The 72,089-nt window shown below is 39.8% G+C and overlaps 3 protein-coding genes and 3 long non-coding RNA genes across 7 annotated transcripts; 3 read left to right on the top strand and 3 right to left on the bottom strand.

Moving 5' to 3' along the window:
* Positions 1-2,226: 2,226 nt before the first annotated feature.
* LOC145807906 (uncharacterized) lies at positions 2,227-4,785 on the bottom strand. Of its 2 annotated transcripts, XR_014351312.1 has the most exons (4): positions 4,697-4,785; positions 4,260-4,600; positions 4,079-4,162; positions 2,227-2,320 (listed from the first exon to the last, which is right to left on the bottom strand). It is a non-coding gene; the product is annotated as an uncharacterized LOC145807906 (long non-coding RNA). The 2 variants fall into 2 exon arrangements; XR_014351311.1 differs by having other exon boundaries at positions 4,260-4,775.
* A 432-nt stretch (positions 4,786-5,217) lies between these two features.
* LOC145808000 (uncharacterized) lies at positions 5,218-6,089 on the bottom strand. The gene is made up of 3 exons (XM_082907249.1): positions 5,805-6,089; positions 5,678-5,707; positions 5,218-5,588 (listed from the first exon to the last, which is right to left on the bottom strand). The coding sequence occupies exons 1-3, from the start codon at positions 6,085-6,087 to the stop codon at positions 5,494-5,496; spliced, it is 408 nt and encodes a 135-aa protein (XP_082763375.1). The 5' UTR covers positions 6,088-6,089; the 3' UTR covers positions 5,218-5,493.
* A 9,667-nt stretch (positions 6,090-15,756) lies between these two features.
* LOC114272079 (uncharacterized) lies at positions 15,757-24,791 on the bottom strand. Its single transcript, XM_082905565.1, has 9 exons — positions 24,318-24,791; positions 23,707-23,884; positions 23,052-23,185; positions 22,844-22,956; positions 19,316-19,559; positions 17,434-17,589; positions 16,864-16,943; positions 16,704-16,753; positions 15,757-16,060 (listed from the first exon to the last, which is right to left on the bottom strand). Exons 1-9 carry the CDS (start codon positions 24,714-24,716, stop codon positions 15,921-15,923), a joined length of 1,494 nt encoding a protein of 497 aa, XP_082761691.1. The 5' UTR covers positions 24,717-24,791; the 3' UTR covers positions 15,757-15,920.
* Positions 24,792-32,376: 7,585 nt separating this feature from the next.
* LOC145807129 (uncharacterized) lies at positions 32,377-33,279 on the top strand. Its single transcript, XM_082905062.1, has one exon. It carries the CDS (start codon positions 32,377-32,379, stop codon positions 33,277-33,279), a length of 903 nt encoding a protein of 300 aa, XP_082761188.1.
* Positions 33,280-41,040: 7,761 nt separating this feature from the next.
* LOC114292781 (uncharacterized) lies at positions 41,041-41,698 on the top strand. Its single transcript, XR_014350929.1, has 3 exons — positions 41,041-41,194; positions 41,319-41,406; positions 41,555-41,698. It is a non-coding gene; the product is annotated as an uncharacterized LOC114292781 (long non-coding RNA).
* Positions 41,699-41,959: 261 nt separating this feature from the next.
* On the top strand, positions 41,960-43,556 carry LOC145807659 (uncharacterized). The gene is made up of 2 exons (XR_014350928.1): positions 41,960-42,035; positions 43,184-43,556. It is a non-coding gene; the product is annotated as an uncharacterized LOC145807659 (long non-coding RNA).
* The last annotated feature ends 28,533 nt before the right edge of the window (positions 43,557-72,089 follow it).

Below are 72,089 nucleotides of genomic sequence, written 5' to 3'. Positions count from 1 at the left end.
ATTTTTCAGGGTCAGGGAAACCCGATCCCTGTTAGGGGACGGGGACAGGGAGGTGATGAGCTCCCCCGCCGGGGGACGGGGACGGGGAGGCGATGGGTTCCCTCGCCGGGGATCGGGGGCGGGGACGGGAATTTTTTAGCCATCGGGGACGAGGAGTGTAGTCCCGGCCCCGCCCCGCCTCGTTGTCATTCCTACGACATATAAGAGTTTTAGAAATCAAATGTGTTGATCTCTAAAAGTAAAAATTTGTGTTACAAAAGACATTTAGGGACTAATTTCTATCGTCGTGGGGATAGTCACTAAAAGGTCGTCTCAAAAAGTTAAAAACACGACTTTTAGCAACAAAATTTTGAAAATGTTACTAGTAAATAGTTTTTTAGGAACAAAATAATTTGGTCTCAAAGTGATTTATTATTTGAGACAAAAAATTTGGTCCCAAAAAGATAATAATTCATCACTAATGTCAAATTTTTGTTACTAAAAATATAATAACAGCATTTTTCATAACAAAAATATTAGATCACTAAAAAATAATTTATTCCTAAATTTTAGTCTCTAAAACCTTGATATTTTGTGGTGATTACGGTTAGCATTTAAGACCAAAGCTTCATTCATGCAAAATGGTTCACATATCCACATTTTTTAAGAATTGGGGTACTTGGGTAGGGCTTACTTTGAGTTTTTTTAGATTATTTAAATCGCTTAATTTTTATCACTCACCAATCAGATAAAACAAAAATAATTAAGCTAGATAATGTATCAATAGTCACATTATCTAATCTTAATTGTATTTAAAGAAAGGATAAATTACATTAGTGGTCCTTGCGTTTTGCCCCTTGTATATCATTTGATCTCTACACTTTCAATTAGTACAATTTTGACCGCTAATTTTAAATTTTGTGTCAATTTGGTCTAATGACAATACCGTTAATGTTTTTTTACCATAAATAATAACTAAATTAGTTGAGATTAACTCATGAGATTAGTAAATTTATAATATATTCTTAAAAATATGACGCATACCACTTATATGCATATAAAAGTTGTAATTAATTGGACTAAATTGAAATAAAATTATAAATTCAATGTCAAAATCGAGTCAATTAAAATTATAAGGATCAAAATGACACAATGACCAAAGTACCCGTACTACTATTGCAATAACATACATGAGAGGGTTTAGTCCAAAAAACAAACGGCAAAACTCTTTGCCAACACTCAAAAGATGTCAAAAAGCGTTTCAGGATATGCTTTTTGTGAAGAACATATATTTTTGTGTTGGAAAAATTCAAGTATTTAGCAACGAATATTTAATAAATGTCACAATATATGTGGTAAGTACCTCCATGTAGACCGTGAGAGCATTGAAACGAGAGGTGCTTTCGTGGAGAAACCCGATGACACTACAAAAAAAATTGTTTTTTGCGACGGCAAAACGCCGTCGCAAATACTCCCGCACGCCGTCTCAAAAGCTATTTGCGACGGTAATTTTCTTTTTGCGACGGCAAGTGGGGGTCGCAAGAAAGGGGGTTGCAAAAGAGCTTTAGCGACGGCAACTGCCATCGCCATTGTATTTGCGACGGGAAATTTTCTTTTTTGCGACGGCAATTTTCTGTCGCCAATATTGGATGAAAATCTGGGTTTTTTTGCGACGGCACAAGCTTTCCGTCGCTAAAATAGGTTTGTGCAACGGCAAAAATCCCGTCGCTAAAAAATGTCGTCGCTTTTGACTATTGTAGACGGCAACCTGAGCCGTCGCTAATGACTATTGGCGACGGCAATTATACCGTCGCTAAAGCCTTCTTTTTCAATAAATTCCATACCTTTTGCGACAGTATGGCTGCCGTCGCAAAAAGCCTGGCACTTTTTTTTTGGTGACGGGGTGTGCTGCCGTCTCAAAAAAAATTATAAAAAAAACCCTATTTTACAATTATTAAAAATATAAAAATAACCTGTAATGTTGGCAAATGATATAATAATATAAATACATAAATAAAATAACTAAAGTTGGCAAATGATGTAATGTTGGCAAATGTTGGCAAATGAAAAATAACTACAAAAAAATCCAAAAATTACATAATAATATAAATACATACATAAACAAAAGTTGGCAACTGATGAAAATACATAATGTTGGTCACATGATACATACATAATGTTGTTCACAAATTTAAATAACATAAATCAAAATCAAAATCAAAATCAAAACCAAAACCAAAAGTTTTCGTCCAGATTCTTTCGTGGGTTACAAAAACAGAAGTTGGTCATAATCTTTACATGCCCACATTCCACACGAAGCAAACTGCTACTTAGGAAATATCTGGAAAAAAAAATAAAAATAATCAATAACAATATAATGGTGTTAATATTTTAATTACAGAAAAATATAAAAAAATTAACTACTATATAATTAGAAAGATAGTTTAGTAAATAATTTTGACTAGACCGAAATCCGACTCTAACTCCCAAACCGGGAACCCAATTCGAGCCCCGTCTTCTCCCACAAGTCTCTCGTGCCTAGGAGGTCGTGTGTGCCAAGTTTCGTGCTAAACCGACGCCGATTGGTGAATTTGGGGCATTAACACCTCGAATTTAAGTTTCTTAAGGAACTAGTTTGCCTAAAGTGAAATCCGGCTCTAACTCCCAAACCGGGAACCCAATTCGAGCCCCGTCTTCTCCCACAAGTCTCTCGTGCCTAGGAGGTCGTCTGTGCCAAGTTTCGTTCTAAACTGACGTGGTTTGGTGATTTTGGGGCATTAACTCCTCAAATTCAAGTTTCTTAAGGAACTAGTTTGCCTAAAGTGAAATCCGGCTCTAACTCCCAAACCGGGAACCCGATTCGAGCCCCGTCTTCTCCCACAAGTCTCTCGTGCGTAGGAAGTCGTGTGTGCCAAGTTTCGTCCTAAACCGACGCGGTTTGGTGATTTTGGGGCATTCACTCTTCGAATTCAAGTTTCTTAGGGAACTAGTTTGCCTAAAGTGAAATCCGGCTCTAACTACCAAACCGGGAACCCAATTCGAGCCCCGTCTTCTCCCACAAGTCTCTCGTGCCTAGGAGGTCATTTGTACCATGTTTCGTGCTAAACTGATGCCGTTTGGTGAATTTGGGGCATTAACTCCTCGAATTCAAGTTTCTTAAGGAACTAGTTTGCCTAAAGTGAAATCTGGCTCTAACTCCCAAATCGGGAACCCGATTCAAGCCCCGTCTTCTCCCACAAGTCTTTCCTGCCTAGGAGGTCGTGTGTGCCAAGTTTCGTGCTAAACCGATGTGGTTTGGTGATTTTGGGGCATTAACTCTTCGAATTCAAGTTTCTTAAGGAACTAATTTGCCTAAAGTGAAATCCGGCTCTAACTCCCAAACCGGGAACCCGATTCGAGCCCCGTCTTCTCCCACAAGTCTCTCGTGCCTAGGAGGTCGTGTGTGCCAATTTTCGTGCTAAACTGACGCCATTTGGTGAATTTGGGGCATTAACTCCTCGAATTCAAGTTTCTTAAGGAACTAGTTTGCCTAAAGTGAAATCCGGCTCTAACTCCCAAACCGGGAACCCGATTCGAGCCTCGTCTTCTCCCACAAGTCTCTCCTGCCTACGAGGTCGTGTGTGCCAAGTTTCGTGCTAAATCGACGCGGTTTGGTGATTTTTGGGCATTAACTCTTCGAATTCAAGTTTCTTAAGGAACTAATTTGCCTAAAGTGAAATCCAGCTCTAACTCCCAAACCGGGAACCCGATTCGAGCCCCGTCTTCTCCCACAAGTCTCTCGTGCCTAGGAGGTCGTGTGTGCCAAGTTTCATGCTAAACCGACGTGGTTTGGTGAATTTGGGGCATTAACTCCTTGAATTTAAGTTTCTTAAGGAACTAGTTTGCCTAAAGTGAAATCCGGCTCTAACTCCCAAACCGGGATCCCAATTCGAGCCCTGTCTTCTCCCACAAGTCTCTCGTGCCTAGGTGGTCGTATGTGCCAAGTTTCGTGCTAAATTCGACTCTAACTAGTCCTGTCTTCTCCCACAAGTCTCTTAACTTAGAATGTAAAGAATGCAAAGATACATTTTAGCTTAGAATGCAAAGATACATTTTATACCTGATCTTCTGGTGGTTGTGTATATGGATTCTCGTCTTCTGCAGATTCCCTAAATGCCCGGTGGCCACTCGATGCGTCAGGAACCTATGTTAGTCGATGGATAATGTGTTAATCATATTCGAATTTTATACATAATCTTGAGTGAAAATTGAACTATCAAACAATTTAATTTATATGGAACCTGTCTGTTGGGATCCACACTCGCCCCCTGTGACACAAGGGCCATCATCTCAGCTCTGATCTGCTGCAAATGTGTAGAGAACTCTGCTCACAGCTCCTCCCTCAACTCATCCCTTAGCTCTGCACGAACCTGCTGCGTGATCTGATCAATAGTCGATGGCTGGGGTGTTGACTGTGATGGCCCAGCACCATCTTTATACACCGCTCTCCGAGGCACAATTCTCCCGTATGTGCAACAATATCCATGTCCGTCATGACCTATCAACTCATGGAAAATGGCATTCCTAGCCTCCAAAGTCCGACCATCCTCAGGTAGCATAGAGAGTTGACGATTAAACTCATCTTGTATTGAATAAGACATACAAGTATATGCCAAATTAAGATGGTTGACACACAAAAAATAAACTTTAAATACAATCAAAGGTGTTTGGAAACTACCAAGGTCTGGATAACCTCTGGGTCATCTACTCTACGTGTCATAAGCCAAACATTCATCTTATCAGTAGACTCCCCCTTACTGGTCATCTACATTTTTTTTAGAAATATGAAAATTAGAATCCAAATAATTTGAAAATATACAATGTTTATTTATATACAAAAATAAAACAATAAAATGTAAACCTCATGCCGTATCTGAGAGAAAGTAGTACGCCCTATGGTATGAGCTATGCCGTGAGCTCGCCGATTTTTAGCGTTCCTACTTGCAATTTTCTATAACAGGTTCAACAAATGTAAGTATGTAAATATGATTTGTATGTTTACATATCATAAATATAACGTAATTGTATACCTCAGCATCGGAAGTACGCCAATACTCCAAAAGTTGTTCCCACTGGCTTGGCACAATGTTCATAGGAACATCATCCTTCAGATTAGGATCAGAGCTTCTAGGCTTGAAATATTTAGCCTTAAGCTTGTTCTTGTGATCCTTCCATATGTTGTTGCAATTTTTCATGCAGATTGGCTTGTACTCCTCTGGACATATATTCAAATTGTCCTATAAAACACAATTTCAAAGTTTAAGGCTAAGTATAACACAAATTTGGAATTCGAATTTGTGGACAAAAATATACTTTTACCTTCACATCCTTCCAGATAGCATCAACAATATCATCAGGCACATTGTTCCAGTCAAGAAAAGTAAGAGGAACAATGTTACCATTCCGCACAATAATGCCAAGTTGAGTAGTTAACTTGGCCACGTTATCCCCTATTGGGCAGTAATTTCCATCAAATTATATGTCCAGCTTTTTACCAGTACCCCACTCTTTAATTCCCTTGGCACATCCTCTACCACGCCTAGTCGAGGTTGATGAAGAACTAACATGACCTGCGATATACAATAATAATAAACAATATGCAATGGTAATAAACAAATGCAAATTTAAATAATGTGAATACAAATCATATCAAATAAACCTGAGGTGGGCTGTGAAGAAGTCGAAGGGTCTGCAAAATACAATGAGAATAAACAAGTTATATATAATGAGCATAAATAAATGTATGTGTAAATAATTTTCATACAAATCAAAGCAAATTTACATACCTGCGGATGGCTCATAAGCTGATGATGATAGCTGCTGTGGTGCCACTGATGGTGGACGCACCGATGATAGGCGTGGAGGCTGAGTACATGGTAGCTGCTGTGGTGCCACTGATGGTGGTCGATACGGTGGTACTAATGGCCCCTCAGATGGTGGTGGCACTAATGGCCCCTCCGATGTTGGCCGATGTGATGCCTCCTCTGATGGTGGTGTTACTGATGTCCTGTTATGTAGCACATCAGACATCATGCGCCGGGGATGATCAGGCTTCCTCTTCCTTCCCATAATAATCTGCAAGCAACATAACATTAATTGACATTAGAAACATAGACAATGGTTTGTCATCAACTATAATATGGATTACTTGAACTAATACAATTACAAAGACAAAGTAAATTAAGAAATTGATAATTAACTACAACCTTGGCCTTAATTGAATTACTAATATTGATTAAATATCAGCCTATTTGAACATCACTGTTTCCCCTTCTGTGGCTTCCCTCACCCAACCAACTTCTTCATCACGAAGCATTATATTTTCTTCCAATTGTTGGCTCATGTATGGCTCGATTTGTGGATCAGTCGAACTCATATCAAATAAACCTCTTTGAGACATCTTCACCACGACTTGCCAGTCTGGCTATAACGGGTCTACAACATACCAAACTTGCTCTGCTTGGGACGCCAAGATGAAAGGTTCATTGGTAATTCGATCATCTCGATACAACAAATGATTGAAGTTCACCAACATGAAATTGAAGACATCTTCTTTCTTTCCATAAATGTTGTCAATCCAATCACACTTAAACAACACATGTTTCTTCTCATTGGAATATCGAATCTCAACAATATCTGTCAATTGTCCATAATAGTACACAGACCCCAAACGAGGATTCTTGTCTTTTCGACTAGCATAACTTATGGTATCTACCTTGCAAGCTACACCACAATTTTGTGTGGCTCGACGATCATCCATGGCCTTTACTCGATACCGAAACCCATTCAGTATATACCCGTTGAACCTCCTTGCCAGGTTATGAGGACCATTTGCCAATAGAATAATTTCTTCAAAAAATATGACATCAGTAGTCCTTCGCAAAGTTTGGACCTATTTAACACGAAAATGTAAAATTTAAAATGTAGATTGACTTAAGTAACTAGAATCTATAGAGTTAAATACATACATGTTCCTTGAACCAAATGTGAAAAGTTTCAAAATGTTCACGCCGAAGTTGATGATCGTCGACACGAGGCATTTTGAGCTTAAGTACTTCAAGGTGTTTGCTGTGTAGATTGAAATTTTAGCAATACAAAAAATTTAGTTGAAAATTCAATAAAACATAATAAAATATTGAGTGAGTGACTTAATCTACTTTATGAATGGTTGAACCGCACTTGTATTGAATAAGATGTATCGATGAGCTTGTACCCAAGAAGTATTATCAAGATAAAAGCTTGTGTTTTCACCAATAGCATGACCCAAATTATCAGCACCACTATAGTTCCTCACGGGTCGACTAGATTTGGTTTCCACATCATTGAGATATTGTGCACAAAAATTCATGCATTCTTCCATAATATATCCTTTAGCAATTGATCCTTCAGGATGAGCTCTATTACGCACGTATTGTTTCAAAGTAAGAAGATACATCTCAATTGGATACATCCATCGAAACTGAATCGCTCCATCCAATAAGGCTTCATCAGCTAGATGTATAGGCAAGTGCTCCATTATATCAAAAAAACTCAGAGGAAATATTTTCTCTAGATGACAAAGTGTTATAGCGATACGATCTTGAATATATTGCAAATCCGTCACACGATTCACTTTTGAACACAATTGTCTAAAGAAATTGCTCAATTCAATCAAGGGTTCAATTACATTCTTCGGTAACAATCTTCGAATAGCCAATGGAATAAGTTTTTGCATCAGAATATGACTATCGTGGCTCTTAAGACCCCCAACACTTCTATCATGTGAGCGCACATGACGTGATATATTGGATGAATACCCGTCGGGAACTTTTACTTCCTTCAACACTTTCAAGAACAAATCTTTCTCATCCTTGGTCATCGTGAATTGTGCTGGTGGTAAATAGGCTTTATTCGACCCTCTTAACTGCAAATGTAGTGGTTTTCTAATATTCATATCTTGTAAATCACGCCGAGCATTAACACCATCCTTCGATTTTCCTGCAACCCCTAATATTGTCCACAACACATTGTCACAAACATTCTTCTCTATATGCATCACATCGAGGTTGTGTCTTATTAGATTGTGCTCCCAATATGGCAATTCATAAAAGATACTCTTTTTCTTCCAACTGTGGGTGCGATGTCCAGCTTTCTCCTTCTCTACCTGTCTCCTATGCCTCTCCATAAGGTCATCCCTCTTGTATTGGGTTAAAATACCCTCAGATTCTAATTGTAGCAACATCTCAGTTCCAGACAACAATTTTGGTTTGAGTCTGACTTCCCGACTACCATCAAATGATACTTTATCCTTCCGGAATTTATGGCCAGTAGGTAAAAATCTGTGATGACCCAAGTATGATTGTTTCCTACTATGTTTCAATCAACACGATGTAGTTTCCTTATTGCAACAAGGACATGCATATTCGCCTTTAGTGCTCCATCCTGACAAGTTTGCGTATGCAGGAAAATCACTAATTGTCCACAGTAAAGCTGCATGCATTTGAAACATTTGATTTGTTGATGCAGCAAATGTTGACACACCCTCGTTCCATAGTTCTTTAAACTCCTCAATCAACGGTTGCATATACACATCAATCTTGTCACCAGGTCCTTTTGGGCCATCAATAAGCACGGCTAAAATTAGAAATGGTTGCTTCATGCACATCCATGGCGGCAAGTTGTATGGAACGAGCACAACAGGCCAAGTGCTATGAACTATGTTCATCGTTCTGAATGGGTTAAAACCATAGGATGCTAAGCCAAGCCTTACACTTGGGCAGTCATTACTAAAGTCAAGATTCCGACGGTCAAAATCTTTCCATGCAGGGGAGTCAGCAGGATGCCTGAAGACACCATCATCAGTTCGTTCCTCTGCATGCCATCTCATTAACTTGGCCGTCTTGGATGACATAAACAACCTCTGCAACCTTGGCTTTAAAGGAAAATACCTCATCTGTTTTGCAGCTATTCGTTTGCCACCTTTGTTAGGACCATTTGAACCACCATCACCATTTGAATTCCATCTAGAACTGTTGCATATGACACATTTATCAAGATTGGCGTTCTCGTTTCGAAACAACATGCAACTGTTGGGACATGTATCCCACGTCTCATACGTGATGCCCAAATCTGTTGTGACCTTTTGAGCTTTATAATATGAGTCCGGGAGTTTCACACCCAACAGGAACGCCTCATTCAATAACTCAAGAAACATGTCAACAGACTTGTCTGTCCACTGATTAAGCACCTTCAAATGTAAAAGTTGAACAATGAATGACAAGGATGTGAACTTCTGACAACCCAGATACAATTCACTTTGTGCATCTTGAAGAAGTTTGAAATACTTTGCAGTCTCTGTATTTGGACCGAGCTGGGGTTCAGATGCATAGGGATCTGGCCCCTGTGGTTCATTACCCTCAACACTTGTACCGGCATGTGGATTTCCCATAGCCCCTTGTATCATTCCAATCATATCATCCCCAATGTCTAAATTAGCTAATGTTTCATTCTCTCGATTACGATGCAGAGATACGTAAGATTCCCCATGATTAATCCAATGTTTGTATTTTTTTAAAAAACCATTCAAAATCAGATGCTCACGTACACCCTCTCGTACAAAATAGTATCGATTCTCGCACTTCCTACACGGACAACTGATCATCGATCCTTCAACCCTATTGGTGTAGGCAAACACAAGGAATTCATCAATCCCATTAATGTATTCGCTCGACATCCTATTTGGCAAATCAATCCAACTCTTATCCATCATCTGTACACATCCACAAAAATATCTCATCAAAGTAACTCTAAATATAATACCTTTAACTCAAACCTATTCAAAAAAATACTCAAAACTCATCTATTTAAGTTTGTCTAAAAAATACTCAAAACTCATCTATGCTCTTTAACTCAAACCGATTCAAAATTAAATTCTACTCTTTTTTTTTTATTATTACCCAAAATCAAGAGATCCTTTTAGCAAACTCAAAACTCATCTATGCTCCGTCACCCATTGGCAACCCCTCTAACCACTGTCACCAGTCACCACTTTCAACAACTATGACGAACAAAATTTTCAAATTTTTTAGAAGAAAAACAAAAATGAAAACCAAAATACAATCTTTTTTTTTAAAAAAAAATCAAATGAAGTAAAAAACAAACAGGTGCAGAGTTATAAAAGAAAACCAGAGGGCAGAGGCTTAAGCCCTCCTGTAGTTTGCAGATATCAAGTTTGAAAACCAAAATATAATCAAATACATATATAGGACTATATAAATTCTCAGAACGACTCATCCCTCTCCAATCAAGATTTCACGGTCAGGTTAACGTGCCTATTTTGCTATAAAAAAACAAACACACACAGATATTTATTAAATGATATTAAAAAGAAGGTTTAATAAAGGTAAATGAATACAGATATGTTTGGTCTCAGTTTCGGTTTTTCACTATTGTTTGGTCTCAGTCTCGGTTCTTCACCAAGCCATTCAATATGAGACACCACCCAAAGAAACCACAGTGTGAGAGTTGAGACTAAACATAATTGAAAACACACAAAAATAATAAATAAATCAAGCACAAATATACAGCAAGATTTATTTAGTTTTCTCACATCACTAAAAATATAAGCAAGATTTACACCAAAATTAGTCTTGTTAATGGGGTCTGGAAGGAGTAAACTATAGTCTCAGAGGGGTGTGTTCAATGGAAATGAGGGGTAATATGATAAAAAATAAATCATTAAATAACTTATTTGAGTGTTCCCAAACCATGCCTTAATACATATTGAATGCCTCTTTATCAAAATAATTTTAATTGTGAAAGTTGGAGATATTGTTATAAATTTTAAATAAAATTTACAGTATTAAAAAAATAAAATTAGATTATGAGTAATTATAAAGGGCCTCAACTAGATATTTCAAAGTCATTTTTTTATTAAAAAATAATAATAGTAAATAAATAAATTTACAAATAGAAAAAAAAAATTATATTCATGTATATATTTTTCATTTTTTTTGAACAGGTAATACATACATATATATATATATATACAGAGAGAGAGAGAGCATACCTGAGTAGCTATCGTCGTCGAAGCACCACTGCACCACCGCTAGCCCTTCGCCGTTCGTCGCCCGTAGCTCGTTTGGATTTGGGGGAAAGAAATTTTGTTTCAAACAATTTTAGGGATTTCGATCCAACTGAGCGACAAGATGAAAGGGAAGAGGGGGGGGGGAATTTTTTTTTTACTTTTTGCGACGGGACCTTTACACCGTCGCAAATGATACATAATTATTAATAAACCGATGTCATTTTGGTAATCCTTTTTTCGCGACGGACATTTGCCGTCGCAAATTGTCGAGTATTTGCGACAGCAAACTTATGCCGTCTCAAACATTTTTTTTTTTTGCGACGGTTCAACACGCCGTCGCTAACACTTCCGCATTTTAATACCTGCCCGTGCAGTTTTATTACCGACGGTTAAACGCCGTCGCTAAAACTATTTTTTGTGACGGTTAATTTTGCCGTCACAAAAGACCATTTTTTGCGACGGGGAACGCGCCGTCGCAAATACTTCCGCGTTTTTTGCCCTCTTTTCTTGCAGTGTGAATTCAACGTCGCCATCTATTGGTCCCACTGCACAAAGGCACCGTTTGGGAATTTGGCAACTTGATTTTTTTGCCTTTTAATTGATTGATTTGTAAAATGTAATATTTTGCCTTATTGACTGTTTTAATTTTTCTTATATTTATTGATTATTTTAGCCAAAATTCCCGCTCCCAAACAGGGCCTCAATTGTTCTCTCAAGTTGTCCAAGCCCCTTGGTAAAACCTTCAACTCAGTTAGTTTTAGCCACATTTATTATATCTGTCATTGTTAGGAGGATGGCCATCATCGTCGTCATTATTATTATGGTTGGGTGGTTGCAGTAAGGAAAAATATCACATCAGTGGCTATTTAAAAAAATAATTGCAATCAATGAAAATTTTTGCAAAGAGTAATATTAAGAATCATAAAAAAAAATATATCATGACAATGATCATGAAATATTTTTACATTTGTATTACACATATAATAAAACACCACACATTAATCAAAGGATGAAATTTTTTTAAAATACATTTCATGATATTTTTTCACAATTCCTAATATTATTCTTTGGAAATATTAATAATTAAATTTATAAATTTGTATTTTTTTTGTTTCTGCCTTCCACTGGGGTGTAACTACCTCTTTTTTTTAACAGCAAAAAATCTAATTTTATTAATGATAAAAAATTTTTTAAAAATTATGGAATCAATACATTAAAAAGCTAAGGTAGTAAACTGCATTATTGCCGACTTGGTACATACAAATCAAGCCAATCATATGCAATCACTAGCATGAACAAGGAGCAACCCTAAGAAGTTGGCAATGGCAAGATGCCATGGACCATACAACAACAAAACAACCAGAAAGCTAAATATCCTAGACAAATGAATTCCAATTTAATTTGACACCACGTGATGTAATTTAAAAATGAGATGATTTAGGTTGCATTTGGTTAAAAGATTTGAAGGGAGAAATGGAAAGAAAAAAGAAATGTATTCTCACTTTATTTGGCTATAATGGAAAATACAAGAGAAAAGAAAGGGAGAGGAAAATGCAATCTCACTTTTTGTCTTTTGAGTTCACTTATGCTCTTTCCTTTCTCCATTTCCCAACTCAACCAAACATTGCTTGGAATTCAAATCCTATCACTTTGCTTGGTTTCACTTTTTCAAAAACACTTTTCAGAAAATTTTACTTTCTTATTTTCTGTGTGTTTTTGTTTTTACTGAAGTTTTTTTAATATTTTAAGCATTTTTTTTTTATTTTTAAACATACATGACTTAGATGTATCTAAAAAATAAATTTTTTTTGAAAAAGCCTTTTAAAAATTCACTAAATACCAAATATATATATATATATATGAGAATTCAGTACATTTTTTTATATTTTTATGTATTTATTAATTTTTTAAAATATTTTTTCACAATTTTTTTACTTTTTAGATGCATCTAAGTAAGATGCATCTAAAAATGTAATAAAAAATGTTTAAAATTTTTAAAATATTCACTAAAAACAAAAATAAAAAAACTTAATTTTCAAAAAAGTTATTTAAAAAAAATCAAACCAAACACACTGATTAGTTCTTTCTCCTTTTTCTTTTTCTTTCTATTTCATTTTTTATTTTCATTTTCATTTCGCTCATCAAATCTTCCAACCAATACAGTCTTAGAGAGAGTGCACTGATGCTATCCTTATTCTTCACCGAAAATGCAACCTTTACCTTGATAAGATCAGACAAGGCTCCGAAAGAGATGCTTCCACCATTAAAAATAGGGCAAATTATAAACACACTCCCTGAGATATATTTAAATTACAAATTATCTTTTGTGGTTCTAGAAATTACATTATGTCCCCTAAGGTTTTTAATTTCATTACAAATAGATCATTTTATTAATAAATTATCAAATTAATTAATAGTTTTTAATAATGTTGAAAGTTTATTTCAATTAATAATTCAGATAATTTTATCATTATATAGGTGAACAGTTAAAAATTTTATTTTTTCAATTAATTTTGTTAAATAAAAAATTATGACAGGGAGATTTTTGTAATTTTTTAAACTACAGGGAACAATTCGTATTTTAAGCAAATCTCAAGGGGTATATTTGTAATTAACCCTTAAAAATATAAAAGATAAGAAAATAATAGTAAAATGAAAGAGGGACGGCCATTGAACCAGAAAGTAAGTTCCCTATGAAATTACTTGTGCCAAAAAAAAACAGAATCATGGAAAAAAATACCTTTCATTCATGTATTTTTCCTTTTGGTCTTTTCTAGCTTATGAGTCAATGTGCCTGATTTTTTATATTTGAATAATGATGATAACTTTGTTCTGTTTCAAATATATGTTGGACTAAAAACTGGTATTTCATATTACTAGAAATACCGCCACATTTTTTTCCTCATTTATTTAATTTTTTATTTATTTATTTATTTATTTATTTTTTTGTGTGCAGTAAATCAACACACATACAAAAAGAGGAAAAAAATTATTAGGGACTTTTGACATTTCATTGATCACATTCAAAGCCATGTATGGTTCATGACTCCATCAACTAGACAAGAGATTTCATCAATAAAGGACTTTATTGATGAACTAGACAAGAGATTTCATAATACTTCTTGATCATCTCATTTATTGATGTACTTTCATATCTAATGTCTATTGATTTTATCAATAAAATACTTTTTCTTTTGAGCAACCAACCAACCAACCAACCAACCAATCAAACCAAGCGTTGAGTCCCATCAAATGGGGTCGACTACATGAATCCTTCTTCTCCACGCGGCCCTATCAAAGGCCATTTCATTAGTCAAATTAAATAGATTCATATCTCTATTTGAAACGCTAGTCAATGTTAATCTAAGCCTAGCCCGTCCCCTAACACTTCCATCTACCGTTACAGCATCGCATCTCTTCCATCTACCATTTCTTTTGACAATCAAAAAAAAATAAAAAATAAAACTAGACAAGGAGAACATATATATGAAAGAGAGCATTTTTAAACACTACAATGATCACTACAAGAAAAATCACTTTTGGCGACTAAATTTTTAGTCGCCAAAAGTCCACTTTTAGTCGCCGAAAGTCGAGTTTTTGCTTTCAGCGACTAATTTTTTTAGTCGCCCCTTTTGTCGCGCATAAATGGTCGCGAGAGGTATCGGCGACTAAACTTTTTTTAGTCGGCAAAAAATAGCTCTTTAGCGACCAAATGTTTAGTCGTCATTGGTGCATTACACATTTTAAAAGCACACATTTGGCGACTAATATTTTAGTCGCCAATAGTCCATGAATCGCCGACTAAACAATTTTGTCGCCCAAAATAACACCTTTGGCGACTAAAAGATTAGTCGCCAAAGGTTCTTCCGTAAAAAAAAAAAAAAACAAATTCTTTGGTTTTTCTGAGATTCGAACCGTGAACCATTCCAAGTGCCAACACCTTTACCAACATACTCCCCCCACTATGCCACTTGAACCTCACATGATTATATATGCAATATATATTATTTATATACTATTTTGACCGGTATTTATACAAAACCATATCTGTAAATATAATTATTTTTATTGAATATAATTTATGTAAAAAATAAATTATTTATTAAAAAAAAATGTAGGCCACTTTTGGCGACTAAATCAATTATTTAGTCGCCAATTCTATGATTTTTGGGCTACTAATTAATTTGTTGTCGCTAAAAAAATATGTTTAAATTAAAAATAGCACTTTTCGCGACTAAATCTGTTTTTAGTCGCCAAAAACGTCCCGTTTTGGCTACTAAATTGAAATTTAGTCGCCAATTCACTGTTTTTAGCTACTAATTTTTTTTTTGTAGCCAAAAATCTTCATTTTCAGCGACTAATCTTTTTTTAGTCGGCAAAAGACCCATAATCGGCGACTAAAATGGTTTTTAGTCGCCAAAACCATAACTTTTGGCTACTAAATTAATTTAGTCGCCAAAAACCGTCGCTTTTGGCTACCAAACACCCTTTAGTCGGCAAAACTGTTACATTCGGCGACCAACAAACAGTTTAGTCGCTAAATCCTTGGTATTCGGCGACTAATTCATTTTAGTCGGCAAAAGGCTTCATTTTTGGCGACTAAATCAAGTTTAGTCGCCATTTGGTCAACTTTCAGCGACGAAATTCTTCATTTTAGTCGCCATTTGTGCTTTTTCTTGTAGTGGATTTTGAGTCCAACTTTGGAGGCATAATTGTGGGTACAATCTTCAATCGAATTATATCCTTCTATTATTGATAAATTTGAAGTGATCTCTTAAGTTTTTATTTTTTATTTATTTATATTTTTTTTTAGATCTGGAAGAAAATCAATATTGATCTAATTTTTGGAAGATGATAGAAGATCGTCATAATACTTCTTGATCCACCCTTTGATGATCTTGACCTCTTCTTTCCGTTGATTTGTCAACCATTTTGGATCACTTCGGCTTTTCCAAAGAATGTCCAAGCAATGGGATCCTGCAAAGTTATATTTCACCAAATATTTGAGAACAGATACTTGTTATATATCACCAGATAAATTTCACTGACATTTTTTTTCATCATTTGCGTGACTCCATACAACATATGTCATGTACACATATAAGGGCCAATATTATATATTCAAAGGGAACGGATTGCCATCTCCAGTTTTGGATCCACCGGGAGTCTCACTCTAACAATCAAACATGTTCATTTTGTAAGTTGTTAAGTGCAAATTATCTATTCAATTTTTTAAAAAAAAAGTTAATCAAATTATCTGAAAATTATAACCATATAATTTTATCATTTTTTTTTCAAAAAATAGACAGCAAACATTATTTTAAAAATATTGCCATCTATTTAATATTTTTTTTTAAATGATGAAATTATATCATTAGAATTATCAAATTAATTTAATTAATTTTTTTAATTTTTTTAATTATTTTTTAATGAATGATCTACACCAAAAACGGTTCAAGACAAAGCTGCATATATCTAGAAAATAATGTTGGCTCCTATTTTTTTATGATATAATGAGTTCTATATCTGCACTAACATTTGCCATGTAAATCCACAACAAACATACACAAGCAAACATATGTATTGATTGTTTATTGTAGAGATATAGGTAAGCACATACCATTAACCGTATGAACAGCAACAACACTATCTGATATGTCTTTCAATACCCTACAATTAATCACGCAAACAGAATTAAACTAGGGTCAATCAGGTAATTTTTGTTCAATTTTACTTTGGTTTTTTCTATTTTTGAAAAAAGACACATCTTTTTTATTTACCCTCCACTGCTGTAAGGATCTCTCAAACCATTGGAGAAGATGATGTTGCTAGCAAACCTCTTGAGAACCATGTTTATATCCTGCAAATTGCATTTGAAAATATTTAAATTTGTACGATGCATTCAAGAAGAAAAAAAAAAAAAATTGATGAAGGCAACAAATTTATTAGAAAGGTCAGCAACAAAAATAGAGAACACCCAATTTTAAAAGTTAGAATCCGGAATTATAAATAGAAAAAAATTACACAATTGAACCTGCAATTTGCTTATAGTGCCAATATAGTCTTTCAGTTTCAATTCCATCAATTTTGTTTTTTAATTTTTTTTATATTGTGTCAATTTAATCAAATTGATAATGTGTTTAAAAAAAAAATTGATAAAATTCAAGGGTTATGAACAAATTTAACCTTCATTTTTGTAATAAAATAGAATTTACAAAAATTAAATTAACACAAGAAATAAATTACAATAGGCACTAATCTATTTTGACTTCATAAATATGTGGTAGAGACTGCATAGAAAAATAGTAGTAAATTAAATTAAATGGAGAAGAATAATGAAAAGGACATACATGGCCTCCATAGTAGGTAGTGACCCAATGAGGCCTTGGTGGGACTCCGTACATACTTTTGCAATCCTCAATGAAGCTGCTAAGAATGAAAGGTTTTGCGAAAAACATAGTATCGTTGCTGCCACGGCCAAGGGGAATCACCATTTCACTACATTTCTACACACACACACACACACACACACACACACAATAAAGATTTTTAAAGATCACACACACACACAACTGGAGCTTGGAGCTTGAGTTAGCTCCAAGCTTCTCTTTATTAATGTACTGCGTTTCCCTTAACATGCTTTCATTAATAAAGATTTTTTTGCCGATAAAAAAAAAAAAATATATATATATATATATATAAATTCAATAATCTTTAACAACAATGATTCATCCCCCCCTTTTCCCCCACTCCCTTTGACCCCCTCTCTCTCTCATTGGTTATTTTTTCTTTTTCCTGCTCTTCCAATCACCACCCGCCACGTGACAAAGGAGGTGAGGGGGTGACCCCCAAAAAGGGGTCCCAAGCATTATTCTAATCTTTAATTAGAGAATTTTAACGATCACACAATTCCAGAAAGTGATTGCAACAATAATGAAGTTTGTGCGTTGAAATTTTGATGGTGAGGATGTACCAATTAGTTGTCCTCAATAATGGTGTTTTTAGATGCAACTGTAATGTTGAGAGATTGAATTAAAACACTTGTTATATTAGGTATTAAATGGATTTTTTTTTTTTTTTTTTTTTTTTTTGAAGATAAAATAACACAAGACTAATACTCTAAGACATAAAAATATAAAAAAAATTACATTAGTAGTCTCTATATTTTGATTCTTGTGTTATTTTGATATTTATAATTTAATTAAATTGATTTTGATCATAAATTTATGATTTTATTTAAATATGATCTAATTGATTACAACCGTTATTAACGAAGGCATTTGGCCTAATGGTTGTATAGCACCATTTGTAGTGTGAGGTTTCGGGTTCAACTCCTATAGAGAGGAGTCCGGTATCCTTTGTGATAATTGGTTTATTTCTCCCCTATTATGAAGATTTTATGTGATTAGTAATAGTTGTTTGGCGCTTCGTAGATTGGTTACACTTTGCTGACTTTCGAGTTATTATGGGTTAATGGTCTATTTGATGATATAAACATTTTTCAGAAGAAAAATACTTTAGACACTTAATTTATCATCTCCAAAAATCACTCCTAATAATGTGTATGACAAATGTCAAAATTTGATTTGTCAAATATTTCATCATGTGAGGTCTAAGCACAATGCCACATCATTAGAGGTCATTTAGGGGTGATATCTTAAGGTAATGTAGCATTGGTGTTTTGATAATGTGACTACTCTCTTATCTATTGACCAAAAAAAGATTACAACCATTATTGTTTTTTTTTTTTTTTTTTTTATTTTTAGAAATGTATGCATAAACGGCATTTGTTATGTTTTTAAAAATAAAATTGTAAATTTGTTCAACTTAATGAGTTAATCTCAATCAACTTAATGATTATTTTTCTTCGAAAATCGTAATCGGTGTTATCAATTAAACTAAATTGACACAAAATTTAAAATTAAATATTAAAATTGAGTTAATTGAAATTTCAAAAATTAAAATGACACAAGAAATAAAATGTAACAACGACCAATGTAATTTGCCTAAAAGTTTAATTAATCGTAAGAAAAATGCTAGGAACCATCTCTTACGGATCTTGAATTTATCCCGAATGTGTTTATGTGGTAAAAATTGAATTTATGAAGTGTGAGGTCCACATATAAAATGAATCTCAGCCACTGATTTTCTTTTTAGGGATAAATTTTGGATTAATAACGGTAAATTTATAGTATTGTTATTAACCGGAATGATAAATATGTGATTACTTACTTGCCAATGCCACCCCAAAGCTGTTTCAATATTAGAAGTGTCATCGATCATATAGCAGGATATGTTTCCTGTGTAAGCAACGACGCCGGAAAATATGCGATCGAGAATATCAGTGCCTTGAGATGCTCCGTCGATGCCGCCGCAGACCACTGTCACTGGATATTCCGGTGGGCTGTTATACTGAGCTGCTTGGCAATATATTAACTCCAAGTAGTTCTTCAGCCCAATCGTGTTATTCAACTTCCTAAAAAAATAATATAGGATATAGATGGATAAGAGTAATTAATAAATAAATAAATAAAATTACTATCTGCTTTTTTTTTTTTTTTTTTGAGTTTTCAAAAATAATTTTTAAATTTTTTGTTTTTTCAATAACTTTTTTAATATTTTTATTAATATTTTTTTTAACTTTTCAAATTCACTTAATTTATATATACATAAAAAAAATTAAAGGATGAATTACAAACACACTTCTTGAGATTTACTTAAATTACAAATTACCCCCGTGATTTAAGAAATTACATTATGCCCCCTAAGGTTTCTAATTTCATAACAAATAGGTCTTTTATTAATAAATCATCAAGTTAATTAATAGTTTTTAATAATGTTAAAATTTTATTTCAATTAACAATTCAGATAATTTTATTATTGTATAAGTGAACAGTTATAATTTCAATATTTCAAATGATTTTGTTAAATAAAAATTTTTGACGGGGAGATATTTGTAATTTTTCAAATCACAGGAGGCAATTCGTATTTTAAACAAACCTCAGGGAGTATATTTGTAATTTACTTAAAATTAAAATAGGCAAACTTCACTTTACCCACTGTGGTTTGGGTTGAGTGCGAATTACTCTCTAGACATTCGGAATTCACCACATAAACCCATGTGATTTGTGGACTAAAACACACTGTTAGTTTTTCTGCCTAAGATATCAGAATGTGAAAGACACGCTTCTTTATAGAGAGCGAGTCGATTTTTATGACGAAAATACCCTTTGTACCTCTTCAAATTTACAAAGGATGCCATTCTTTTCCTATTTCTATTTTTCAACCATTAGCAGCTAGTTATACAAATATATTTACATTCATATATATATATATATATATATATTATTAGATATTTATTTTCTAGAATCATATACATCCATATACATATATATCATTATATATATATATATATATATATATATGTTTTGCTAGAATCAACATCTTTTTTCTCTCTCTCTCTCTCTTTATTTTTTGTTTTATATAATGTTTTCCAATCAAAGATATATATATATAAATATACATCAAATCATCTAGTGAAGATTGACATGCGCTCATACACACATATATATGTATGTGCATGATTTTGACACACAAACACACACACACACACACACACACACACATATATATATATGCATAGATTTATATATATATATATATATATATCTCAGTTATATATTTTTTGAATCAACATCTTCTCTCTCTCTTTAATTTTTTTTTAATAATCATCAAATCAAAGATATATATATATATATATATATATATATATACATGTATATAAACATAGTGAAAAACACAATTTCGAATTTTTAATTCATAAAACATCATCATCAAATCATCTAGAATCATATAGATACACACACATATGTATATTTCAAGTCATTTTGAATCGTATGTATGTATGTATGTATGTATATATATGGTCATGCTTTATCCATATATATATATATATATATATCTGTGTTATGTTTAAAAAAAAAAAATTGATTTTGTTTTTGTATCTGCTATATGTATAGAGAGGGAGAGAGAGAGAGAGAGAGAGAGATGAAGATGAGAGTATAATTGTTAATTTACAACTTCTGTTAACAAAAGTTAGTGTGCATTTCAATCCAGTATCCACATGAGGGTTATGTGGTAATTTTCGAATATCAGGGAGATAATTCGCACCCTGCCCAAATCACAAGGAGTAAAGTGAAGTTTGCCTATTAAAATATTTATAAAAATATATTTAAAAATTCACTAAATATAAAATAAAAATTAATTCATTACATTTTTGGAATTTTGGATTTTTTTTTTAAATATTTCTTGACAAATATGTTTTTAAGTTCATCTAAATTAAGTGAATTAAAAAAATTAAAATAAAATTATTAATTAAAATATTAAAATATATTCACTAAAAACCAAAAAAAAAAATACAAAAAGCAAAAAATTCAAAAACAGAATTCGTGAATCTCAAAACCAAACAGTACAAAAATGTCGTGTATATAGAAAAAATATACTCAGCTAAAATATTCATAAATTGTTCAATGAAAATTTTAAATGAATTATGTAGTTTTATGCTTGGTACATATGGTGTGGATTACGTCAAAGTTGCCAACTGTCCTTGCCAATTAACAAAGGACACCTCATTGCATATTGGTCAAAATTCTAACACATTTTTCTTTTCTTTTTTTTTTCTTTTCTTTTTTTTTTTTTTTTTTTGAACGGGCTAACACATATTATGGATCTTATTGTTTAAACCAGTCAAGCTATAGCGCCAACCATATATGACTTTTTTACCAAGAATAATGCTTGAGACCCCCTTTTGGGGTCACCTCCTCACCCCCCCCTTTGCCACGTGGCGGGTGGTGATTGGAGGAGTAGGAAAAAAAAGAAAAAGAAAAAGAAAATATAACCAATGAGAGAGAGAGGGGGTCAAAGGGGGTGGGGAGAAAAGGGGGATGAATCATTGTTGTTTTACCAATTGCAATTTGTTGTAAAATAGAATTCTTGAGCCCGAGCAATTTTAAATTTTTTGTTCCTGGTCCAAGCGGTTTTTTTTTTTTTTTTTTTTATTGACAAATGTTAGTTGTTAGATTAACACTTATAAGAAAAAATCTCTCCACCCTTGACAAAGCACTAAGTGCTTGCACACCCTTAATTCAACCTCCTAAAAGAAATTGAACCAATAACCTCCTTGGTCCAAGTGAGTTCTTATGTAGTGTTGTTGAAATCATATATTAAGAACATGATTTTAAAATTTACACAATAAAACACAACTTCAACCATGAAATCATTAGTTTAAATTTTTTTACAACAAATATATTATAAGGGTGATGATTGAGACCCTCTCCAATCACCACCCCCCTCCCCACAGACACGTGGCGGGTGGTGATTGGGAGAGAAAGAATAAAAAAAAAAAGAAAAGAAAAAGTAACCAATCAAGTGAAGAGGTGGTCAATGGGGTGGGGGAAAAAGGGGGTCCAAGTCATTATTCATATTATAATTTGAAAACACGACTTTAATCATGAAATAATTTAGATTAAGAAAATAAGTTAGGGGTGGTTTGGCATCCTATAAATAATCAATCTTTTTATCTTTTTTTCATCACATCACTTCTCTATTTTTCTGCATATCTTTTCGTAAAAAGACAAAAAGTGCACTTATTTATATTATTCCAAACAACTACTGTTTTTGGTAATTGTTTTGGAATTTTAAAAAAAAAATGACAAAAACAAAAACAAAAACAAAAAAGTAAGTGTGAATTATGTCAGTTACGAGCATGTCATGAATCTTTGACTGAGGATTGAGAGGCCATTTGGCTGGGAAGCCACTTCATCAATTACAGACCATGATTGCTTTATTGTTTCATAGCAAGTCTCACTAGCTTCCTGCAAAAAAAAAAAAAAATTGTTTTCTCCAAAAAATTATTTTGGTGAAAAATACTCTAAAAAACTTAAATTACTGAAGATTTTTTTTTTTTTACTTTGAAATCCTTGGTGACAATTGAATAGTATCCATCTTGGGGAGTGATGTCATCAAAGTAAAGGATAGGAGCGGATGAAGCCAGAGCTCCCAGAGCAATGTGAGGATACTTCAGCCGAAACCATGCAGCAAGCACTGTAAGTTTTAATTAAACACAAATTAAACAAGCTACATTATCAATTTTAAAAATAAATGGATTGGGTTTCACTCCAATCCATAATGTGGATCAGACAGTGTGTTGAGGTTCCTGGAGCTTACCACGGGCCCACTTTGATTATCTGATTTCTTTATTTTGAAACTAAAATGTGTTTATCGTTCATGGAAAAAAAGAAAAGAAAACAAATTGATCCGATAGTGGTAAATCATATTACATCACATTTGCTGTTGAGCAGTGAACATTTTAGTTTGAAAATTATACTGGTCATCCATTGCTTTAAAGACAAGTATGATGAATCATGTAGTTTCGATTATCTAATTAATTTGATTTTTTTTTTTTTTCTATAAATGATAAACACAAGAGGCCCACAAAATGAAATAATCAAATCATCAAAATAAGGCGGGTTATTAGTTACTGTACAATCCATATTTAGACCAGAGGAATCCTTCTTCCAACAAATAAGTATTCAACAATGGCTGTAAACAATATAGAAACTTACTTCCCCCATATGATCCTCCAATAACGATAATGGGAGAGTTGTGTGCAGATAATTTTTTCTTCAAGTACAAGATCACCTCTGCATAATCTGCTATAGCTTGAGCCGAGTTGAAATAACCTTGAGCGGTCATGGCTTCTTCCATTGTTTCAAATGGAATTGACTTTCCATAGAACCGGTGCTGAAAAAACAAAAAAAAAAAACTGTAAAATTTTGATAACCCGTACAATATTGGAGCTTTAATCCTGACATTTCAATACAGTTGGCATTTAAGGAAAAATCTTCATTCATGCAAAATGGTTCACCTATCCACATTTTTTAAGACTAGGGGTATTTGGGTAGGGCTCACTTCAAGTTTATTGAGATTATTTGAATCGTTTTATTTTTAAAACTCATCAATCAAATAAAAATAAATAATTAAGTGGGATAGTATATCGATAGCCACACTATCTAATTGTACTTGTATTTAAAAAAAATGAAAAGATTTACTTAGAAAAACAACGACAAAACTCTTAGAAGAAACTCAAAAATGTCCAAAGTTTTTCAAGATATGCTTTTTGTGTTGAAAAAATTCGAGTATTTAGCAACGAATGTCACAATTTATATGTAAGTACCTCTATGTAAACCATGAGAGCATTGAAACGAGGGGCGTTTTCGGGGAGAAACCCAACGACTTCAATATCACCATCTATTGGTTCCTCTGCACCAAGATAAACAAAGATTGGAGCACTTGCATTTGCACCACCCCAATACTTAGAATTCATTAAATATCTTTGCTTGAATTTGGCATAACTTTGAGGATTGTAGTTGAAGTGATCAAGTGTTTGGTTGTAAAAATAGGTTTTCAAGTCCTTCCAAACAGACGCCGAAACTGTGACAGAAGGGTCTCTAAGGAATTTTTGGCCGAGTACACTTAGCCTTGGAATATTATTGTGTGGTATTGCAGAAACAGAATTGAAGAGGATTAGAAGACACAATGGAAGCCATTGTGCTGAAAAAGCAAGAAAGCTCATGGAAAAGTTTGTAGGAAAATTATGTGGGAAACTTTCAGCTTGGGCATTAAAGTTGTCAGAAAAGTACACATTTATAGACCCCTCACCATCCTCAACATATTAGTTTGGGTTAACCCAAGGCATTTAGCGCACTTGGTAAAGGCTGGGGGTTAAGACCCAGGTCTCAAGTTCGAAATTTCTTCACCCAACTTCTTAGGCGTGGCGCAGTTAGTTAAGAGATTAAGGCCTCGTTTGGAAATATATTATTTTAATAACTTTTTGACTTTTTGGATAAAATATGAGGTAAAAAAAATAGTATGCTTGGGATAGTTTTTTTAGCTTTTTACGAAAACATGTGCAAAAAGTAGAGAGAAAAATAAATCTTTGACTTTTTAGTATAGGTTATAAGCTTTTTGATTTTTTTAGTAATTTTTTTGGCTTTTAGCCCAAAACAACTACTTGCCAAACGAGGCCTATGTCTCAAGTTGCTGTTACCAACTTACCACAGCATTTGGTGTGGGTTCAATACTCCCTTACTGTGCGAGTCCTAACGTAAGCGGAATTTGTCTTGAGAGGTCGAGATAAGTTCTCAGGTTATAGTTTCTTACTCGAAATTAGGGGTGAGCAGCGGATATACCGATCCGCCAAAACCGACCGAACCGAACCGATCCGCCACATTTTGGACGGATGCGTGATGATGAGCGGACGGTTTCGGATTGATTTTCTCCAATCCGCCAATTTGGCGGACGGATGGCGGATTTGAGATTTTTTGGCCGCAACCGAACCGCCAAACCGCCAAATCGCGAGCACCTGTAGTAATTTATAAGACTTTGTATTTTCAATTTGTTTAAATATTATGTTTGTGTTTTCAATTGAAAAAGAGTTTAAATATTTTGTTGAAAAAAAGTTTTCAACTTGAATATATTTTTGAATTGAAAAAAATAAACATATTATTCATCTATATTTTTTAGTTTTTAAATCTAACTCTAAAAATAATAAATAAAAAATATGATATATGCTGGTTGGTTTTTGTTTTCAAAAACATATGTAGATGTAACAATATAGAGACATTCAATCTCTACTACTGCTCTGTTTATGGTTTTGGTGGTTTGAATTGTTATTATATTTTAAGAATCACAGATTGTAATACTTTATAGGGATGAATCATGCTGTAATTGTAATATGTGGATGAAGCATACAGTGATCGTGATATTCTAAAGTTTCAAACTTTCTTTCTTTGGATAAGGCATACAGTGATTGTAATACTTTTTTAAGTCATTGACTGTAATATTTTTTTTTCTTTTTTTTTTTAAGGAAGTGCACAAGTTGAATTATGTTGAAAATTTATAAAATTTTAAACCGCCAAACCGATTCGCATCCATCCGCCAAACCGCCAATCCGCTCAATCCACATCCGCCGGATTGGCGGACGGATGCGGATTGATTTTCTTCAATCCGCCAATCTGGCGGACGGATGGCGGATTGGAGGTTTCGTGGCCGCAACCGACCCGCGCCCACCCCTACTCGAAATGGATAACAGGACACTTTGCTGATCTGTGCAAGGGGGGCGCTGCCTTGGACCTGCGGGAGATGAAGAGGATTTTCTTGTAAAAAAAAAAAAGTTTGGGTTGAACTGGAAAAATTGTTTTATGTATAACCCTCGAATCTATTTGTCTAGGATATGTTAGCTTTCTCTAAGTTCAAAATGAGGTCATTTAAAGAGTGCACTGGTGCTATCCATGCTCTTCACCCATAATGCAACCTTTACCTTGATAAGATCAGACATGGCTTGCAAACAGATCCTTCCACCATCAAAAATAGGATAAATTATAAATACACGTTTGGAGATTTTTTCTTTAAATACAAAATACTTCTTATATTTTTGAAAATTATATTATATTCCTTTAAATTTCTAATCATAAAACAAATTATCTCTTTATTAATAAATCATAAGTCAATTAATTTTTTTTAATAATTCATAAGTCAATTAATTTTTTTTAATAATTCATTACAAGAAATTAAGGTTTTAGAAATAAATTTTTAGGAACAAAATAATTTGTCAGAAAAAATTATACTTTTAAAAATAAAATGAAGAAATTTAAAATATATATATATATATATATATATATTTAATTATGTTATTATATTTTTTAAACAAGTCTATTTGGTTGCAAAAGGGTTAATGTTTTTTGCCTACAATTTTAGTTGGTCCCCAATAAACTCAACTTATACATTATTTTCATTCTTTGAACTTCAATAGTCGGGATTCATTTTTTGAAGAATGGCTCTCTCTCTCTCAATCGATCGATCGATCGATCTATCGAATCCCTAATTTCCTTCTCCATTGAATCTGTGGTTTATTGATTTCGATCCCTAATCTGATCTCAAAGACTCCTGATCTACACCTCTAATCGATGGATTGTTGATTTCAACCCTAAGGAATCTCATAGTGTCTCTCTTGACAGCGATTTTAGTATCCATGTTTGTTCGATTAATCAATTTCAGTCTCATTGACTTGGTTTTCGATTTGTTGTTTGCATTTGTTCTTTGAAAATGCTTGTTTATCAATTAATATTTGTGTTGATTATGTAGTATCAACAACGGCCTCTTCAACATCGACTCTATCTTCGAGGAACAACACCAATGGCAACAAGAGCAAGAACGTTGTAGCATCATCTACATCTCTTCGTTAGAAAACCCTAAGTCCGATCGCGGAACTGAAGGAATTGGCCTCTTCGCTCTTGGACTCCGCCAAGCACCACCTTGATCGCTTGCATTAGGAGATCCTCAAAGACCTCGAGGCCTCTCTCTCTCTCTCTCGTCTCCATAAACGATTAAAGGTCTCTTTCTCTCTCTCTGAAATTTTATTGTGATGTGCTCTAATTGCTTGATCGAAATTTCACCATAGAACTACAAGTTGAGTTTTGATGGTTATGTCTCTATCTCTGTGTGAGCACGCACGAGTGCGTGCTCCTCTGCATTGTTATTATTATTAATATTTGTGAGAGGGGAGATTTGCACCGTTAGTACGGCCGAGCTACGATAGTGCCGGTCGTGACAAACTTTACGGCGTCGCGCTATTTTCTCTACTGAGACGGCCGGTGGATCTGTTTTGCTCGGTCAAGGAGATCGGCAGACCAGGTGTGAACTACGCCCGGCCGAGCTGTGACTTGTAGACATTTGGCAGGGCACGCAGTCGAGTGGCGAGACCGGGCTACGAATAGCTCGGGCTAAACCGAGGACGAGGCGAAGGCCGGCATGCCTTTGAACGGTTAGCCGAGATGGACAGATTCCATATAACCTCAGATAAAGGTAGAACAGTGGAGGCCGACATGCCTCGGAACTGGTAAGCCACAATAAATCGGTCAATATCAGCCCGGCCATGAGCATCACCCCTTGGCCCCTTTGCCAAAGGGGCAGGCTGGCGACACATAGCTCAGTTGCATGCATGTGGTGACAGTTCTCCACAAGGGATAGGTCGGTCATGGTACTCCGGTTAGGTGTGCCACCTGGGCCAATGGCGTGAGGGAGAGGACATCTGCTCCACGTGTGCATCAATACCGTTGGACAGTTCTGCGTGTACTGGTGGGAGGACTAAGCCTTTACACGCATAAGGTGGTGAGAGGCGAGCACTGTCACCTGTCCAGGGAAGGACAGCAGAGGTAGTGTGCGCACAATCTTGAGGCTGCATGGCCAGCCTAGAAATAGAAAGAAAGAGGAACGTTAGAGGTGTGCAAAATTCACTCTATCGCCAACACTCTCTCTCCCTCTCCGATAGCCTTCTTCTTCCTTCAGTGGTCTGACTTGAGCGTCGGAGGGTCTATCTGGCACACCACCACCAGGCAGCTCATCATTTCTGTGTTGCAGAGATAGACGCCGTCACGAGAAGCTTGACGTCCAAGGAGTACGGAAAGCAGAGGATATTTCGCACCCGTACAATTGGCGCCGTCTGTGGGAATTCTTTGGTACTCAACCCTTGTTCTTTGAGCTTCTTCGACCATTTCCATGGCCAACAACGACGAAGCCCCACTGTCCGTTGTCGATGGCGTCACACCTGAGTATGTCCGCTTGAGAGAAGGCCCCCCGAATATTCCAGCCATGGCGGGCCTAGAGACTTCTTCGCGAGGTGCGCGAGACAAACACGAGAGGAGTACTAATAGCTCGCAGAGTCCAGAGGGCCGCCGATGCCGAGGGGAGTCCCATACGCAGCGCCTGGAGCACAAACTCAAGGACCAAGATGCCCTCATTCGCAAGATGGCGGCGGAGATGGAGCTACTGAAACGCCAGATTAAAGGGAAAGGTGTTGCTGGAGAGGGCAACCTCAGTGAGCGCACCCCATTCCCTCGTTGTGGCAGTCGCCGCCAGGGGAGGACTCACTCTTTCTCCATCACCAGGAACTATGGGGTTGGAGATTCTGACCCAAGAGAGGGCAGGTCCCTCTCTCGCGACAGCACTTACCGCCCCTCACGCCCGACGCCAATGTCGCGATCCTCTTTCTCCACACGTTCCAGGGACTTGAGGGATGTATTGGAGGAGAGGGCGTGCCGTCGGGAGGCTCAGAGAGTGCCAGCATTGCAGAGGTTGAGCGCTCTAGTTCGTTGTAGTGAGGAAGTGGCGATGCTAGCCCCCAAAGCGATAGCCCCTGAGCTAGTGGACAAAGAGCTGGCGCAACTTACAGCCACGCCGCTGTCTCCAGAGATTGAGAGTACACCACTCCCCGCCGGATTCCACCAGCCAAAGTTCACTTTGTACGACGGCAAGACGAATCCGTACATGCATGTGAGCCATTACTGGCAAGTAATGGCTGGCCACCGGCGCAACGACGCCTTGATGTGCCTCATATTCCCAGCAAGCTTGGGAGAGCTGGGTTTGAAGTGGTTTGAAAGGCTCCCGGAGGGGAGTATTGAGGGGTGGCAGCAACTAGCGGAAGCCTTCGTCACCAGATTCAAAACCAACACTCGAATGCCGAAGGAGGTTGATCATCTTCTGGGCGTTAAGATGGAGTCGGGGGGATCGTTGAAGGCATACAACACGAAGTACTGGGAAACTTACAATGAGATCCTCGACTGCCCCACCAATCTGGCGATCACTCAATACAAACGGGGTCTCCCAGTCGGACATAGGCTGCGAGATTCACTCACGATGCATCAACCCACAACCATGGATTCATTGATGCAGCGGATCAATGAGCACATTCGCGTGGAGGATGATGCCGCCTCCGCGACCGAGAAGGCTAATCCGGTCGCGGCAGACAGAAGGGTGGCGGGGAAAGTTCACTTAGTTGGACAGGAGGATAACCGCCCAAACAACCGGTCAAAAGATCAGCGCTATGGTTCAAACCGTGATGACAGAAACAAGGGCCGCCGAAACGACTGGGCTGACACTCCCAGTGATGTAGCGGAGGATGCCAAAAGAAAATTGAAGGCACGGACTGGAATCACCACGGTCTTTAAAATCTCCATCTACCGTATTTTGAGCGAGATTCGAGGTGAACCCTTCGTCCGTTGGCCGGCCAAGTTGGGGAGTGCGCAGAGGGGCTTCAATTCGAAATATCGCTGCACCTTCCATAAAGAACGAGGCCACCGAACGGAGGACTGCTTGCCGCTCAAACAACACTTGGAGGAGTTGGTGGCGGCTGGACATCTTGACCAATACATAGATGGGGGAATAAAGGCCGCACCATCAGGGCAAGCCGAGCCAAACGGCCTAGCCGCCCTGGATGCGGCCCTGCAAGGTGTAATCAACGTTATCTATGGTATCATTGAACCAGCCAAGGTCTGCGAGCTGAGAGGGATGATCAAGAAAGCCGAGCATATGAGGGAAGTGCTCTCTGTTCAGCCCACTATGAAGAGGGGGAAAACCAAGACAAAAGACGTCCTTACCTTTACAAGCAAGGAATTAGAAAGGATCCAGATGCCCCACAATGATGCCTTAGTGGTAACTCTTCGCGTCAAAGGCTTTGACATTAAAAGAATTTTGATCGACCAGGGAAGTTCGGTCGAAATTATGTATTATGATGCTTTCAAGCAAATGAAGCTGGAGGACAAAGACTTGGCTCCCGCGACGTCCCCCTTGGTTGGTTTCAACTTTCAACCAGAGTGGCCGATCGGAAAGATCATTTTGCCGGTCAGAGCGGGTTCTGTAGTAAAGCAGGTGGAATTCTGGGTGCTGAAAGTTTCATCCACATACAACTTAATTTTGGGCAGGGGGTGGTTCCACACCATGCAAGCAATTGCGTCTACCTTCCATCAAGTTATGCGCTTTCCGGTGCCCACCGGGCAAATCGAAGAGGTTTGGGGAGACCAGGTGATGGCAAAATAATGCTTCGTTGCGATAAATGGCAGCCGAGCAGCCAAAGGGTTCGTCCAGATGATTGAGGGGCCCGTGGGGAAGGAGGTCCTTGAAGACGTAGGAAGGAAGGCCGAGGAAAAATTGGTAGAGGATTTGGTTGAAGTGCGCATCGACGAGGACGACCCGACTAAGTTCTTCCTCTTGGGATCATCCTTGTCGAGCGCCGAGCGGTGAGATTACGTCAAATTCTTGACTTCTAATTTGGAGGCCTTTGCGTGGACGCCTTACGATATGCCTGGCGTTGACCCAAGCTTCATTTGCCATCAGTTGAATGTCTTCCCTGATGCACGGCCCGTCATCCAAAGGACACGCCGCTCAGCCTTGCACCATGCTAAGGTGGTAGCGGAAGAAGTGAAGAACCTGTTAGAAGCTGCGGCCATAGAAGAAGTGCAATACCCTCGATGGATATCCAATACGGTGGTGGTTCCAAAGAAGAATGGCAAGTGGCGGGTCTGCGTTGACTGCAAGACTGTCAATCGTGCTTGCCCAAAGGATAGCTTTCCCCTCCCTCGAATTGACCAGCTGGTGGACTTAACTGCTGGCCATTAGAGGTTTAGCTTCCTGGACGCATATCGCGGCTACCACCAAATAGCTATGTATAGACCGGACCGAGAGATCACATCGTTCACCACTCCAGGGGCTTATATTGTTACAAAGTCATGCTGTTCGGACTAAAGAACGCCGAGGCGACTTTTCAGAGGATGGTAACAAAGATGTTCACTCCTCTTTTGGGCCAAACAATGGAGGCCTATATCGACGACATGGTGGTGAAGAGTAGGGAGAAGTCTCAACACCTCGCCGACCTAGCAAAAATGTTTGCCATCCTAAAGCATCACAAGCTTCGTCTGAACGCCTCCAAATGCGCCTTCGGAGTTGGCACTGGGAAGTTCTTGGGTTTTCTGGTTACAAAGTGGGGAATCGAAGCCGATCCATCATAAATCAAGGCAATACAAGAGCTGTAGCGTCGTAACTCCACGAAGGACGTGCAACATCTTGCTGGGATGGCAACCGCGTTAAACAGATTTATCAGTCGGTCTTCGGATCATTGCAGGCCCTTCTTTAAAACTTTGAAGTCCAAGTTCTTCTGGGATGATGAGTGCGACCGCGCACTAGCAGACCTGAAAGCATATCTCTCCTCAGCCCCTATTTTGGTCACACCTCAACCGGGCGAAGAGTTGTATCTCTACTTGGCTGTCTCTTAACACGCGGTCAGCGTGGTATTGGTTCGTGCTGAAGGCATCCAGCACCTACCGATCTTCTATGTAAGCAAGACTCTGCTCGCAGCCGAAACAAGACATCTTCCCTTGGAAAAATTGGCGCTGGCCCTAATGATGGCGTCAAGAAAGCTGACACACTATTTTCATGCCCATACAATAGTTATGTTAACCGAGTTCCCGCTCAAGGTGCTTTTTGAAAAGGCAGACTTCACTGGGAGAATTTTGAAATGGGCCGTGGAATTAGGGAAATATGACATCAAGTTCCGACCGCGCACCGCAATCAAGGCTCAAGCACTTGCTGACTTTGTGGTGGAATTTGCCCCTGGGATGCATCCAGTCTGCCCGATTGATTTGGTTGGTGCGGATTTAGCACAAGCCATGGTTCTGGCAACAAAAACAAGTGTTGGCTCGCAAGTAGGAGAAGGGCAAAGCACGACCGAACTAACACAGTCTGGCGAAGAAGAACCTAACCAAGGCAAGGAGAAAGACCAGAATGGGCCGACCAGAGACTTGGAACTGAGAACCTCCCAAAACCCGTCTGATTGCTGGAAGCTGTTCATTGGCGAGATGTGGAAGCTCTTCATTGATGGGGCATCCAACAAGCATGGAGCCTGGTTGGGTATCGTACTGACTTCACCGGATGGGCTGATTATCGAGCAGGCAATTACGCTCGGCTTCCCAGCATCCAACAACGAAGCGGAGTACGAAGCCCTCCTTACCGGGCTAAGAAGCGCATTGAGAATGAAGGCGTTAGCCCTGATGGTTTTCAGCGATTCCAAGCTGGTGGTCAATCAAGTCTCGGGGGAGTATGAGGCAAAGGACGAAAGAATGGCCAAGTATCAGACGCTTGTACGCGCAGAGATCAAGAAGTTCGCTGCAATAAGGATGGAACAAATCGACCGAGAGGAAAACAGTGCGGCTGATGAATTGGCCGGACTTGCTTCTGCTCAGACAGCTTTTCCTAACCCCTTGATGATAGAATTGTACCTCGGCCAAGCATTGAGGAACTGGAAATGACCGAGGTGCTCTGTGTCGACTTGGGTCCTTCCTGGATGGACCCCATCATCGTCTTCCTGAAAGATAGGGTTCTACCAGAAGAGAAGAAGGCGACCAACAAGATCCGGGCCAAGTCAGAGCGGTTTTGGCTCTCCCCATCCGGAGCCTTGTATAAGAAGTCTTTTACCAGGCCGTATCTGAAGTGCGTTCACCCTGCTAAGGTGGAAGCCTTCCTTTATGAGATCCATGAAGGCATCTGCGGCAGCCATACTAGGGGTAGGTCACTGGCTTACAGAGAAATTTCCCAAGGTTATTGGTGGCCGTGCATGCAGGCAGATGCGCAGAAATACGTTCGCCGATGTGAAAATTGCGAAAAATTTTCTCACCAGATCCACCAGCCAGCGAGAGAATTGCTCCCCCTTACAAGTCCTTGGCCGTTCGCACTCTGGGGATTGGATATAGTGGGGCACTCCCAGCAGCCCCGGGCAATCGCAAATTCTTCATCGCCGCCACCGATTACTTCACAAAGTGGGTTGAGGCTGAGCCACTGGCGACCATAAAGGAAAAGGATGTGAAGAAGTTTGTTTGATAAAATGTTATTACTCGCTTCGGTATACCCAAGGCCCTCATCTCTGATAATGGCACTCAATTCGATGGGAAACTCTTTCGCGGATTTTGCGAACAGCTGAAGATCGAATTCTGTAATTCAACGTCGGCCTATCCGCAGTCAAATGGTCAAGCAGAGGCCTCAAACAAGACCATCCTGGACGGGCTGAAGAAGCGGCTTGAGAAGGCCAAGGGGAAGTGGGCTGAAGAACTCCCTAGCGTACTCTGGGCGTACTGCACTACGCCAAGACGGTCGACCGGAGAGACTCCGTTTGCCTTGGCCTATGGCATGGAAGCCGTTATCCCGCTGGAAATTGGCATGCCAACCATCCGGTCCGAAACCTTCCAGCCAGATTTGAACAATGAAGCAGTGGCATTGGAGCTAGACCTTGCCGAGGAAAGGAGGGAGCGGGCCCTAATCCACATAGCGGCCTATCAGCAAGAACTCTCCAAGAAATACAACAAGGCTATGCACCCCAGGCTGTTCAAGATCGGGGACGGGGTCTTAAGAAAGTGTTGGGCAACACGGTGGTCCTTGGCGAAGGAAAGCTCGGTGCAAATTGGAAAGGACCATACAGAGTGACTGGTCTCACTGGAAAAGGGGCATACCATCTGGAAGATTTAGATGGCAAGGCTGTCCCCAGAGCGTGGAATGCAGCCAACCTTAAGATCTTTTACTTTTAAAATGTAATTGCTTAGCTTTTTAGACCTTTAGCCTTTTGGCATTTGATGTAAAGATAGCACTGCTTTTTGTAATGAAAAATAGCCCTCTTATTGTTTTGTTTCACACCTTTCTGTGCAATGACACTGCAAGGATACAAGGCCACAGTGGATGCCAGGGGCAGAGAGACCGACCTGAATAGGACCGGACTGATTTTCTCTCGCCAGTATCTAAGTGGACTGCACAAACAGTTGGTGTATTGTCCAATGAAATGATTGGCGTATGGTCCAATTCACATAAGGGCCGAGCTGGTTTTTTGCTCGCCCAATTGGGATGTTGGCGTCATGTCCAACTTAAATGAAATATTGGTGTTTTTCCCAATGTTAAGGACGAGCTGATTCTGCTCGGCCAAAACGAAATGTTGGTGTTTTGCCCAACCGATAATAGCAGAGCTGACTTTGCTCAGCCAAGCGATATGTTGGTGCCTTGTCCAACTTACAAGAAGCCGAGCTGACTTTGCTCGGAGGAAAAAAATGTTGACGTTCTATCCAACTCCTAGGCCAAGCGAATTTTGCTCGGCCATGTCGGAATGTTGGTGTTTCGTCTGATCTAAAGGCCGAGCTGGTTTTGCTCGGCCGAAGTGAAATAATTGTGATTTGTCTAACTTCTTTTAGGGCCGAGCTGATTTTTGCCCGCCCAAAAACAGGTCTTGAACTGTTGTCAAAGCCAAAGCGGCAGTGGTAATTTTTGCTCGGCCGAATGAAAATTTTGGGTTCTTTCGAAAAATCAAAGAACCGAGCTGCTAGTTGATTCGTAGGCATTTCAGTTAAAGAAATTTTGATTTTAGCTTGGCATATTGCGCGGCATTGCTGACCTATCAGTTGTGGCACATTAAAGTTTGAATCAGGACATTTTGCATGTTGCAACCGAACAAAAAGAGAAGATCAGCGGGCAAAAAGTTCCAATTTCATTGATTGAAGAAATTGCATTACAACTGTGGGGCCCTAGCCCGGTTACATTAAACAAAGAAAGAAAAGAGACGAAAATGAAGCAGGAAATAGGAGGGGGCATTTCAGTCCAATTCTAGGTCAACCGTCTGCTCGGCGACCTCCAGAGTCTGCTCGGCCACCTCCGCACTGTGCTCGGGCAAGCCTTCTTCCAACTCATCATCCGCGTCCTTCACTATGACAACCTCCTGATCAGCTACTTGATCTTTGGCATCCTGAGATGCTTCAGGAGAAGTTTGCTCGATTTGTTGCGCGGCGGCGGCTTCTTCCGCGGCTTTCTTTTTGGCCTCCTCTATGAGCCTCTTCTGCATGGCGCTTGCATAGGCCTGCATATAGTGCGGTATGAAGGCCGCAGATGGATGAAAGAACATGTCAGCATCCTGACCAAGGCCAACTTTCTCCACGGCAGCTTTCCAACCGCACTGGAAAAAGATGTCCTTGGTCGCCTGCGCCTGCCGTTCATACGTTTTTTTTGCCTTGAGCATAGCCCCTGTCTTCGGCGTCGCTAACCGCCTTGTCTTTCTCCTCTTTATGCGCATCGCGCAGCTTCCTCAGCTCGGCGAGATACCGGGCTTTGGTCGACTTCACGGCCTGCTGTTTGTCCGCTTCAGCTCGGTCAACCTTTTGGCTCAGGTTATCTCGTTCGGCCTCAACTACTTCCTGCGCGGCCTTAAGCTTCACTATCTCGGCCTTTTGGGCCTTGTTCTCAGCTATGGCATCCCACAGGCTCTGCCGCACTGCAATCATTCGATCATGCGCTAAATAGTTCTTTTGCGCGGCCTGAAAACATATGCAAGATTATAAATGTTCATAAAACCAAGCAAAAACCGGTCAACAACTTGTAGCAAAAAGAGTGGAACTTACCAAAACGATCGATTTTGCTGCCGAGCGAAGCACCTTCAGGTCGGACAGCTCGTCGTGCTTCTTCATGTCAGCGGGAAGGATAAGCCCCTTGGTCATGTTGAAACCGAGAGAGTAATCCTTGTCCGCGTACATTGAATCGGCCTCAGAGACAGCCCGGCCCTTGTACTTGATCTCGGGAACCTAGACTGGAGGGGAGGATCGGCTCTTGGAAGGCCCGGTTGGTTGTTGCTCGGTTTGGTCCCCCAGCTCGGTGGAGGCATGCTCAGTGGAGTCCTCGTCAACGAGATACTGATCTCTCTGGTCTTTCCTCGGTCGCTTCTTCGACCGGCCAGCTGGTTGTTCGCTGGCAAGAGCCAGCACAGCCCCTTCCTTTTGCCCAGCTACAGTGGAAGATGTTCCCCCGATTGCTTCCGGCGGTTGGGACTCGCTTTCCTCACCGGTGATCAGGGACTTGATTGCCTGGATCTTCGCCATTTCTTGCATGGCAGTGAGGTGAACGAGTTTGATCGGCGGAAGATTTGGGTTAGGTTCTGGGGAAGGAGCACGGAGGAAGTCAGTAACCCGGCTTTTGCGCGGCGCTTTGTAAGTGTAGGTCGGTTCAAAGCTGAGCAGCTTTGCTGACTCTCTTTCTTCTTCTGGATGGCGCAGTAAGACTCTTATGGCCTCCTGGTTAGCCCGGTGGTAGTCTTTCGCCAAGTGCTTGTAATCTGCAAATAGAAGTGTTAGACCGGCACTTAGAGAAACTCATGCCGAAGGAAAATAGTGCGGTTAGCCGAGCTACTCACCAGCACTTCCAAAATCTTTCCTAATATACCAGCCCGGTATGGGCGCCTTGGTGTCCTCATAATTACCTGACACCCACAAGAAGTCGTCATCATTGGTCTCCTTGTCCGAGTTGCCCTCGATAAGTTTTGCTCGGCCCTTCTTTACTTTTAGATACCAGCAAAGCCCACTTTTATTTTTACTAAGGGTGTACTGGTGGAATATTTCAGCAAGACTGAGATTGAGACCGAGCCTCCTGTTTAGCTCAGTCACGCCGTTTATTATCTTGTATGTGTTGTTCGACACTTGGGTTGGGCAAAGCCTTGTATGCCTCAAGAATTCGCAGATCAAGGGTTAGACTGGGAAGCGAAGTCCTCCTTCGATTATGGACACGACCGTGAAGGGGCACCGGTCTAGGTCACCCCAAGGGGTATCTCCCTTCTTGGCTAGCTCTAAAATGACATCGTCTGGAATATTGTACTCCCTACGAAACTCGGCAAGCGCACCGAGCGAGCTCACCATGAATCGGTACTTCCCCATCTATCTTGGTTTTATTCGGTGATTTAATTTGTATCTCGGTGAAAAATTTTGGTGTATTTGCTCGGACTTTGAGCTCCACCAGTGATGGTTCTGGACGGGCCTGGTCGGTCCTAGTTTGTTCTGCATTGTTAAGAAACAAGTCCAAGGGTTAGCACGACATAAATTGCACGACTTCAATGAGGATTTTTTAGCTCGACGAAGGGTTTTTGGGTGTTCAACCGGTTCGATCCTAACTCGGCTAGACAACTTGGCCGATTTGGCCTTTCTAGTTCGGTTCTGATTTTCTATTTTCGGCTCGGTAAGGGCCCAAGAAGAAAACTCGAACAAGTTATAGCTCGGTTCAGTCTTATTTACGGATCTAATTGGGTGTTCAGCTCAGTCAAGGCCCCAAGTAGAGACCTCGAACAAATTTTAGCTCGGTTAAATCTGATTTACGGATCTAATTGGGTGTTCAGCTCGGTCAAGGCCCCAAGTAGAGACCTCAAACAAATTTTAGCTCGGTTAAATCTGATTTACGGATCTAAATGAGCATTTAGCTCGGTTCTGTCCAGTGTTCATCCGGTTCATCCTAAGTTCAAAGCCCATCCATTCAAACTAAGGAGAAACAGGGGCACGAAGGCCCCATTCACCTTTCCAGTTCCAGTTTACCCTAAGGTGTGCCAATACTACCCCATGGAGGAGGTATTGGTAGGTGCCTAGCATTTCCAAGCAAAAATACGAAGAACACAAGATGGAAAACGTGAAGAACATGGACAGAAAATAGGGTGGATTGGTGAAGAGACTTACCAGCGACGGACTCCAAAGAGATCAATCGACCAAGAGCTCGATTATAGCCTCAGAAGGAACGAAAACGGGTGTAGAGGAATCGGAAAGGCAGCAATGGCAGTAATGGTAAAGGTACGAGGGTTTTGACAGCAAGGGTTTTTGGGCTTGAGAGCGATGAGCAGTAAGGGTTGAAGTGACCCTTCGTTTGTGCATAAAAGAGGGGGGGAAAAACCAAACGGCTACGCCGTTTGAATTTCGCGCATGAAAAGATAGCTTTGGGGCCGCACGGGATAAAGCCACGTGGCATCGAAAGGACGGCTGTCAGTACGATTGTATGGCCCTCGATAAGATTGCTGAAGTAATTACCGATCAAATGGGATTGCTCGGCGACACCGTTTGACCCCAATCTTGCTCGGTTCGGAAATGATTCAATCATGCTCGACTTACTCGGTTTGGAAATGATGCAATCATGCTCGGCTTGGAAGAGATGCCGTCATGCTCAGCTCAGAAATAGTGCAAATCACGGACCATTAGCTCGGTCACTGGGGTAACCCCAATCACGATTAGCTTGGATGGGATTAAGGGGCAATTGAAAGGGGAGATATGCACCATTAGTACGGCCGAGCTACGATAGTGCCGGTCGTGACAAACTTTACGGCGCCGTGCTATTTCCTCTACTGAGACGGCCGGTGGATCTGTTTTGCTCGGTCAAGGAGATCGGCAGACCAGACGTGAACTACGCCCGGCCGAACTGTGACTTGTAGACATTTGGCAGGGCACGCAGTCGAGTGGCGAGACCAGGCTACGAATAGCTTGGCCTAAACCGAGGACGAGGTGAAGGCCGGCATGCCTTTGAATGGTTAGCCGAGATGGACAGATTCCAGATAACCTCGGATAAAGGTAGAACGGATGGATGCCGGCATGCCTCGGAACTGGTAAGCCACAATAAACCGGTCAATATCAGCCCGGTCATGAGCATCACCCCTTGGCCCCTTTGCCAAAGGGGCAGGCCGGCGACACATAGCTCGGTTGCGTGCATGTGGTGACAGTTCTCCACAAGGGATAGGCCGGTCGTGGTACTCCGGTTAGGTGTGCCACCTGGGCCAATGGCGTGAGGGAGAGGACATCTACTCCACGCGCGCATCAATACCGTTGGACAGTTCTGCTTGTACTGGTGGAGGACTAAGCCTTTACACGCGTAAGGTGGTGAGAGGTGAGCACTGTCACCTGTCCAGGGAAGGACAGCAGAGGTAGTGCGCGCATAATCTTGAGGCTACATGACCAGCCTAGAAATAGAAGGAAAGAGGAATGTTAGAGGTATGCAAAATTCACTCTATCGCCAACACTCTCTCTCTCTCTGATAGCCTTCTTCTTCCTCCAGTGGTCTGACTTGATCGTCGGAGGGTCTATCCGGCACACCACCGCCGAGCAGCTCACCATTTCTGTGTTGCAGAGATAGACGCCGTCACGAGAAGCTTGACGTCCAAGGAGTACGGAAAGCAGAGGATATTTCGCCCCCGCACAATTTGTAATGTCGAGTTCATTTCCAGAAAGAAAAAAGAATTGCAGAATGAGAAGTTGAAATGTTAAGTTTGTTATATGTAATGATTTGATAGTCCGAATTTGATATACTATGACTAGTTTAGCTTAAATTTTATGAGATGGCCATAATTGTGATTGGAATTATGAGATTGATGTCTATTACAATGATATAAGATTTTATATTATTGTAATTAATAGGTTTTGGGTCAGGTGACCTCTATTAGGGAGTGTATTTGTAATTTAACAAAAAAAAATGGAACACTTGGTATGCATCAAGTCTAAACAGAGCGACTAAAAAGAGAGAAACAGAGAGCATAATAAGTAGCCACCAAATCAACCAACAAGTGAATCCAATGCCTAAGTTGTATTGAATCAACTACCTAACTACTACCTCAATGAGTCAAAAGACAAATCGGCTAATTTTTAACTCTTGAGCCATAAATAATTAGATTTCTATCTTATCATATCATATCCCTATTTGCGTTTGTATTGAAGCATGCACTTGTATAAGATCAGAGTGCCTTCATTAGTAGCTGAAGCATTGAGAAAGAGAGAAAAAAAGAATGGCCTACTCTTCCTCTTGGCCTAGTTTCTTTTTGTTGGTTTCACTTTTACTTGGCTTCTCATTGCAGATTGGGTTAACAATATTTGTAGCAGGTCCCAAAATGCTGGTTTTTGCACCTCAATTTTGAGGCCTGACCAAAATGCTAGGTTAACAATATTAGAACCTTTAAATTTTATGCAGTTAAATAGTCTACTAAGAGCCTTTCAATTTGTGAGCAGTTAGATCCACTTTTGATCTAGGTCTGTGGTACACAATGTTAAATACACACATTTTAAATCCACATCCGTTCAAACAGATCCTAAGAATTTCAATCTTTTTATCTCTCTGCAATTTTTGTAATTTTTGAGCTGCATGGCTATTTGACACAAAATAAATAATAAATAAATAAAATTTATACATGTATGACTACTACTCCTTGTGACAATTTGGGATGAAGTTGCTAAGCATTGATGATTCATCTTCAATATTAGATGTTTTTGGTGGCATCTCAATCAACTTGATTAATGTAAATTGTGTAATGAGCCAAAGTGATCGTGCCTCAAGGAAGAGATGGCGAAATTGGCGATGATGTAGATCAGTTAGAGATTGATGATGGAAGAGATTGTATTACCTTGTCATAATGTGGTGTGCTTCCTACCATCAAATCCATTTGATTACAGTTGCATGTATAGTTTTTCTAATGCATTCTCTCAAATTTTGTTCACTGATCGAGTTTTTTTTATATCTTGCCTTATCCTCACCATTATAGGGAAAGTGGTGAAATGTGTGCAATGAAGGAGGTTACATTATTCTTGGATGATGCAAAGTCAAAGGAAAGTGCAAAGTAGCTGGGACAAGTAAGTTTGGTAGTCATAAATTTAATTGAGGTTATCTGCATGAGAAGGCTTCTTGTTTTTCATTAGAAATTAGTTCTCTTTTTGCTCGTTTTGGTCTAATTTCTATTAACTATTGGATGGAAGTTCTTATATTGAGTGTTTCTGATAGGAAATTGCTTTATTGAGCCGGTTAAGGTATCCTAATATTGTGCAGTATATTGGTATGAATGAGTAAGTTTTATGCCTTCCATTTACTTTTGTTGATTTAAAAAATGGGCAATGCTTTTGTTTTTGTTGTAACATGTATTTTGTTGTTGTCATTATTTCCAAAAGTTATTTTGATGTTCTGAAATAGAAGACTCATTAAGTGATGCTAATTATGAAAAAAAAAATTTGATATAGTTTCCCGTGGACCGTAATTTTGGGCATTTATGGAAATTGTTTAATTGATAAGCTGTACTACACATTTGATATTGCATCTTACAGAGAAGTATATTTTTCATTTGTCATTTCTAGAGGTCTTTTGATCTAACACTATCTCTAAACTTATAATTTAGCTATATCTTGTGTGTAGGGATATTAAAGGAGCAAATATCCTTGTGGACCTAAATGGCCATATCAAATTGGCTGATTTTGGAATGACAAAGCATGTAAGTCTATGCAGCAATAGGTATATACTCATGAAATGTAATCAAACCAACTGAGTATTAGTCATGTTTGAGTTGAGTTCTAAATTGTATGTTTGTGTGTGAATATTATCATTCGTTGAGTTTACACAATCAGAGATTTTTTTTTTATAAAAAAAAATGGACATAGTATGCTTTGCCATTTACTATTATAGCATGTCATATACTTTGAATTAAATTAAGTATCTCTGGCTGCTAGATATTTCATAGCAAGTGTCAACCAATGCTTAGCATTAAACCATGAGATCGCTTGTTAAAATCTATCCTCCTAGAAAATATAATGGCATCCTTTAAATTTGTAGATCGCTGGACAATCATGTCCATTATCATTTAATGGAAGCCCTTACTGGTTGGCACCCGAGGTCAGAATATACTTATGTAGCCTTAATTTTTTGGTTATGACACGATTTAGATATAGATATTCGCAATTCATGCTTTTCTTTAGACATTTGTTTATCAAAAATCAGCCAAGTAGAGTTTTGTACATACATTTGAAATATACATCTTAATCAGAATTCTTACATTCCTATTTACCAAAAATAAAATGAAAGCATAATTCTTACACTCCAATTTCAATAGAAAGTAGAATGTATCCCGAGTTTTAGACAATAGTTTCCTTAGCAATTTAGTTTGTAGATCTGCATGTGAGGTGTTTTGGGGCAACTTCAAAATGCCATATTGGTATAAGAAATAAATAAAACCAATGAAGATTTAATGCACATATTTCATTTTCAAGTGAATCGCCCCAAAGTATATGTTGGTTACAAGTATGCTTATTATTGATTAAAATCACAGATTTCAGCTTTGGTTGTCATTGTTGATGAAATTTGAGCCTAGATTGGGAGGAATGACTGATTTTTTTTATTCTTTATAATAATTATATGTTTTCCCCGCTCGACTCCTTATGTTGGAAGATGTTTAGTTAAATTACCATGTTTGATATTTGGTTCAAATTAATTTTTTTCCCTCTTTTTGGTTCCTTTTTCGTTTGTCACTTACTATCCAGCAAACAAGAAAGTTTGAAAGGATTTGGCTATTGAATTAAAGATTTCCATATGTTGGATTATTCATGATTACTAGTTCTTGATATGCTTAACTGGTTTGTGTTGTAGGCAGCAAACAAGAAATGATTCAACATTCAAACACAAGCCATTTAAATTTGGATCTGGGCTTCAAGAGCCACACTTAAAACCATGAATCAGATGGTGGAAACAAGGAAGAGTTGGGTAGATCGAGATTAGGTTGGTTTCGGACATAGCTTGATATACTTCAACATTATCCCAGACATAGAAAATAGAAGGATGAAAGAAATGACTTGTCTTTAAATTGCTAATTCTGATATTATTGTTATGCTTTTGATTATTTGATTTTTTGCTGGAAATATCAATGTCAATGTCAAATTGCTTTCTTTTGGATGTTTGTGATGATATATTAGAATAATTGCTGATAATAAATCAGTGGATGTGAATGACAGTTGTTATGGTATTTGGTTCTTTGAGATTTGTTTGCTTGTTGAGAACTAGGAGGAAAAATATAGAAAATATCATTTGAATCTTTATGTTATATGTTGTTGAAATCAATATAGCTTCTTGTTTTGCTGATAAAAAAAAAAAAAAAAAGATTTACAATTTTTTTCTAAGAGAAACAATGTTATTGCAAAAGTTATATATGAGAAATGTTACAAAATCAAAAAGGGAATATATATATATATATATATATATAATTGTTATGCTTTTGATTATTTATTTTTTGTTGGAAATATCAATGTCAATGCAAATTGCTTTCTTTTGGATGTTTGTGATGATATATTAGAATAATTGTTGATAATAAATTAGTGGATGTGAACGAAAGTTGTTATGGTATTTGGTTATTTGAGATTTGTTTGCTTGCTAAGAAATAGGAGGAAAAATATAGAAAATATCATTTGAATCTTATGTTGTATGTTGTTGCAATCAATATAGCTTCGTGTTTTGCTGATCAAAAAAATTTTTTTTACAATTTTTTCTAAGAGAAACAATTTTATTACAAAAGTTGCAAAATAAAACTTTTACAGACCAATTTTAGTTTTCTCAAAAAAATTATAACTACCACTTTTAGAAAGGTAAAACTTTTAGAGACCACTTTTGATTGTCTCAAAAATTAAAACTTTTAGAGACTAACTTTTATTGTCTCAAAAACTAATTTTTTACCATAGAGTTGTAATAGACATTTAGAGACAAATCTTGGTTGTCTCAAAACAAAAACATTTTGCAACCACATATTTTTGTCTCTAAAAGTCTGTTTATAGTGACAAATGCAAATTTTGTCTCTAAAAGTCAATTTTTGACTTTTTCGGACACACCATTTGGGACAAACCTTGCAACGAAAAAAATTAGTTGGCTAAAGTTTTTTTCGACAAATATTACATTTTTAGGGATAGAATAAATTTGTCTCTAAAAAGCTGATTTCTTGTAGTGATATTATAAATGTATTTCAATTATAATTTTGGTAATTTTATTATTGCATGAGAGAATAGTTAAGAATTTAATTTTTTTTTTCTAATTCTGTGAAACAAAAAATTATGTTTAGGGGGTATTTATAATTTTCAGAACTATAGAGGACAATTCATGTTTTAAATGAATCTCAAGGTGTGTATTTTTAATTTGCTTTTAAAAATATAAATGACAAGAAAATATATAGTAAAATGAAATAGCAACAATACTACAAATCTAGACTTACCTACTCACAAATTATTCAAAATTATCATTTTATGATTCAGATTTATTTTACATATAAACTCCATATTATATTAATTTAATATCTATCACACAACCACCCACTCAAAAATATCTACATGCATTAGTCTGGTACCTAGACTTATTCATGAGAGAGGGACACAACTAAACCAATCATTGCATATTGGTCAAAATACTAATACGTATGATGAATCTGATTGGTTAAAGGGGAGGATTCTCTCCAGTTGGTTTCCAAATTGGAGGGTGATGTTGGGTTTTCATAGGCCCATCACGAAGTTCACATCAATAATCCAAACTATTCAACATGTAGAGCTTGTCCAGTGCTTCATTCCTATAAAAATCATATTGATTGAATATCGATAGTCACTTGATCAGTTCACATTTGTACCAACTATTTATTTTAAAAATTATACTTACTGTTGACACAAATGTGATTTGATCAAGTGGCTATCAATATCTGATCAACGTGATTTTCTATAGAGTGAAATACAAAACGAGTCCTACACATTGAACAATTCGAATTAATGATACGGGCCCTGTAATGAGCTTACGGAAGCTTAATAACACCCTTCAATCTAATTTGAACTGAAGAGAAACGTTTCCCTTAACCCAGCCATATCAAGTCATAGCGCCAACCATATAAGACTTTTTTTACCAAATGCAAGTTATTATAAAATAGAATTATCAACTTTACATTTATTTTTCTAATACACGTTGTTTGTATTTTAAAAATACTTTAAAATTGTTACAATAAATTTTTTAAAATTTGAAAACACGACTTTAACCTTGAAATTATAGGAACGATCTATTGTGTAAGAGCAAATAATGTGAAACAAATCAAATAAATAAAAATAAATTACTTACATAATTTATTTACCAAAACGAATAAGTACAAAAAATTATTAAGTCGAGTGTGTGACACTCTGTCCTTAAGACAGATTCGCCCTGCTTCGGTGCTTACAGATAAATGGCATTTATCTTCCAAGATACAATGATCTTACACAGATTATAGTAGCACTCGAAACAATCTATTCGGCGAACCAAAACCTATGTTCTACGCTCTCAAAAATTTTTATAAAAAAAAACTACTATGAATAATATCAATGTAAGAGAGCAAAATGGGAAAAACGATATAATTTTCTGGATTGCAAAACAATTGAATGAATTTTCGGACTGCTGGAAGGCAGTATATATATAGGTAAGTGGTACTTGTTTGGACAGTCCAAACAGGTCTGAAATATGAACCGAACAGGTTCAATTCAAACTGAACAAGTGTGGCAAAAAACAGTTTGAATCTGTTTGAGAGAAGGAAGAGAATTTTGGCTGGTATAAAAAGTCAAACTGGTTGGAGTTTGAATTTTCATATTTGAAATTTGAAAAAATGAAAATTCCAATCAAAAAATTTTTGAAAAAAAATACAAATAAATTTTGTCCAAAAAATTAATATTAGGACTGACCCGATCCACAACCCACACCCGTGCCTGGCAACGCTTGGCTCCGCCGACCAGTCGAACAGACGGATGGACAGCTGCAGCGCGCGCGCATGTGGTGGTTTTGGCCAAAGCCCACTTTGTTTCTAACTCCTCCTTTCACAAAACTTGGGGTGCCCTTTGGGGCCCAATCCAAGTATTGCCGCCTAGAACTTGTACACACACATAAGTTCTCTTAAGTTTTCAATGTGGGACAACCATTTCAAGGAAACTCACATTTGACTCTTTAGTTTCCCATTCCACGAACCCTGAAAATGATGTCAATTTTCCAATTACTCATAAATGGTTTTGATGAACTGTTTGCACCGTGTGACTTGCCATGCGGCAAGGAACATGTCACATCTTTGGACCCACTCCAAAAGACGTGTGGGCCCCACTCAAATTTAGGCTGAAAGTTGGCCCAAAATATGCCTATAAAAACCATAATTTCCAACAATCCCCCACATGAATGGAATTGATGGAGAGAAAATGCAACAACATGATCTTATTACAGAGAGTACAGAAATCGAAAATATTTTGCAAATGATAGGTAGCTTTTGGCTTCGAACTTTCCCTTGTGAGACATTATCGGAATTACTAGCTAACTAGTGAACATTATTGTAGACACCCCATTTTTGACCATCCTCAAGACTTGGACGTCATCACTTGTTCACTCGATGATTGTGTTTGTTTGTATTCGTTTTAAGCGCCTGAAGCCCTAGGCAGAATGCCCTGTCTTTGAGCCTCTAAACCTTGTCTTTTCTTTGCCTGGTCTTGGACCAAATCTTGTTGTTTTTGTGTTTGGAAACTCTTGGTGACCTGTCAACCACCACCATAGGCTGTCGGCCATGGATTGTGCTTGTTGGCCATTGGTGTGGCCGGTCGGCAACCAGTGGTGGCCGACGGCCACCAGTCTCTTTTTCCAGAGATTTGTTGACAGTTGTGCCAGCTGTTAGCACATTGAGCTGCATCTCCCTGCACGTGTATGGTAGGATGTTTCTAAGCTCAAGACTTGTTTTTCTATATATAGGGGGGTTCCTCCCCCATTTTTAAAGGTTAGAAAATTTTGAGCAAAAATATATGTCTTTCTCTCTCTCTCTCTCTTTCTTACAATTTTGTTCCTAACTGCTTTTTTTCTCTACACTTTTGCATACACATCCTAAATCAAATCCTCTTACCTTTGAGCTGAGGTTACTTGGGGTCTTTTTGGAGCTCTTGAAGGTGGTTTTACCTTGGTTTTGTGCCTAGAATTGCCCTTTGCTTCAAGAGGTAGTTTACTTGCCTCGTTTACTTTGTTTTGCAAGCTTGTTTTACCATCTTTTCTTACTATTTTGGGGCTGGTTTTGAACTGAGAAAAACTCTGTTTTTGTGGCCTAAAAGTATTGGTTTGAGCCCTTAGGTGGTGGTTCACCCTTCTTACTTATTAGTTTGTAAAGCATTTGTACCTTTATTCATCACTTCCAAATCAATTTTTTTCGGCCTTTTAACCATTGAATTTCAGAGGTTTTCTAGTGGAAAAAAACTTATTTTGAAGTCCAAATTTGGAGGGGTTAGCCTCCCCTCCTTTTGTCATGTTTGCATGCTTAGTTAGCTTCATATGTCAACATGTTTTTCTAGCTTAACTTAGCTCAAGTCTAGCATGTTTTATCCTTTGCAATAACCTGTTTTAGCTCGGTTTTGGGCTAGCTAGTCCATCTGAGTCTTGTTTTGCATAGTTGTAGTGTGACCCCTTTCACTAGCTTAGTGTTTTAAAGCTTTAGCCATCATTGGTGTGAGTTGATAGCACGTTTTAGTGCTTTTTCTACTTCATTTTAGCACTTATAATCTCTGCAATATCCCTTATTTCTTCACCTTCTGGTTTTTCTTTGAAAGTGGTGTCAAACCACTTGTTTGCCTAAGTGTGAAATGGAGGTGCTACACCTAATGGTTTAATCCTTTAGAGGGTTCATTACCAACAGTGTAATGCCTCTTTCATGCCGAAAGCAACATGTGGTTTGAGCCATCTTTCCATTAGAGGACACTCACCAATGGACTTAATGGATTACTGAATGATTTGGTAATTAAAATGAATAAACAAAATTGGCTAGTAAAAGAGGCAAGATAAACATTCTTTTATGTTGCATTGCATGTGTACAAATCGGACGTTAGTTTGAACACAAGGAAAATGGGACATTTCATACTCAAAAGTGATGAAATGTGCCACTTTCCTTGGTCTCCATTGCCCTTGATAATGCATGATAGGGTGATGGTCATCTTGGTCTCATTTTGCATTTATTAAACTTGCACAATTGGTTTCATAAGCCATCATGCAATGAAATTGCTTAATTAACAGTTTGTGAACCAAAGCTTGTCCCTCCTTTGATTTTTCCATGAAAAGGAGAGGCAAAGTGCGCAAACAACCCTTGAGAAATACACTGTTTTGCACTGTTTTGCTCTCTATTACAGTAAGGAAGTTCAAGCCAACAGTGGCTGATAGCCATCACCAGTGGCTGACCGACCACCAATGGTAGCCGACCGGCCCCCTGTCAACCGCCAATGAAATTTGCACAGTGTATTGGTAACGTGGAGCAGAAGTGTTCTGGAACTGGATGGCTTTCTTGGTGTTCATTTGTGCAAATAGAGGCTTGCAGCAGCAAAACAGCGGCTTTTCGGGTGGAAACTGAGCACGTGCATGAGCCTCCCTTGCATTTCAAGCTTATTTAACGCTTAAATATCCAACTCAAATATGTGTTGTAATTAATTAGTTGTAGCTAATTAAGAGTTGTAAATAATTTGCTAGTTTAACTAGTTATTCGATTTCAGTTTTTAATAATTAGTTAACTAGAATAATTAATTAATTTAGTTTGTAATAGTTAACTTAATTAGTGTAGCTAGTTGGTTAGCTTATTCATTCGGACCCTCCTTCGCGAAGGTGTAATGTTGTAATAAGTGTGCATGCGTGTGTGTATGTCTTCCAACCCCACGTCTTTCACCCTTTTATTTACCCTTTTTTGATGGTTAGATTAGGGTCACATCTCAATTAGCATACCTTATGCTTGCATCCATTCATTTGTATTGCATGCACCGAGGCTTGGTGCATAATTCAAATTGCATTGTCATTTCAATACCTTCAAATTGAATACGTGTTTAACTGCATGTTATCAAATCGATTCATATGTCATATTAGTAGATGAGCCTATTAATTGCATATTGCATGTGTTGCACTAGACACTTAACATAGTTAGGAATCATGCATATTTTTCACTAACTCATGTTTTCCTAGCTTGGAGTACTAGGTGAGTTATTTTACGCTTTAGCATACTTGCATAAGTGTGAATGTTGCCATGATTAGCATGCTTTCCATAAGGCTATGTGCTTAAATGCTAAACTGCTTGAATGCCTGTGGATGAAGGCTTGTTGTTTGAATTGGAATGATTCAACGAATGTGTGTTTTAAGCCCACTTTGTTGAGTGGCAAATCATGTTTTAAACCCACTATGTTTGGTGGCAAAATCGCAAACTTTAAGCCCACCTGAGGTGGCAAATTCAAACCATTTTCACAAACAAACATGAGTTGAATTGTTCTAAATTGTGCAAACTAGTCTATACTTGTTTGTGCGCATCACATAATAAAGCTAGTTTAATAACCGGAACAAGAACACATAATGTTTATAAAAAATCATATCATAATTAGTAGAGGCCGATCTTTGATCGGACGAGCAGGGTGCTCAATTCATGGCCTTCCCCTCTCGTACCTAAGTTCCCAAGCCGAGGCAACTTTGGTGATGACGGACACGTGGCCTTTGGCACGAGTCAAGGTTTCCTAAATTTCCCCAAAAATAAAATATTTAGGCGGTGACTCTGTATCTGGCAAGGCAGTCCAATTTTGGCATTTTTGATCCTAAAATCAAATTTTCAAAAGATTTACAGGATTTGGACTTTTTGGTGATTATCAGTTTTACATTGCACTTGTGAAATTAGATTCAGAACCACGGGGGTCCGAACTGTGAGGCCTTTCTTTCAAACCTTTCGAAAGGGGGCATGAAAAAGGCGAGCCACAGTTTCTGGATACTCTACTGGGGAAATTAGAGAACCTGACTTGAACTCATGATATGACTTTTTTATCTACACTTATGTGTTTCTTTGCATTTGCATTTGATTGGTGCGCCTAAAGTCACAGTGTTTGCCATTTGCTATTCCTAAACGGTTTGCCGGAGGCTCGCTTGGAAAAGCTTGCCAAAAAGCTGACCGGTTGCGGGGTCTGCCACGATGGGAACACAACCCTTGGATTTGGACTACCGTTGTACCGTTTGATCATTCTTTCACTTCTTGGTGTAAGGTGTGAGAGGTATATTAGTTAGTCTTGCTAAGGTACCCTTTTTGACCAATCAACCTAGTTGCATATCGGAAGCCATAGAGACTATTCCAAACTAGGACAGGTTGCTTACCCGAATTCAGGATTGTGTGAAACACTTTGCTTGAGTAGTGAACCCTAGTTCTTGATGAAACTAGGATAGGGTAACCCTACCCCACCATAGGGTGTTTTGGTTCTCACTTGCTTGATATGTGCTTTTAGAGTGAAACTCTGCAGGAATGTATGTATCAGTTGCAAGTCTGGGTATTAGTTTTTGGAAGGCAGAATTCAGTTTTGATCATGGTTCTACAACTTTGATTACATCAATGTACTGATTAGAATCTGAGCAGAGGGGCTGTGTGGTTTCTGATTTTTGTTTTCTCTTTGCTTTATTTTTCTTTTTCAAGAGGTAGTTTTTTTCACCATTGCTTCAGATGATTCTGTTACCCCTCAAGCACTCTGGACTTGAGTGTGAAGGATTTACAGATCTGGGGATCTTGTTAGGGGACAGCCCGTGTTTGTTTTACTCCCACCGGTTACCAAACGGAGGAGGATTAGGCAGAATTCACCAATCCAGCAGTCACCGTTCACTTCGCCCGCGCCCAGTTAGGCCTAGTCTCCTACTCCAGAAAGAGGGTATTTGCCAGTTCCGGTAACCCAACATCCTCTAATCAACATGGAAGATATGCTTTGTCAGCTCTAGCAGACTATTGAGACTATGCAACTAGATGCTACTCGACAAGCTGAGGTCATAGCCTGCCAAGCTGAGGTTAAAGCCCGCCAAGAAGAAGTGATAGATAGGCTTCAGCAACAGCAACCACAACCGACAGTAGCCTCTACATCCCATGTACCCCCAACGGGAATTCTAGCACTCAGGGTCACAATCAATGTCCAAGAAAATATGGGCATCCCAGCAGATCTGATTCCACCTCAGACCTCCAAGGCACCAATTTACCAAATGGAGGCATCATTTGAATTCAAGGTTGACCCTATTACACTGAAGGTGAACAAGCTAGAAAAGCTCTTCAAACAGGCGCAGGGCATGAATTTAATCCTTGATATTGAGGATAGATATAGTAACTCGACAGTGACTCTGCCGGACAGATTCAAGATGCCGTATATAGACTGGTTCGACGGCTCCGGGGATCCTATGGTCTATCTACGGCTCTTCTATGATATCCTACGACCAATGGGTCTCATTAGATTACAAAAATTGTCGCTTTTGGTCAGACCCTGTCGAGTATAGCGGCTATTTGGTATGCCAAGCTTGAAGACTCTGTGAAGAGAAATTGGGAGGAAATGGCTGAAGCCTTCATAGTACAGTACTTTTACAATACTTAGATCGATGTCAGTACTTGTGATCTCAAAGTAACTCGCTAGGAGCCGAAGGAGGGCTTCTCAGATTTTGTGACCCAATGGAGGGCTAAGGCCTCTATGATGACTATCTGGCCGTTTGAAAAAGAGCAAATCAGAATGGTGGTTCGTAACTTGTAAGGAAGACTATTACAGAAAATGATAGTCTTGCCTTTGTTTATATTTGCTGAGTTTCATGAAATAGGAGTTCAAATTGAGGATGTGATGAAGCAGGGGCTGATAGACCATGAGAAGGAATAACCCAAAAGGCCCTTTACACGCAGGTCCAATACAACCACGACTAATGGCACCTTTGTACAGCCTTCGGATGTGAGCATGGTCACTACCACACCCAAAAATGCCACCCCTTTTACCAGTACATCTAATACAACTTCGCAAACCTCGAGCCATCAAGCCCGAGACCAAAGAACCTTCACCCCGCTCTATATGTCCTTATCTACAGCCCTGAGGGTTCTAATAAAAAAGGGGCATCTTAAGCCATTGGAACAACGCCCGCTACCCAATTCTCTCCCTTTGAAACGCAATCCGGCAAAATACTGTGCTTTTCACCATCATTATGGTCATGATACTGATCAGTGCTTCAGGCTGTATCATGAGATTCAAGATCTCATTGACAATAAGGTGATAGCACCTCTTGAAAAACCAAACAATACTACAAATCCTCTCCCACCACATAACCAAGTCCCTCTACCCCGGCATATAAACCACATCCATACACTGGCCATCCCTTATGACCCCAGCATATACATCACCCCTTCCCACCTACTTAAGCCTGCGTTGTTCATCCCTGAGAGCATAGACTTATGCATGACGAGCACGTCCACATTCCAACTCAAACCAGTGGTGGTGGCAGTGGAAGATGAATGGAGGTCAGCCTTGGTAGAGAATATCAGTCTATTGCCCGAGGGCTTTGAGGACTTATTTGAAGGGACGTACTGCCAATCAATCAAGCTAAGCCATAAGTGGTGTTGCCAACTGGGATGGGGGTCAGTGTAGTTTGAGAAGATAGACCAAGTCAGGGATTAGATGATCTGGCCGACCTGAAGGAGGACATAAACAATTTACAGTTCTTTGATAAGCAAGATCAAGGGGACGGGCATATTGATTGGTTCAATCTAAATGGGTCAACAGACAATTCTGGATGGCTGAGTGATGAACTTGATATAGATGAGGGAACTGAATCAGAGCATGAAGAATAGAAAGCGAGAACTGCAACAATGGTCGGAACGACTAATGGAAAGGGTAAACTACCAGAAAGCACCGGTGAAAAACAATTGGCTCAGGAACTAGGAATTGTTAGCACTGTACATACAGACCAAGAAGCCGTGCTGGAGTGGTTTGGGCAAGAAATGAGTGAAAGTGATCAGAAAGCTGGAATAGCTCAACGGCCTGCGGGGAATGTTTCTACTGAGAGAACACTTAGACTGGAACCGAACAATTGCTTGTCGGTTGCCAGAGGTATGTGGTGGGAAGATGATGATCTGCATCTTGCCCATACTAACAAGGATTGGGCTGAAAGCCTTCCTAACAATACCTGGTATGTGGAAGAAGTCAACCACATGACAAGAAGTGGCCGATATTTCAAACCCCCACATCTGGACCAACCTGAGGCATTTGGGAAGGACAAAGAGGTGCAGAAACAGAAAGAAAAACTGTTGGAGGAAGAGGCTGTGCTGAAACAGTTGAAGAAGATTCAAGATGATATATCTACCTAAGGGCTACTTATGGCTTCGCGACTGCACAGACAAGTTGTACTGTCGGCGATGGATAAAGCCAAGTTGTCCATTGAGACTACCCCAGAACAACTGGTGGGATTAGTCTTCCTGGAAGGCGCTACGCCACCTTTGACCTTTTCAGACAAAGAACTGCCGTCGGAAGGCTCTGCACACAACAAGCCTCCATACATATCCGTAGAGTGCTGGGAAAAGTGTGTGCTAGTCGTATTAGTCGACACCGGGTTAGCAATCAATGTCTGTCCATGCCGCACAACTTATGCTATTTGCCTGAAACAGATAGATTTCGTGCCTACGGCCCAGGTTATTTGGGCGTACGACAATACGAGCTGAGAGGTAATGGGAACGGTACAGATTAGAGTGCAAGTTGGACCCGCTCAATAGGATATTGAATTTCACATCCTAGATGTTCTAGCCACTTTCAACCTGCTACTTGGGCGACCTTGGCTACAGTAAGTAAGAGTTGTCTCTTTTACCCTTTACCAAGCCATAGTCTTCGGGAATTCATCTATTCATCCTGCGCCAGAGGTCAATACGCTAGTACTGGAGATTGTGCATGGCGAAAAGGATATCTTCCTTTTTGAGGTTTACCTTGGATGAGGCCCGAGTAGTGTAGAATATCTTGGCTGTTGATGAGGGCTTATATGTCAGCGCTCAATTTGTATACCTCATGAACAAACTCCAACATATACCAAGAATGGGATTACAAAGAAGTGGCCGGAAAGGCATCGCTGCATTAGCCAACGTACCACATAACCCTCATGCCTTTGGTCTTGGTTATACGCCTAGCAAAGAGGACTGGGTAAAGAAAGGGAAAGAGATGGCCAGAAAAGCCAAAGCTAAGTAGAACGGGAAGCGGTACGAGCTTGTGCACCGACCAATTCGGGGAACCCTTAAAGGCTATTTTGTTCGGGAGGGTGAAGACTTCCTATTCTGCGGTTTCCCCGAACCTTGGTTCAACTCTGAGAAGCAGTGGGTTCCCGGCTTTGAGATTTTCTTTGACTTGCAGCTACAAGAGAGTGAAATGGAGGAACTGACTAAACTGACCGCTGAGGCTACAAAGAGTACAGGAAATGACCCCGACAACAGTGAACTTAAGGTAGGAGCAGCATAGGCATGTCTTCTTTCAGATCCTCAGATCAACTCAGAGAGCTTGGGGGATAGCCTAACCGTTTCCATGATCAGAGACCAATCGGGTGCGAACCCTTCTAGCGGTATCTTGGATGCATTTGACGCACCATCCCTCGCTTGGCAGTCGGAAGGGGGCTACCTGTCTAGCAATTCTAAGTCAGGTAGTGAACCAAAATCTGATTCTACAGAGTCTGTGGAGTCGTTCTTCTAAGTCTGGGTCCGATATTCCTGGGGTTGATAACCTGGATGCTGAAGTTTTGTCCAGGTCGTCTTTTTTCTTTTCTTTTGAGTCAGTTGTAACCGAGAAATTGAACGAGCTGGATCTTTTGAATGAGAATACCGCTGCAGATTCTGAATACTTCTTTGTGCCTCTTGTTTATTGCATTGATAATGATTTTCAAAATTTTGATGAAAATGATGAGGAAAGAATTCCTCTGGTTTTGAAACATTTGATTAATCGAAAGGAGGAGAGGTTTGTGAAACCCCTGGTTGATGAAATCATTCCAATTAATATGGGTACTGAGAAGGATCCGCATCTAGTCCAGATCGGGTCCACGTTGTCCTTGGAGCAGCGCGAGCGCTTAGTCACTTTATTAAAAGAATTCAAAGATGTTTTCACGTGGTCCTACAAAGACATGCCTGGAATTGATCCCGAGATTGTTCAACAATGGATCCCTTTTGACCCCGAGGCCCGACTCATCAAGCAAAAGCTTTGGAGAATACACCCAAATTGGGCTTTGAAGATTAAGGAATATGTCACCAAGCAGATAGACGCAGGGTTCTTGCTAGTATCTGAGTATCCGACTTGTTTGGCCAACATTGTTCCAATGCCGAAGAAAGATGGCGAAATTCGGGTGTGTGTGGATTTCAGAGATATGAATAAGGCCAGTCCGAAGGACGACTTTCCTCTACCGCACATCGATGAATTGGTGGACTTCACCGCAGGCCATGCATTGGTCTCCTTCATGGATAGATTTTCCAGGTATAACCAGATTCTGATGGCACCCCAGGATAGAAAGAAAATAGTTTTCACTACGCCGTGGAGAACCTACTGCTATAGGGTGATGCCATTTGGGTTGAAGAATACTGGGGCTACTTATCAACGGAATGCAACCATGATTTTGCATGATATGATCCATAAAGAGGTGGAGGTGTATGTGGACGACATGATTGTCAAGTCCAAGGAAAGAGAGGGCCACTACACCGCCTTGAAGAAATTCTTTCAACAGATTAGAGAATACCGGTTGAGGCTGAATCCGCAAAAATGTACTTTTGGTATGATAGCAGGGAAAATACTAGGTTTCTTAATCACACAGAGAGGCATCGAGGCAGATCCTTCCAAAATCAAGGCCATCTTAGAAATGCCACCACTAAGGACTAAAAAGGTGGTGCAGGGCTTTCTAGGTAAAGTGCAATTCATAAGACAGTTTATTTCTAAATTAACCTTGACTTGTGAACCACTATTTGGTCTTATGAAGAAAGGAAAAAAATTTTGATTGATGGGACGATCCATGTCAATTTGCTTTCGAGCTAATCAAGCAGTACCTTTAGAATCCACCTGTGTTGTCACTGCCAGAGTCGGGGAAGCCCTTGATTTTATATCTGTCAGTAACAGACACAATGATGGGATGCATGCTTGCTCAAGAATCTGAGGATAGGGTAGAGAAAGCCATCTATTACCTGAGCAAGAAAATGTTGGATTATGAGACACGCTACACTTCGCTAGAGAAAACTTGCCTAGCCTTGGTATGGGCTACCAGGAAGTTGAGACACTACCTGTTAGCTCACTCCGTAATTCTAGTTTTGAGATTAGATCCCATCAAATATCTTTTTGAGAAACCAGTGCTTACGGTTAGGCTAGTTCATTGGTTGTTTCTCATCTCTGAATTTAATTTGAAGTATGTTACTCGCAAGTCTGTCAAGGAGAGAGCTGTAGTAGAATTCTTGGTAGATCACCTAGTAGAAGGGGATGAAGCGATAGAATACCTGTTCCCAGATGAAGCTATTTTGCAAGTCGAGAAAGAGATTTGGACAATGTACTTTGACGGAGCGTCTAGCCAGTATGGTTATGGGATAGGGGTGTTGTTGATAGCACCCGACAATTTCCTTATACCCTTAGCCTTCAAACTTCGGTGCAAAGTATCCAACAATGAAGCAGAATACGAAGCGTGTATCGCTGGTTTGGAAGCCGCCTTGGAACTAGGGGTAAAAAGGTTGGACGTCATTGGGGACTCGAACCTGGTTGTGTCTCAAGCAAAAGGAGATTGGAAGTTCAAAGAAGAAAAGATGAAGATCTATCACCAGACCCTAGATGTTCTTATTCTTAGGTTTGAGAAACTGACTTTCACACATCTACTAAGAGAGAACAACAGGTTTGCTGACGCCTTATCAACTCTATCTTCTATGATAGATATTCCTTTTGGAGCCTGGATGTGTTTGATTATCATTGAGCAAAGATATACGCCAGCCTACGAGTCTATCGCCGCAATAGATAAAGTTCAAGATCAAAACCCTTGGTACTATGATATCTGGAACTTCTTGGAAAAGGAGGTTTATTCACCTGGGGCAAATGCCAAAGATAAAAGGGCAATTCGGCGGATGGTCGTTCAATTTATTATTTGCGGAGGTAAACTGTACAAGAGGGGTCATCTGGGAATGCACAAGCTGTGTGTTGACGCAGAAGAGTCGAAGTGCCTAATGGAGGCAGTCCATGGGGGAGAGTGCGGAGCGCATATGAACGGGGTAATATTAACCTAGAAGATTCTCAGGCAAGGTTACTACCGGTCTACTATGAAGGAAGATTGTATCGGTTTTGTTCGGCGATGCCACAAATGCCAAATTCATGCTAATCGCATGAATATCCCACCGTCGAAGCTGTACAACATGACTTCGCCATGGCCTTTCTCAGTCTGGGGAATTGATGTCATCGGGGTAGTTACGTCGAAAGGGTCAAATGGGCATGAGTACATTCTGGTGGCAATTGATTACTTCACAAAGTGGATGGAAGCTCAATCTTATGTAGTGTTGAAGGCAGCGCATGTCGCTAAGTTCATCCGAAATAACATCATTTGCCGATATGGAGTCTCGAATGAGATCATTTTAGATAATGGCTCCCATTTCAATAAAAAAGTGATCGACTTGTTAGAGAAATACAACGTGGCTTTTCATAAGTCATCCACATACCAGCCACAAACCAATGAAGCTGTTGAGGCGGCCAACAAGAACATCAAGCACATTTTGCAGAAAATGGTTGAGACTTACAGGGACTGGGTGGACAAGTTGCCATTTGCACTCTGGGGCTATAGGACTTCAATTCGGACGTCTACTGGAGCAACTCCATACTCTTGTTTATAGGATGGAAGCTGTTCTACCAATTGGAATAAAAGTTCCGTCGCTGCGAGTTATGGTTGAGTGCCAGATAGCAGAGGCAAATTAGCAATAGAGTAGGTTCGAAGAACTGATGTTGTTCGATGAGGGAAGGTTGAAAGCACTATACCATGTTCAGGGTTATCAACGTAGGATTGCCAGGGCTTTTAACAAGAAGGTTAAGAACCCTAAAGGGTGGCCTTGGAAAACGTTAGAGAGCAAAAAGAGAGTGTTAATATTCGAGTGAACCCGAACCAAACTACGTAAGGCCTGATTCCCATCTTCGGGATACGTAGGCAACTTTATCCTGAGGTTTGGCCGTAACACCTCCAACTCAACTGTCCTATCCATGTGTTAATCAGGTCATCCTTGTCTATTCTTTATCTGAATGTTTGGTTGCGATCGCCTCTGAGAACTGGTTACAGTGTAGAGCAATGCTATTCAGACAAGGAGCAACTTGTTGTCTTCCGATCCGGGGTTGTATATCTCAAGGACAAATTCTGTGTGTGTCAAGTTGTGATCCTTATCGAAAATGATTTTTGGAAAGTTTTGATAAAGATTGATTTTTGTCCAAATTAATCTTTTTACAACTTGGACCATTTTTAGTCCAAAAGGAAAATCTTTAGTACTCACAACTTCAATTTCATTGATTTCGATACAAAGTTCTCCAACTCTCGATGCAAATCAAAATTGCTTTTATTTCATGCAAAAAGAAAACTTGAAAAGTAAGATCAAAGCAAATAAACTCGGGGCATAGATGAGTCAGGTTTCCTGTGTCCTCTCCTTGTGCTTGTGGAAGCTTCTGATGATAAAATGGGCTTGGATTGCGCCTCATCTTCCAGCTATGTCAGGCACTCGCCAAAAAGTGAGCTGTTGAAACTAGGGGCAGTAGCCAGAAGTTCTCTCATCCTCCACGCAGTGAGATATCTATCCAATTGTGAACCTTAGATTGGTAATGAAGCTGGGTATTCTACCCCCTCCTCTGGGCAAGTCTGGTCATGTCCAAACTGACGCCTGAACCAGAACGAAAAGTAGAATACACAATGTGTCAGGCCAATCAGTTGAATGCCAGGTTGCTAAGCCATGCTCTAGCTCATTTCGGGCAGATCAAACTAGGGACACTGCCAAACAATATCAGTAGCAGACCTGTTGCACATCCAATGGCACCACCACCCTTCGTTCGAGAAATCAACTAGCTGTTGGCGAAAAAAGTATGCTCGAGCTGAGTATGCAGGGCAAGAGTTCATTACCTTCAGCTTGTCCATAAGCTATATTTGGGAAGGGATGAAAGAAAATAGAGATTAAAGAATAGAGAGGTGTATGTTGAGAGAAAAGAGTGAGAAAAGGGTTTTGAGAGAAAAACGAGCATGAATGCTGAGAGATATGAGAAACACATATTAGAAAGGGTGGGGAAACTTCCAAACCCATCAAAGTGTCAGCCAATGTCAAGCCAATACAACTCTTGCCCTCTTTCAGGCCTTGGGCCACTTCAACTAATTGAATGCTAGACCCTCTGAAACTGGGGGCAAGAAGGAAATGAGCTAACATGCACAAACAAAGGGCGTGTTGTTAAAAACCCTGCCAAAGAAGGTCGCCTCAGTTGCCGGCTTCAAAAAATTGATGAATTAGAATGGGGATGTCTAGCTCTCCGTTGTGAGCAAAGGATCGGGCCTCATGTAGAGTAAGCCCGCACATCCTTCCCAAAGCTTAGATGTGACCAAAATGGGGTTGAGCCAAGATTTCCACATCACACCAGGACTCCATTAGCGCTTGAAATTTTTTGATTGTTGGGCATATCTCTTGTCCCCTGAAGTCAAAGACGTGCGTAATCGGGTTCCAACATCTAGCTGCGACATGTAGAAATAGAAAACAAAGCGAAGAACGACTCAGCAGGAATAGTGCATTTATGCCGAAACCCCAGAAATTCAGCTTTTCCGAGCCATCTAAAGTTGCAATCCAATTCGAGAGTTTTTCGGCAAAGAAGGGTTCCATTTGTGATGAATTTGCAGCTGAAATGAAGAAAATATGAGGTCCAAACCTTTTATAGAAGATAAGGCAGTGAGTGGAAGCCAGGTGTCAACATTCTAGAGGTTCCTCACATTGATGGCCGACTGGCCACTGGTGATGGCCGACAGGCCACTTTGGTAGCCGACCGGCCACCATTGGTTGTCGACATTCTCTATTCATGGCCGACGGCTATTTTGCTTGTCCTCTTGTTCACCGGTGTGCTGAGAATGCTAAAGATATGTGTTTTGTTTTGTTCTTTAAGTCTTGTAAGGTCTTGTTTTGAGCCCTTTTAACTTTAGCAAGTTTGTCGAGTTGCATTTGAGTTGTTTTTTTTTCTTTTTTGTTTATCGAGTTGTTTTGTTCATCGAGTTGTTTATTGGGTCGTTTTGTCATTTATCAAATTGTTTTTTTGTATGTCAAATTGTTTTGTTGTTTATCGAGTTTTTGTTATTTTGATTATCGAGTTGTATTACTTTGATTATTTCAGTTGTTGGTCGATTCGTTACCTGATTTAGACTATTGTGACAATACAAGTATTTGGTTTTCAATATCAAATTCAATCTCATTTTCATGCAATGCGGTGCTCATGATGCAAAATACAACACTTTTTTAAAAAATTCATTGTTTTTCATTCCGATCATCGTTGTTTTTACAAAAGTGCAGTATAAGTTTTTTTTTTTTTTAAAACAAATAAAACTCGTCTAAAGTTGTATAATGTGCTAACGTTACTAACAAAAAGAAGAAAAGCAAAAACTACAGAAAATCAGTGATGGCCGCCTCAGGCTCAAAAAGCCCTCTTCGTCCTCTTCTTCGAAGGAGAGGACTTTGTGGTACTGTCTTCGTTGGCGCCACTATCTGAACCAGAATTAGAGTCTAAATCGGAGCCGTCTCCGCTCCCTGTTGCGGTGCCTTCCTCAGTATCAACACTCATACTCTCAGAACCCGAGCCAGCGTCATCGTTTCCACTCTCGGATGACTTAGCATGCTGACTCACTGCCTCCTCGGCCTCGCTAATCTCAGCCTCATCATTGGTTAGAATGGGCTTTGAAGGGCCACTCTCATCTCGGGTACCTCTGGCTTTGCCTCGGCTGCGTGCTGGAGCCTGTCTCTCTCTCCTCCCTGCTGTTGGAGGAGGCATCACTGGTGCAGGTGCTGCAGCTACTGCTGGTGCTGTTAGTATGGGTGGGACCTGAAAAGAAAGTTGTCATATGTCAGCCATAATATGGGTATCAGATTCAAGTATGGTTTGTAGAATGAGTAAATGCAGTATTTTAGATGCAGTGTATGAATGCAGCAGGGAAGTGCAGTGTTTTACACACAGTGTATCAGTGCAGTGTGGGAAAGTTTTCAGTTGAAATGTCAATTTCAATGTGTCAGTGGAAATTTGATGACTGTAATGTAAGAAAACTAAAAAAATGACCTGAATGCCGTGGAAGTCGAGCAGTGCCTCCTTCCTCAATATCATGCCCTCGAATGAGGATAGTAGCTCCAGCAGGTCCTCGGTGTATCCTGGGGGTGCCTGCAAATGCATTGGGAATGATTAATTTCCATAAGGAACAAATATCAGAAAGAGATGAGAAAACTAAAAATGTGGTACATATCGGATGTGCGTCATGAGCTCTGACATATCTATGCGTCGCTATGGCAGGCTCAATCAGAATCTGATATGCCTCCCCAGTATATCGCTAACAGGTGAGAGCAGTAGGCAGCTCCGGCTAGCCGGTCCTCTGCCTCGCCTAAGAAGCCCCTCTCCCATGGGCCCTGGCTGCCATGGTCGTTCCAGGTCTTGCCCTCGCAATAAGAGCTCTCGCCCCCTCAACTCCATGAACATCGATCAGAGATGGCATAAGGTGTGTCTAAATGAAGACCGTATAATCACCCTCGACTTGGAAGTACTCTGCCTCCAAGCCCACCATGAACTGGGTAACCTCGTCAACAGATAGGCTGTCTGCTAACCTCATGGACTCTGGCAGCGTCATCGGTATGAACGGAGCCTAGGCACCAGGCTCGGCAAATCGGACCCTCAAGTAGGATACGGTAGCGCGAAATGCCCAAGGCCATAATGTACCGGCCTCGAACCCCCATCGGTATTGTAGCCCATGGCTGCCACGTGATCTGCAAATAGAAGATGAATAGATTATTAGCCACCGTTAGTTACGAATATGTGAATCAGAACAGAAGTAGAGCATAAATGATGACCGTGTTTTAGGTTACCTCATGGGCAGCTACGGTGTCAAAGTAATGTCTGAAGAAAGTGAAGGGCTCGTGAGTTTTGCGGCGAAGCTGACCATCGTACCGCCATGAATAGAAGACCATCAACGGAACCTCCACTACAGGCTCTGGGGCTAAAGTCGAGAAGTATGCATACACCCATAGCTATGGGGAAAGCGCAGTGATATGTGATCAATAAAATTTGAACAGATATAGAAAATGCAAAGTAGAAAGCATACAGTGCATGAATAGATATAGAAAATGCAAAGCAGAAAGTACATGTGTTAACTAGATGTAAAACAAGAAATGCTGAACAGAAAATGAAAAGTGTAAAGACGAAACTGAGATGTGTACCTTCCAGGCTCGCTAGTAGCTTTCGATCAAGTGTCCATTCCCATGGGAGGTCGAGCTCATATAGCCGTATAAAGTGGCGTGGCCGGTCCCACTCAAATCATAGAAATTTATTCGGGAAAGGGCCACCAGTGTGCTCAGAAAGTATAACCCTATGGTGTTCACCCAGTTTGAAAATAAGGTGGTACTGAGGAGGAACATCTAAGAATCCTGAGCGTACTGCTCTATCTCCTCTACTATCTTTGGCTCAGTCCCCCGGAACTACTCCTCGAACCAACTGTATCTAACCACAGCTATCCGGAACAAAGGTGGGCGCGCCCCCAGTAGCTCAATCCAGGTAGCCTCCCACTCCCCCATATCAGGATCGAGAGGAATCGGATCACCCCCTATGCCTAGGCTTGTGATCATGGCAAAGTTGTAAGGAGTCGTCGTTATCTCTTCGGCAGTGGAAAGGTGAAGAGAGTTGGTAGTGTCCCACCATTTGTCCACTAGCACTCCAAGAAGTAGACGACTCACTATAACTCGTGTCAATCTAGAGTAGAATAGGCCGAAGCCGGCCTCGTCAATAATGTCTCGTACTCTTGCGGGGAGCTCGTCATACCAATCTCTAGTCGTCGTGGGCCCATAGCCCCTGTATGCGCGAGAGTCACCCTATGGCAGAGGACAGGTGAACCAGTGTAAATACAATTAGTTGAAAAGGAAGTGCAAAACAAATGTGGTGTCAGTGATGAAAGTATAGTCAGATGAGAAATAGCGCAAGAAATGCAAGTAAAGAACATCAGATGTGCAAGTGAATAGAATTTGTACCTCGACGGCAACGACTGAAAGATGGGAATCTGGCTCCCTTAGTAGGAGATTCGCTGGCACGTCAGTAGCAAAATCAGTGAAATGCCTAACGCCTCCAGCAGGCAGAATATGCGTCCAAGGATGATACCTCGTCGGACCAAAAGGCTTCACTCCTAATGGTAATGGCTCTAGCTCTGGCTCTGGCTCTGCCTATCAAACTCCGCCACGAACTCCGCCTCTAGAGGAGCTCCATCATGTGGTATGTCATCTGCCATCTGGAATATGGGTGAAGAGTTGATGAACAGTAAAGAAAATGGAGAAAATAAGGTAAATTTTGAAAAAGTCAAACCCTAGGAGAGGGAAAATGGAAGAAAAAGTCAAAGCCCGGAATAAGGCACCAAACTCGAGGGGAACAAGCCTCAAGTGGTGAAACTCCAAGAAAAAGTGCCGAAATCAAATTTCAATTGGTTCAAAACGGAGTAAACTAAAAGGGTTTAGCGAAGAAAATATGCGTGGGGCGCTGGAAAATGCCTATAAAGATCAGATCTAGAGAGAAGAAGGGTCTAAAGAGAGAGAGAGAGTGAAATTTTGAACATAAGGGTGTGTGCAAATGAGGTCCCATGACCTCTACTTAAAGGCCCATGGATGAAAGACCATTTTGGCCCGATTCTCCATCGGTGGCCGACAGTCTTAAAGGGTGGCCGATAGGTGGCCGTCACCCTCATCTGGTGGCCGTCCAGTGCCCAATGCTCCTATTTTGTGTCTTGATGCTGTGGTTGTCCCTGTTTCTCGAGAGGTGCAAGGGAAGGTCACTGTTGAGTTCAAATTCTCTCTGCGGAAGCTTGAAATTGTGTTTTCGGTGATCGTTGTTCGTCACTTGTTGAATGGGGTGTGTCCTTTTTACATGTCGCAACTCTTCCTAGAGGTAAATCAGAAAGTTGCTATTGAAATTGTTTCGTTAGAATACACTTTCATTCTTACGTAGACTAAGCATCCCTTTATTGCGCATATAGAACGTGCATTTTATATATGCTGTTGCATAGAATACGTATTTCAATCGCGCATGGAGCATACATTTTGTACTTTGCATAGAAGATGCTGTCAATTTTGCATAGAACATGCATTTTTGTTATTTAGCATGGAACATGCTGTTAATCATGTATGGAGCATGCATTTTGTACTTTGCATAGAACATGCCTTATCATTATTGTAATTGTGCATAGAACATGCACCGTTAATATGTTTTACTTGTTGAGTTTTTTTTTTCTTACGTAGGCACGATATTGTATGTACAGTTTATTCAGCGGAGCCAACGCAGTCAAACAATATTGTATTTACAGTGCCAGCGCAGTCAAACGATATTGTACGTACGGTTCAATCAGTGGAGCCAACGCAGGCACGATATTGTATGTACGGTTCATTCAGTGGAGCCAGCGCAGTCAAACGATATTGTATGTATGGTCCGTTCAGAGGGTTTCTAGGTGAAGTCATTCATGTCCTTCGAATCATATCCTTTTACTCCTCCTTGCGCGTGAGACGCGTTAGGATTACTCCTTTTAGTTAAAAGCATTCGGGTGTGTACCGGTGTTTACACCACTCCCTTTGGTTGAAAGCATTCGGGTGCGTCCCAGTGTTTACGCCACTTCCTTTGGTTAAAAGCATTCGGGTCTGTCCCAGTGTTTACACCATTTCCTTTGGTTAAAAGCATTTGGGTGCGTCCCAGTGTTTACAGCACTGCTTTTAGTTAAACACATTCGGGTGCATCCCAGTGTTCACACCACCTTTTCCTTCTGTGTGTAACACATTAGGATCTCGGTTGAGACCTCAGGTGCGCCCAACAGTCGCTCTTCGTCTTTTTTGTGCATTACGTCTTTGAGTTTGCATAACTTTCTTAAATCCTTTCTACATGAAATGTGGTTTGGTTCGTAATTCCCACGTGTGGCGTGTTTACTTATTGTGTTTGAGGTTACTATACCTTGTTTTGGTTTGTTTGAATGTGGCATTTTCATTGCATAGCGTTTGCATTTAAATGTTTAATTACAACCTTATTGCATGATCATAAGTTATGTTCATGCATCATGCATATCACTTGCATCGTGCCCCAGAACTACGCTGGTTTGATTCCTTGCAAAGGGATATGTAGGCAGTCTACGGGCGCAACCATTTTTGTCTTGCTTGTTTGTTTGTCTAAGTCTTCGGCCTTGTCAAAATGGGTCGTCTCTAGGCTTTGACATTCACTCCCGTCACTTCATGATTTCCAAGTTCTGTCAAAGAGGGGCAACTGTAGACATCCTATTTTTGACCGTCCTCAAGACGTGGACGTCATCGCTTGTTCACTCGATGATTGTGTTTGTTTGTGTTCGTTTTAAGCACCTGAAGTCCTCAGCAGAACGCCCTGTCTTTGAGCCTCTAAACCTTGCCTTTTCTTTGCCTGGTTATGAACCAAATCTTGTTGTTTGTGTCTGGAACCTCTTGGTAACCTGCCGGGCACCACCATAGGCTGTCGGCCATGGATTGTGCTTGTCGGCCATTGGTGTGGCTGGTCGGCCACCAGTCTTCTTTTCCAGATATTTGTTGATAGCTGTGCCAGCTATTAGCACATTAAGCTGCATCTCCCTACACGTGTATGGTAGGATGTTTATAAGCTCAAGACTTATTTTTCTATACATAGGGGGGTTCCTCCCCCATTTTTAAAGGTTAGAAAATTTTGAGCAAAAATATTTCTCTCTCTCTCTCTCTCTCTCTCTCTCTCTCTCTTACAATTTTGTGCCTAATTGCTTGGTTTCTCTAAACTTTTGCATACACATCCTAAATCAAATCCTCTTACCTTTGAGCTAAGGTTACTTGGGGTCTTCTTGGAGCTCTTGAAGGTGGTTTTAGCTTGGTTTTGTGCCTAGAATTGCCTTTTGCTTCAAGAGGTAGTTTACTTGCCGTGTTTACTTTGTCTTGCAAGCTTGTTTTACCATCTTTTCTTATTGTTTTGGGGCTGGTTTTGAACTAGGAAAACTCTATTTTTGTGGCCTAAAAGTGTTGGTTTGAGCCCTTTTTAGCTAGGTGGTGGTTCACCCTTCTTGCTTATTAATTTGTAAAGCTTTTGTGCCTTTATTCATCACTTTCAAATCAAAGTTTTTGAGCCTTTTAACCACTGAATCTCAAAGGTTTTCCAGTGGAAAAAAACTTATTTTGAAGTCCAAATTTAGAGGGGCTAGCCTCCCCTCCCTGTGTCATGTTTGCATGCTTAGTTAGCTTCACATGTTAGCTTGTTTTTCTAGCTTAACTTAGCTCAAGTCTAGCATGTTTTAGCCTCTGAAATAACATGTATTAGCTCTGTTTTGGATTGGTTAGTCCATTTGAGTCTTGTTTTGCATAGTTGTCGTGTAACCCTTTTCACTAGCTTAGTGTTTTAAAGCTATAGCCATCATTGGTGTGAGTTGATTGCATGTTTTGGTGCTTTTTCTACATCATTTCAGCACTTATAATCTCTGCAATCTCCCTAATTTCTTCACCATTTGGTTTTTCTTTGAAAGTGGTTTCAAACCACTTGTTTGCCTATGTGTGAAATGGAGGTGCTACACCTAACGGTTTAATCCCTTAGGGGGTTCATTACCAACACTATAATGCCTCTTTCATGCCCAAAGCAATGTGTGGTTTGAGCCCTCTTTCCATTAGAGGACACTCACCAGTGGACTTAATGGATTAATTAATGATTTGGTAATTAAAATGAGTAAATGAAATTGGTAAGTAAAAGAGGCAAGATAAGCATTCTTTATGTTACATTGCATGTGTTCAAATTGGATGTTAGTTTGAACACAAGGAAAATGGGACATTTCATACTCAAAAGTGATGAAATGTGCCACTTTCCTTGGTGTTCATTGCCCTTGATAATGCATGATAGGGCGATGGTCATCTTGGTTACATTTTGCATTTATTAAACTTTCACAATTAGTTTCACAAGCCATCATGCAATGAAATTTCTTGATTGATGGTTCGTGAACCAAAGCTTGTCCCTCCTTTGATTTCCCCATAAAAAGGAGAGGCAAAGTGTGCAAACAACCCTTGAGAAATACACAGTTTTGCACTGTTTTGCTCTCTATTGCAACATGGAAGTTCAAGCCAGCAGTGGCCGACAGCCATCACCAGCGGCCGGCCGGCCCCCTGTCGGCCACCAATGAAATTTGCGTAGTGTATTGGTAATGTGGAGCAAAGGTGTTCTGGAAGTGGACAGCTTTGTTGGTGTTCATATGTGAAATAGAGGCTTGCGGCAGCAAAATAACGGCTTTTCGGGTGGAAACTGAGTACGTGCATGAGCCTTCCTTGCATTTCAAGCTTATTTAATGCTTAAATATCTAGCTCAAATATGTGTTGTAAATAATTAGTTAGTTTAACTAGTTATTCAATTTCGGTTTGTAATAATTAGTTAACTAGAATAGTTAATTAATTCGGTTTGTAATAGTTAGCCAAATTAGCATAGCTAGTTGGTTAGCTTATTCATTCGGACCCTCCTTCGCAAGGGCGTATTGTTGTAATAAGTGTGTGTGTGTGTGTGTGTATGTCTTCCAACCTGTAGACACCCCATTTTTGACCGACCTTAAGACTCAGACGTCACCGATTGAGCGCTTGGTGATGTTGCATAATGTGCTCGTTCAGAAGTTTCAGAGTCGCGGCCGTGAGCCCTGCCTCCGGACTTCCGAACCCTCTTTTGTACCTTGCCTCGGTTTGCGAACCAGACTCGGTTTTCTCTGTTTCTTTTCTTGAGGGAAGGGAGAGGTCCCGTAGACCATCTCTCAATGTCCGTAGGCTACATTTGATGGCCGTAGGCCATTTTGCCCATTTCGGAGTCCGGTTTCCGGTTTTCGGAGCCGTCAGGCCGTGTGCCTCGGTTCGGGACCGCTTAACCATCTCCTATTGCTCCGGTTTTTGGCATACTTCCTATTTACTCCCTCTTGAGGGACACTGGGGGCTGAGAAACCCACTTCGTGGCCGAACGCCACTTTCGGTGCTTAACAGCCCATTTTCGGGACCCCGAACTGCGTGTTTTGGCCCCGAAACTTTCGTTTTGCATCGGTTTTCGTTCATTTTTGGCAGGTACCTCTGTTTTATCACCGAAGAGGTCACTGAAGGGTGAGAGGCCAGTAATTGTTGCAGCAACCAGTTATACATCCTCCGACGCCCTCCGACGCCCGTTTTTCGCACTTCCGGGCTAATGTTGAACACCTTGGGCCCATTTTCTCGAACTTTGAACCACGTATTTGTGATGTACACACATGGGAGGACCCTAAAAAATGGTGGCCGGCCATTAATGCTACCTGACCCTTTTGACCCCCTCCTTCCGGGCTAATGTTGAACCCCTTGGGCCCATTTTCTCGAACTTTGAACCACATATTTGTAATGTACACACATGGGAGGACCCTAAAAGTTGGTGGCCGGCCAGTAATTCCACTTGACCCTTTTGAACCCCTCTTTCCGAGCTAATGTTGAACCCCTTAGACCCACTTTCTTGGACTTTTAACCACAGGGTTGTGTTGTACACAGATAGGAGGACACCATCAGTTGGTGGCCGGCCAGAAAATCTGATTGACCCTTTTGACCCCTAGCTGGCCGGCTAGGGGGTGTGGCCGGCCGGCCACCTGCAGCAAAAGTAACTGGCCGGCCGAAATCTTGGCACTGTGCACTTTACAGCTGTGGGGCTTTATCCCCCAGAAAAGATCTTTATCCGGGGGATATTTTGTGGGGGAAAGTTTGTCTCCTTTTCCCCCACCTTTACACCCCCTTGTTGGCCTATATAGCAAGCAAGATATATCCTTTGTTGGGGTTAGAAAACTTCACCTTCAAGCCTCCATACACAAAGCCATCTTCATCCTTCTCATTTCTTTGAAATCTCTAAGTCCCTAAGCACCATTTCTTCTACACCACCAAGCTCTACCACCACCACCTCATTTCCAGCAACAAGGAAGGTTTCTCAAAGGCAAAAGAAACCGCAAATTGGTCCAAGAAGCAACAAAAGTCTTAGTCTTCAAGGGTGAGTAACTTTTCTCCACTTTGACACTTTTTCTTGATCCATTGGTAAGGCCCCTATGCTTTTTGTTTCAAGCTCCGGCCCTAACTTAAAATGGCCCTCTTTTGAGCTCATCTTCACTTTTCATTAAGGGCTGAACCTTGTTTGAGCCCTCCATGATGCACTTGCTTCATTGATCATCTTATATGTCATAATCTTGCATTCTATTTTCGACCCATGAGTAATCTGTTTTTGAGCATGTTGTAAACTAATATTAGGCTTATTTTGAGCCCCTCTTCAACATTGAAGAAGGGCTCAACACCATTTGGGACTTCCATGTTGTACCTACCTTCATGCTCCTCTTTTCTTCCCCATTCTTGCATGCAATGGCAGCCTATCATGCTTTTGTTTTTGGCCATTTTACAGTTCTGAAAAAGTTCTTATTTTGGTCCATTCTTCATGCTTAATTTAGGTCCTTTCATGGTTTGGGACCTCCATAGGTCACTTCATGTTATATCTCTCTTTTATTCCCCATTCTTGCATGTTTAGTTAGCCTATCATGCTTTTGTTTTTGGCCATTTTACAGTTCTGAAAAAGTGCTTATTTTGGCCCATTCTACATGTTTTATTAAGGGTCTTTGGCTGTTTGGCGAATATTTTGCATACCTCGTGTTATAGCCACTTTTGAGCCTCATTTTGCATCACATTTCTATCATGTTTGTATACTGATTTGAGGTTTTCCATATACTGTAAATATTCATATTTTTGGTCCCTCTTCAATGTTGTAGAAGGAAATTTTTCAGTTTGGGTTTTGCTTATATCACTTGCTTCATTACCCCTCTCTTGGCCCCTATTCTTGCATGCCATTTTTGCCATACCTATGCTTGCTGTTTGGCCATGTTTATAACTGTGAAAGTGCCTTTTTTGGGACTGTCTAGCTTCTGTCTTTGCATTGCATGTCCATGTTGTGCATGTTTGGCATAGCTATAGGCCATTTCGGGTGCCTAAATTCGCATTTCGGGACAATTCCATGCATTTCATGTCATTTCGCCTCATTTCGGGACTGTTTTCCCCCATATTTTAGTGCTGAAATTCTATTAGAATGATTGCTATTCATTTCATGTCATTACATCACATTCCGTCATTGCCTCGGTTTGCGTGCCCGTGTGCACGCATTTCGAGGCACTTCGTTTTTATCCGACGGCATCCTATGTGAGTGTGGCTGAGGCTCACTCATGTTGGTATAAGCCCATATCATGTTTTCATGTCATTACATCGCATTCTATCATTGCCTCGGTTTGCGTGCCCGTGTGCACGCATTTCGAGGCACTTCATTTTTATCTGCCGGCATCCTATGTGAGTGTGGCTGAGGCTCACTCATGTTGGTATAAGCCCATATCATGTTTTCATGTCATTACATCGCATTCTATCATTGCCTCGGTTTGCGTGCCCATGTGCACGCATTTCGAGGCACTTCATTTTTATCTGCCGACATCCTATGTGTGTGGCTGAGGCTCACTCATGTTGGTATAAGCCCATATCACATTTTAATGTCATTCGCATTGTGTATGCCATCGCCTCGGTTTGCGCGCCCGTGTGCACGCATTTCGAGGCATCTCATTTTCATAGCATAGTGCATACTAGGTTGTATCTTAGATTGCATTCTATCATTTTCTCGGTTTGCGTGCCCGTGTGCACGCACTTCGAGGCATCTCATTTTCATAGCATAGTGCATACTAGGTTGTATCTTAGATTGCATTCTATCATTTTCTCAGTTTGCGTGCCCGTGTGCACGCACTTCGAGGCATCTCATTTTCATAGCATAGTGCATACTAGGTTGTATCTTAGATTGCATTCTGTCATTTTCTCAGTTTGCGTGCCTGCGTGCACACATTTCGAGGCATGTCATTCCGTAGCATTGTGTATGTTAGGATTATATCTTAGTTGCATTTCATGCATATCATGCATATTGCATCATGTTCGGAATAGGAGTTAGTCTGAGCACGGGAAACGAGGTACATTTCGTACTCCGAGTGACGGAATGTGTCTCAATTCCCCAGTCACCGATACTCCGGATTATCCATGATGGAGTTAGGTTTTAGCTATAGTTTCATGTGCATTCATCCTATATTAAGTTGTGCATTTCGACTCCTCGGCCATCATGCCTCGATATGCGTGATTGGTGGCACGAGGATCGAGACATGCATATATCTGTGAAAATACATTGCTATGCCCCTTTCCTGCTCTCTGTTGCAGCAAAACGAAGAATCGGCAACTTTTTGGGGCTTGGCACGCATTTCAAGAACAGGTGTAAACAGAGGCTAATTGGGGCATTCCGGTGGATTTCCGCGCAAGACAACCCGGACATGCATCATCCATCAGAAGCAAGGCAGTCCCTGGCTTGCATGCCAGTTTTATTTATTTTCTTAGTTAATTTGTTAATTAATTAGGATTTTGTAATATTTTGGACTGTAATATTCTTTTATTCGGGACTGTAATATTTGGACTGTATTATTTATTCGGACCCTC

This window comes from Camellia sinensis, chromosome 14, assembly GCF_055761805.1.
Source record: "Camellia sinensis isolate YWXY chromosome 14, ASM5576180v1, whole genome shotgun sequence".
In the NCBI taxonomy this organism is placed as follows: Eukaryota; Viridiplantae; Streptophyta; class Magnoliopsida; order Ericales; family Theaceae; genus Camellia; species Camellia sinensis.
Note: the sequence above shows the minus strand (reverse complement) of the source record. Positions and strands in the feature narration are given on the sequence as shown.

Bases quoted from the DNA above. Each gene is read 5' to 3' on its own strand.
- LOC145808000 (XM_082907249.1), bottom strand. From the start codon at position 6,087: ATGGGAAGGAAGAGGAAGCCTGATCATCCCCGGCGCATGATGTCTGAT. The intron at 5,708-5,804 runs GTATGTAAATTT...TGTATTTTGCAG, and splicing joins AGCTTATGAGCCATCCGCAG to ACCCTTCGACTTCTTCACAG. The intron at 5,589-5,677 runs GTTTATTTGATA...TGTATATCGCAG, and splicing joins TTCTTCACAGCCCACCTCAG to GTCATGTTAGTTCTTCATCA.
- LOC114272079 (XM_082905565.1), bottom strand. From the start codon at position 24,716: ATGAGCTTTCTTGCTTTTTCAGCACAATGGCTTCCATTGTGTCTTCTA. The intron at 23,885-24,317 runs GTACTTACATAT...TTGTTTTTTCAG, and splicing joins CTCTCATGGTTTACATAGAG to CACCGGTTCTATGGAAAGTC. The intron at 22,957-23,051 runs GTAAAAAAAAAA...TTTTTTTTGCAG, and splicing joins TTGTCACCAAGGATTTCAAA to GAAGCTAGTGAGACTTGCTA.
- LOC145807129 (XM_082905062.1), top strand. From the start codon at position 32,377: ATGGCGTCAAGAAAGCTGACACACTATTTTCATGCCCATACAATAGTT.